Source organism: Megalops cyprinoides, chromosome 2 (genome assembly GCF_013368585.1).
Source record: "Megalops cyprinoides isolate fMegCyp1 chromosome 2, fMegCyp1.pri, whole genome shotgun sequence".
In the NCBI taxonomy this organism is placed as follows: Eukaryota; Metazoa; Chordata; class Actinopteri; order Elopiformes; family Megalopidae; genus Megalops; species Megalops cyprinoides.
In genome coordinates, this window is record NC_050584.1 from 25,065,943 (window position 1) to 25,138,031 (window position 72,089).

Genomic DNA, 72,089 nt, shown 5'->3' on the forward strand with positions numbered 1-72,089 from the left:
CAGCAAAAGCATTAACATGCGCGAGTAGGCTAATGCCAAAAAGTGCTAACGCGCCGGATCTACCGCATCAACGTGCTGTTAATATATTTTAATTAACTGCACAAAAAAGCAGTTTCATTATGCAACTCAGAGGAGAAAACCTTACAAAAAATCCTTCCGTCATTTTTTAAACGAGATGTTTGTGCATTTTCATTGGTGATGTCTTTGCAGCTTCCAGACGATAGCACCTTAACTGAAGGCGAGGATGGAGGGCTGATATCGCTTATCTCTTAATAGCATGTAATTGAGTATGATTTGTATATGACCTCCACGGTGTCGTCGGGCTAACTGTCATCTGAAACAACTATTTATAGCACAGTGTCTGCATCTTGAGGGAGAGGAATCAGTACTGGATTATTTACTTATGTCGCCAGGAATTACTTCTTGGCAATAACAGTTGAACTGGCAAAAATGTCTTTATAATAATGTGTGTGAATGATCTAAAGACACAGCTGTGATACATTACATTGTATGTACAACCAATAAGAGTATTATATTACAGGCTTTTTACCCTTTCATAATATATATCTGATGCGCAATGTATTATTTTTTTTATACCTCACTTATTCATGTGTCAGAAATATGCGTTCTAAGGTCAGAATGCCCCATCATTCTAATATGCATTCTAATACATAAAATCAGTATTCACTGGCTGAGAATTACTTTTCTACCTTTCAGAGAAATGTTTTGCATGGGAGCTGCTTTTGTCGTGATTAGTCTGGCTCCTACCGTATGAAACTTTAAGCCTTTTAAGTCACTATAGATATGAGAATGCTTGTAAGACGCCCTTATTTCAGTCTGTCCTGATGGGATAGATAGAGTTGTATCGTTTAGACAAAACAAAGCAATACAAAAAACCAATCCCAGTTCTCTGGGTTAGGGTGTTTATCCTGGCCACAGATTGTGGGTGCTGACTGCATTCTTCAGATATCTCTGCTGTGGACACAGTATTATTGAGAGGGATTTGGTTGATGGTTCTGTGATGGACTGACACAGAGGCAAACAGGGTTTGTGTGTGCATGTGTGTGTGTGTGTGTGTGTGTGTCTGTGTGAATGTACATGTATGTGTGTGTGTGTGTGTGTGTGTGTGTGTGTGTGTGTGTGTGTGTGTGTGTGTGTGTGTGCATGTATGTGTGTGAGTGTGTGAGTGGGGTGGTTATCCTATCCTGGACTAAATCCCAGTGTCTCAACCTGTCAAAGCACAGACACAGTATCATTATATCACACAGTCTGTAAGGAGAGCAACTCAATGGTGAATGCATTTTGCTGGCAGGTGAAAGCAGCTCCCCAGCAAAAGTATTTTCTTGTTCCCAGCATCCACTGCAGCCAATTCTCCAATAACGCGGTAATCCACGATCACGACAATCTTATCTTTTCCTTTGCCTGGGAGTGGGGGGGGGACGCCTATTTCGGGGCACAATATATCCAATTTAGAGAAGTGTTCAAGGACTGGCCAAGTTCAATCAGAGAGGGGTCACCTTTCTTTATCTTTAGTGATTATCGGAGGATTACAGCAGGATCTGGAATGGCCTGTAAGTGGGACCTGTGAGCATCATGGGCCGATGCTCTGCGGTGCTTTGGACAATGCGTTCTGAGGGAAGAGGCAGTCTTTAACGTACACTCAGATGGTCACTGGCGGGATGCCTCAGATGTTTTTGTCGGGGCAAAAGGAGTGACTCAGGGCTGGGCCAGGACTGTAACAGTCCATCATGTTTTCTTTAAGGTCATTTCACACTGAGGCTGGGTCTGGAAATAATCCAATAGAGAGCACAGTGTGCAGATCTGGTTTCTTTCTGATTGCGTCCCGACATTGCACAATGGGAGCAGCGGGCTCAAGCAGAAATGAGAGACAAAGCGATAAGAGCAGGGAGTGTCACGCTGATTTGAGCTCCCCCCAAACCACCATGGAGGGTGGACTGCTGCCTGACCAAAGCAAAACAATGAGACATTATTACATTAGTGTCACATAGCAGATGCCCTTGTCCAGGCCGACTTACGCAGGGTACAGTTTTTACGTTATCCATATATACAGCTGGATATTTACTGTGACAATTGTGGGTTAAGTACCTTGTCCAAGGGTACAATGACAGTGGCCCAGTGGGTTATTGAACCAGCAACCTTTTGGTTACAAGCCCTGTTCCTTACCACTATGCTATACTGCTGCCCGACAGCCTTTTTTGCATTTGCATTGGCACTGTGAACAGAACCAAGGTGGATCTCAGTATCAATGGCAGGATGGATCAATGGAACCATCAATGTTGTCTGATTCTTGGTGGTGTCTGATTCTCTCTGATTCTCATGTGCTGATGGGCTATGTTGTCTCAGACTCAGAGAAGCAGCGGCCTGCTGGTCTGCAATATGCACTATTTGTCATACCTTTCACCGGCTCTCTCCATTAGCAATGACAATCACCACACTTCTAATCTGGCAAATGGTCATCATGACAGAGTGATAGATATAGAATAGCCATTTTGTTAATTTATTGATTCACACGCAAAAAATGCACCCAAAGCAATATGGTTCGTTTATATTATTTCCCCCTGCAGATTCAATATTGTTAAAAGCGATTTTCATTGACAGTTTTACAGATATAAGACTGTGTCACATATCACCATTTTTAGACAGGTAAGGATCTGTCAAATGTGTGTGCTGTCACCCTCACACCCCATAATAAACAGAAGTCATCACGTGTGTTTAAAACAGCTTCATTCACATGCTGCTTTATGTTTCTCTGTGGTGTTATGGTAGTCTGGCAAAACCCAATCAAATTCTACTGTCAAATGTTCTGACACAATACAAGCACTCCCATCAGCCTGGTTGTCCTTAAGGAGATGTTGGGGGAAAACAAGGTGTCCAACTTTATGTAAATTGGCTGCTGTTCAAGGGTTCTTGCAGAGATGGGAAAATGGCCAGATAGGTGTGGCGCTGTGAGCCCAATTTTAGTATGCTGGCTCATTTTGTAATCCTACAAAAATCATAAAAAACTCCAACAAGCTGGTCTCACAGTTACTACAACAAGCTGGTCCCACAGTTACTACAGCAAGATGGTCCCACAGTTACTCCAACAAGCTGGTTCCACAGTAACTCCAACAAATTCCGACAGCTACTTCAACAAGCTGATCCTACAGCTATTCCAACAAGCTGGTCCTACAGTTACTTCAACAAGCTGGACCCACAGTTACTCCAACATGCTGGTCCCACAGCTGCCCCAACAAGCTGGTCTCACAGTTACTACAACAAGCTGGTCCCACAGTTACTACAGCAAGATGGTCCCACAGTTACTCCAACAAGCTGGTTCCACAGTAACTCCAACAAATTCCAACTGCTACTTCAACAAGCTGATCCTACAGCTATTCCAACAAGCTGGTCCTACAGTTACTTCAACATGCTGGACCCACAGTTACTCCAACATGCTGGTCCCACACTTACTCCAACAAGCTGGGCTACCATTTCCCATCTCTCTCTTCCACCCATGTGACTGAAAAAGTGAAATGGAAGAAAAACTGCTTCTCTTTATGTGGCACCTCCCTCTATGACCTCTGTGCACTGCCTGCCATAAGCATTCACAACCTCTTATGTCATCTCCTATGCATGCAAGTTGTGGATTCAGACTGACCCAAATTTAAGTCCCAGATCTTAAATGGTTATGAATGATTAAGTTAGCTGATGACAGTTGTTACGCAGCGCTTATGAAAGACTACTGAGAGGACCTACATTTTGGCCCACACACAGCACTGTTTGAGAGATGCCTTTATTTTTCATTGTAGCAGACCCTACCTGCTTTGCCTTGTGAGACTGGCACTGAAATGAATCACCACGCACTCCGGAGGATTGCGAGCTTGGCACGAAGTGGATGGAGATGTCACAGAGATAGAGATAGGAGCATCAAGCTGAATGAAGGCTCAAAAGAGTCCTCGGATTGTGACGGTTTAATGGCAGGAGATAAAGCTCCCGTTTTTCTCTGCTTGCTTTCAAACGGGTTGTAGTGATGAGTATCGTTTCACGCCCGGGAACAAACACTCATCTGCTTACACACAGGAGCATTGCGACTACAGCAAAACGTGAGGGAAGTGCTGTGCAGCTCCCAGGACATTGTCGGGAAGGAATCGCCCAAAACCTCCCCACTGTGTGAGGTCAGAGGTCAGACAACCTTAAAAACAGTGGACAAGCTATGGCCATTCAAAATAGCAAAAACATAGTACAAAATACATTAAAGAAGCTGAACTGATAATTCTTGCCGGACAGTGTTCAGTGGCCATACCCTTTCTAAAGTTTCTTTGTTGTTACTCTGCAAACATGAAGTAAAAAAAAACACAAAAACAAATGCAGCCAATCAAATGCCAAGATAGACGATCATGTGATTCATGTGGATGCATGACCTCCCTGCTCTTTGCCAAATGATCCTCTTCCTATGCCCACACCCCCCTACCCCACACCCATTCTGTTAATGTCACAGTGATCCATCTTCTTCGCTCAGATGATGATGGCTGTCTACTGAAAAAAAAACATACTGAGGTTAGCGACATCATTTCCGAGAGGGGAAGAAAAAAGGGCTTTTTGGCTCAGCACTCAAGGAGGTTGATTCAACCATCAAGAGGTGCTCTGAAGAACTTTTCAATTAAACTGGGACGGAGGAACACAACTTGACACAAAGTCCCAGCAAGGATATAACGCGTATAAAGGGAATTTAGATGTACATAGTTCCCAGTAGAACCTCTAATGCACAATTCATATTTTTTTTCCTCCGTTCTGTATATGGGTTGTCACTATGAATAATGCACAATGGGAGATTAGAGAATGCCGCTGAAAGTGGGTGTTTGCCATTTAAAAAGGGGGTCCTTTTATGTTGTGATTCATTGGTTATCACATGAGGAGTTCCTCACAGTGTTCTTTATTTCTGGTTAAGTCTCCCAGAGACTGTGACGAACTGCAAGGTGTATGCTTGTAAGTATCTCTAAAATGGGCTAACTGCTGTTTGATTGACTTGTACCTAATGTCCCTTAGTTTTCTAGGCTGTCTAGTCCCAGATTAGTTTAAGTTAAGTGTGGTAGTGCTCCAGCTGTTGCTCATTTAACTTGGATGAATACACTTCTGTCATATTCTGCTGGAAGTCACTCTTATCTAGATAAGAGTGTCTTCTAAATGAATATAATATAATTACCATGACCAAAGTCTGGGATGAAAAAAATATGTTGAAAAAAGAGAAGAATCTACATCACTACTAAACATGTGTAACGAAGGAGAAAGAGGTCTGCACCTCCACAAGTGAGATCCGAACCGCTGTTCTTGTACAACTGAACTATAAGAACCAATGTTATTACCAGTTGAGCTAAAGGCAATTTTCCTCTATCTCTATTAGTAATAATGCTAGCTAACCAAATCTCAGGGAGTGACATCACTCCTGAAACCACTCTGCTACTTGCTACCCTGCCAGCTTACGCAGGTCTCACACGCTACTGATTTCAGTTCTGCTATACAACATGATCAAATTTTGTATTACAAGACTGATATAAAGGTAGTGATTTCACAATCCTCGTTCCAGGACTCAGTGTGTATGCACTGTGTAAATGCCTTCACCTTTTTCTTTTTGGCTGTGACTCAATCACACAGCCCCAGAAGTGATCCCATTACTCTCTTGCTCTCACACCCCTTTCACTGAACGATCAGCTCCTTCACCAGTGAACAGCAGTAACAACGTTTTACCACAAGAGGGCTTAAACGGCCCGTAGAGCATGCTGCTTTTTCAACTCTGATAATTAACGCATCTCTGGCAACACGTTTCTCTCTCAAAGGACTTACGGCAGGTAACTGTCAAGAGGTGTCAAATCTAGATCGGTATTCAATTAGAAGCTAAGTCAGTGAAATCAAACAAGAGCAGCTTGAATGAAAATCTCTGTACACAGTAAAAACGAGGTTTGGGAAACATTACATTATATTTTCATTTCCTCAGCAGACTCCCTTGCCCTGGGTGACTTACATAGCTTGTATTTTATTACACATTATCCATTGATACAGCTGGGTATTTTTACTTCAGGATACATACATTGCTCAAGGGTGTAATAGCAGTGCCCCACCTGGGAATTGAGCCGGTAACATTCAGGTTACCACACCATTTCCTACAAAAACAACCTCTCTGAATGCTTTTGGTGTCTCATTACATAACATAGGTTAGAATCTTTTACATGTTATATTTACATTCATACAGCTGGACATGTACTGAGGCATTTCTGGGTTAGGTACCTCGTCCAAGGGTACAACAGCAGTGCCCCAGTGGAGAATCAAACCAGCAACCTTCTGGCTACAAGCCTTCCTCCTTACCACTGTGCTACACTGCTGTCCCAACCACAGTCTCAACCATTCTAGCCCACGCAGCTTATTACATTGTGCTCAAACATTCAGGGTGTTTTTTCGTCTATATTACGAATCGAAAATGGGCACACACACATACATCACACACTGCCTTTTTGTCCCTTTCTCTTTGACTAGCGCTTCATCTATTTCTCATTTGGTGTCATTCATACTTGAATTCATTCCCGAGATAAGCCTGAATTATTCCTCTCTGATCAGATGTCATCTCCCATCGCCTCTGAAATGCATTCATCTTGAAAGACACCCATCTTATAGGCAAAAAGACAAGCAGAATATCCAACATGCAGTGGCTGCCTCTGTGACAGGGAGAAAAAAATGTGCCTCCGTTGACATGCTGTGTTTCCGTGTGTTTTTGTCTTTTGTCTACACTCTGCTTTTTGGTTCAGCATAAGAGGGTTATTTGTGTGGTAAAAATGCAATATAGCAGTAAATGTTATCCTGCAATTACCTGCACTTCCCTCTGCGTGCATTGATCAGTACACAGAAGGAAAAGAGCAAAGAAACAATTGTACTGAAATTAAGTGGTGCCAGAGCTGTACAGCAAAGTGCTGCCATTTTTTGTCAAAAACATGCACTGATGAAAGTGTATTACCCAGAAACAGAGTAATCAATACATGTTGCCTTGAAGCTACTTTTTAAACTAGGCAGTGACCCCTTGTATTAGGGTTCAAACAGCATTTCTTATGACACTGAGGAAGGCATGGTCACACCAAAGGCCCTCATTGGAGGATTGCAGTGTGGGGCCTTTATAGGCCTGCTTTGCTGTGCCCTTGTCAATGACGAGAGTCTTCTAATTTATGTGAGGGTCGAATGAATGCCATCCCCCGCGGTCACACACGGCATGCTCTGTATAATTTGTTCACCCACTGCGGCAGGAGAAAACTGCTGGTTTTGACCAGAGTATGTGATGTCACACTGGGAATGACCGGGACCGAATTGTACGCATGCAGCATTGCGTTGGGTCGCCCCGTCTTTGCCCCCTCCTGGCCTAGCTCTCTGGCTGGCAGAGTGTGGAAGTGGGGTGGAAGTGGGGGTGGGGGGGTCTTTCCCCCTGTTTGTCCCCCTGGCGTCTGCTTGCACCGCCCCTGCCACAGTGCCAGAACATTTCTCCGCTTGGCCCAACCTCTCCGCAGGGGAGGAGAACAACACGGTGTTTCACCACTCGAATTCTGCCACGGGCACCGCGGGTGTCTTGCTTTCTTCGCGTGCCAGGCAAAGAGAGCCCTGGCACTAGATGATGGAGGTGAGCAACAGTGGCAAAAAAAGTGGATCGTTTTATTAGTTCAACAGCTTTCATGTAATGATGAAGGTTAAAAAGATAGCCAGTCTAGTTCTCTGAGAACTAAAAGCCCACAGGGAGAATCTAATTTGCCTGGTTGACCCAAGAACTAATTTGTCAGCCATTTAATTGCCAGTTTGTGTGTGTGTGTGTGTGTGATGCCCTTCCATGGGTTCATTTTAATATACTTGTAAAATGTGACATCACATAACATCAAAATGTGAAATGATAATCTTGAGAGAATCTACTAACCATTTTTTGCTAGCTGTTTCAATGATGTCAGAATGAAACCTAACAAACAAAAACACACAGCAGGCCTCGCTTGCTGTCCATGAGCATGATCACAAGAAACAGCTTGTAAAAATGCTTCTTGATGACAAGCTCGGTCTAGTTTAATCGATTAACGTCTTTGGTTTATACAGTTGACTGCTTTGTCTGCCTCAGGAGGAGTAGCTCACCTGTCAATCAACCTGAGTCTGTGTGTCCATCTTTGTCCGTATTGTCCAGGACTGGGTGGCGAACAGCGGAAAGGACATCTGAGGCGTCCCGCGAAAACGCCAAGTGCCATGTGAATCCAGCCGTCCCCATCCCTCTGAATGACAGGATCTGCACTGACAGACGTCTGCTTTGGTCAACTCCTTCTCAAGACCATCCAGGACCACAGAGCGCTCTGTGTCACTTCACATATACACGTGAGCTTTACTTTTCAGTATCCGGGGGAAAAAAAAAACACGAGACGCAAACAGGCCTGTGATTGAAGCAGTGAGCTATGGACGTATCAGAACAAAGAGCAGTCACTGGTAAAGTGCCTTTGTAATTTCACGCAAGGCACTTTACTTTGATCGTGTAAAATTCCATGCATCGGGAGGCAACAAACCCCAGATCTATTTTAATAACACGCCTGTATTTCATAGATTTCATAGATCTTGGGCGTAGAGGGTCTGGACCTCTTGGTGCGAAGTACAGGTGAAGGTAGGGCCCTGCTCTAATTACACGCATAGTGCTTTGATTGCGTGAAACTTCACACGCTAAGAGGTGGCAGCCCCCCTGTAGCCATTCCGATAGTGAACTGTCGATTCAAATACCTTGTGCGTTGTGGTACGCATCCAGCCGTGAGGCAATGTTTTGTTTGTCGGGGCTGCAATGAGCAGAATGAAATTTCCTTTGAATGCCAATCAGGTTCAGTGGCCGGATAATTGCCCCGAAAGACTGAGGGCTGACGAGTCTGACAGACTGTGCCAGGCATATACAGCTCTAATGAATCGCCCGCAGCAGAATAACAATGAAGACGCGATAAACATTGAGCGGTACCTCGTAGTCTTTTGAGCGGCGCACACCACATGCGCGAATACGGCTCTGCAAATAGCTAAAGCACCTCACCCCATTAATTCTGATTAAGGTCTGATAAAAGAGTGCTTTGAGTAATCTAACCTAACGCTCGAGTTGTAGATGTTGCCCGTGGTGGGATGATAATGCCACACACATACTAGAAGGGCAGACTCAGGCCTGGTGCCCTGAACATTCCTCTGTGATGCAATCTGTAGAACTAATGAATAGAATCTCAGGAAACCCACCGCATGTGTTTTTTTTTAATCAAACACTCAGGATGCCAAAGGAATGAAGAACACATTAAATGCAGTCTCGTGTTTTGCTCCACAGGAAACTCTCGAGGCCCACCCTTGCGTTGGTGGGAGGCGGGGGGGGGGGTAAAGCCCACGACGGTAAAAAGTGAGGGTAAACAAACGCGTGGCGGAAAGTGGAGCAGGCCCGGCGGGCGCCGGCATGCTGCTCGCCGCCGAGCAAGTGACGACGCGGGTGCAAATTACAGTGGCAGCGGCTGTCATCGTTCGGAGGTGCGCCGTCGTTTTCGGCTCCCTGTGGTGGACGCGCCGCGCATTGGCAGCATGAGAAGAGCTGCAAAATGGCTTTAGATGCTGCTGAGATACACATAGACACACACATACACATACATACACAAACATGTGCACACACAAGTATGCAAATATACACACATGCAAATATAGACAAGAATATATATGTTTGTATATTATATATACAAATACACACATATACTTGTGTATAATAGATATAAATATAATATACACTCAGTGACCACTTTATTAGGTACACCTGTACACCTGCTTGTTCATGCAAATATCTAATCAGCCAATCATCTAGCAGCAACTCAATGCATAAAATCATGAAGACATAGCCAAGAGGTTCAGTTGCTGTTCAGACCAAACATCAGAATGGGTAGGAAATCTGATTTAAATGAATTTGACCATGGGATGATTTTTGGTGCCAGACGGGGTGGTTTGAATATCTCAGAAACTGGTAATCTCCTGGGATTTTCATGCACAACAGTCTCTAGACTGTATGAATATATTTGTATATGACTATAACACGGTGAGAGGCTGAGCCTCAAAGTGCCAGCAGAACTGGCCCTCAATCACCTCTCCCCTTGCTGTGTCACAATGACATATATATTACACTACATTACATGTATTTATCAGATGCTCTTATCCAGAGCCACTTCCATCACAATAGAACATAAGTGTATCCATTCAATTCAAACCAGCAACAGTGTCAGACCAGGCTCACAACATTTCCAGACCAGTGAGTGTGAGCACAACACTACACATAAAATTAACATCAAATGCAAGAAGTAGCAGGTAGTAGGGGGTGGAGATAGAAGTGGAACCGAGGCGCAGTCTGAAGAGTCTGTCAGTCTGTGTCGGAAGATTATCCAGTGATTCCATTGTCCTAAACCCCGTGTGGAGTTCATTCCACCACTGAAGGACCAGTACAGACAGGGATTGTGTCTGAGAAGAGTGACCCTATTGGTTTGGGAAAGTCAGTTGCCCTATGGATGCAGAGCGCACCCATCTTGAGGGAACATAGGGTTTGAAGAGGGATTTTAGGTATGAGGTATCACTGTCCTGTATGCTAGCACCAAGGTTTTGAACTTGATGTGAGCGATAACAGGAAGCCAGTGAAGTGAGATGAGGAGGGAAGTAACTTGACTACATTTAGGGAGATTGTAGACAAGTCATGCAGCTACATTTTGGATTAGTTGTAGAGGTTTGATTGCACATGCAGGAAGGCAAGTAAAGAGTTGGGTATCACGCATTACAGCAGCACTATTAACAGTGCTATTCGCTGTAAGGCTTGTACAGTCTAGGCTGAAGGGGAACTCTTGAAACGGGGAGGACTCGGATGGTATGAAAAGCATATTAGTTTTAGCCAGGTTCAGCTTCAGGCAGTGGTCCACCATCCGCTGCGAAATGTCTTTCAGGCAAGCTGAGATGTGTGCAGAAACCTGTGTGTCAGACGGCAGAAACAGCAGGAAGAGTTGTGTGTCGTTGACATAGATATGAATATGAATATGAATGATATGAAAAGCCATGGAAGGAGATGACAGAGCCGAGAGACTGCATGTAAAGGGAGAAGAGGAGGGGGCCCAGTACAGGCTGTGGGGTCTGGACAACTCAGCGTTCCAGGACACCCTGAAGGAGCGTCCAAAGAGGTAGGATTTAACCCAAAGGAGAACGATGTCAGTTAATCCCCAACGTAGCCAGGGGTAGACAGACATATATTTACATATATATGCACGCACAGACTCATGCGCACACACAGGCATACACATACAAGCAAAGATATACAGAGAGACATACACACTCAGGCACATGGATGTGCAAACACACACACACACATTTGTGATGTTTGAATAGCTATGCACTGCTTTTCTTGAAGGCTGTATGTGATACTGAAATATAATATACTGATAGTATCCACATTTGCAGAGAGCCATGCAGTGTTAAATGATCATTTTAACCACGTTATGCAGAACAATGCATGACCAATTACACAAATATAATTCTCATACAAATAATTAAAACCAACAAAAAATTCAACAATTGCTTCTTTGGAGGCAATCCAGGGCCTCACTTCTCAATAGCATGCTGATTATTTATGTGAGTGCTGTATTTCGCTAACAAAAGCAAACTTTCAGGGATATTTAAAGGCCTTTGAAGCCACACATTGTCAAACAACTGATACAGCAAAATATGAAATAATATGTCTGAAATACACATTTCCAGACAATCTATGAGCTCTGTGTGATTTATTGTATTTCACTCAAAAACATCAATTTTTCTCCATTGTCCCTGAAATGACCGCTCCGCTCTAATCTGCGCAGATAGCCTCCTGCTGACTTCCATTCAGTTTCGCCACCAAAGGGGATCCTGAACTTTCCAGTCCTGTAGCCCACCTAATGGGCCATTGAATTTTCGGTGACCCCCCTCCATTAGTGAGGACTGGCGCATTTCGGGCTTTGACTGGAAGAAGCAGCCCTGCAAACAGCAGTGGGACTCACTCGCTGGATGACTGATTCGCCTGCTCATTTACTCACTGGCAGACTCACTCACTCACACGCTCACTGACACACTGGCTGAGTGGCTCTCACAGCAACGATGGTGTAACACTAGAGGCCAGCAAAGTAGCCATGACCAGTGGGAGTGGTGCCTGTTTGGCTTTTTTTTATTTACAAAAAGGCCAAACACATTGCTGCTTGCGCTGTTTTGTTTTGTTTTTGTAAGACGCCCCTCCTTTTGCCTCAACAACAGCTGCTCTTAATTCCACACATCCTCAATCATTACGCCAAGGAGGTAGAATGGCTGCTCCAGGCTGAGTGTTCCACATCCTCAGGAGACAAAGCTGAAATTCAGTTACTCCATTAAATAATAGTTTTATCTTCCTATTCACACTGTCAGGCGAGCAGCACTGAACATTGAGTCCATACTGATGCTGTGCTACATTTTTAGGTACATCATGTCTCATATCAGTAAAACAACTATACAGCTATTAACTATTACTGTACTTGCTATATGTCAGCAACAATTTGCTATATGCCAGTGACTATTACAGTATAATGCTATACAATGATATGTTTTGACCCACATCTTCGGCACTGAGAAGGGTGTGGGCTAACTGTTGTTAGCTGTATTTCGCTAACAAAAGCGAACTTTAACCGAGCTCCCCCTTCCTTGTTGTTCCAGATCGTTCTGGGTAACAGCACAGCCGGAAACATCCAGCCTGAAGGTATCTGACAGTTCAGCGTGTGGCTTTTTTTGCGGTGGCAGTGGCTTATAGCACGCTGTGACCCACAGGCTAGCTGCTGCTGCCAGAGTGCACCATTCCTGCAGAATCGGCCATGAATTATTGAAATACGCAACAAGATAAGAAATGCCCCAGGGCATGAATGTCCAATTCGCCACTTGTTTGTGTAATAAACATATGAATAAACACGCAGTTTTTCAGAATTGTTGAACATGTTGCTTTCTGTTATCCGGGCACTTTGATGAAAACTGAGCGTACGGTAACAGAAGGAAACAAAAATCACACGGCGTGAGAGAAGTTCTGCAAAAGGCCCTTGCTCTGTAGCAGCTCAGATGCAAGTGCTTTGTCGGGGCTTCAATCAGGGCATCCAGTGAGCAAATGCACACCAGCATGGAGTTACCGCACGTGGCTTGCTTTGAGAGTTTATCCTACTATACTGTCAAGGAGGATGGGGAATATCATTTTCTGTCAGTGCCCCCTGCGGAGGGTAATAAAAATGTGCGACGCAGATTTATCAGGGCGCAACACAGTTTAACATAACGCAATTGTTATTTTAAGTCGATATGTGACTTTAATATGTATAAGCCATTTCATCTGAGTAGCTGATACAGAATAATGGTACGAGTATATACAAAAGGGAAAATCCCGAAAAATCATATGAAATGTATTCCTATGTGACAAGTGAGGTCTTTCAAGTAATCTGTTGCCTTATACCAGGCTCAGTAAAGTGGTCCACAAAAAGTACAAAACACACACACCTGGCATTCAGGTGAGAGTAGCTGACCGTTGTGAGCATACGTTGACTTCGAAAATTAGAACAATATCTGAAGACAGTAACTTTACATAAATAATACGTCTTCTGTCACGGCTCCTGATCATTGATATCTATGTAATGTCCTGTGCTTTCGGTCACCTCGTTGCACAATTATTTTGCCCGTTGTGGAGTTTATATCTGGTTTTTGCTTGTGAAACCGCGCAACACTCCTGATTCCACTCTTGCAACACGTTCGATTAGGTACGTGATGGTGCTTGTGATGTTACACAGTGGGCGTGGTTTTACACAGTGGGCGGTGTATAGAGGAGGAAGCTGCTCCGCCATGGGTGAGACCGAAGTGGTGGGCGTGGCCTTCATGTAGTTGGGTTAAAAAACAGAAGAAAACAGAAACAGTGAGGCAGAGGAGGGAGCGTGTTTTACATCCTGTAGAGAGATTCACTTGACGACCTAAATGCTGTCCGATATTTTTCGCCAGCGAACACTGAATGTGGATACACCTTGATAATATACTGAGTCGTGAAAGGATTTCAAAGGTGAGCTCTTTTAATATGATCAAAAATAATATTTCGCCTCTAACTTGGATGTAGAGACGTTGCAAAATCTACTGCATCTGACATCAGCGAGGTGACTGTGTCAGTTCAGTTGTGGCTTTAATCTCTCAGTACACCAATATAATCAGGATATTTTATAGTCAGCGAGCAATGGCTACGTTGAAATTGTTTTCAGCATTGTAATGTTTCAGGAAACGTCACCCTTACACCATCTACTTCGTTGTAGCGAACGAGAATTTGCTTCCTGCACGAGGACAATTATTGTTTAGCCAAATGTAGCTGACTGGCTACCTCCTAAAACTACAATTTGACAGAAAAAAAGTCATACCGTAACGTCTTTTGTCCTCAGTTGTCTTAATAGCCTCTGCAGGGGTTGGTTCAAACTGATATATTAAGCTATTTTCAAATACTGTATGAGCAAAGTACACAAATGACAAAAATGCAAGTGCACTCGCCACTTACTGTTTCGAAAGAACAGAACTGCAGTTAAGCATACAGTGATTTTTTCAATGATAGAATCGTACGTACAACGACTAGATCATGCCTGCGCTGCGCTTCTTTTGTAAACAAACAAGACCCAAAATACAGACTAGGAAGCGTCCTTTGTGCCGTAACCCCCAGACCTAGACCCGACACATTTGGTGCAAGTGATTAGGTGCAGGCGCAACAAAGCTATGTTCGCCCTGCCGCTCGTCTCCTCCTTGTCTGTCCGGACCGAAATGAACAATTTCCCTCCAGCCTCGAAACCTGCAGCGAGAGAGACGACAGACGGTGACATAATCAGGTACAAGACGAACGCTTCGACTTCGTTAATCGTGCGATTCAATTGTTACTGGCGTTATTTTTCTGAATGCGGAAGCCGTGCATTCGTTCAGCCTTCGATTGTAAGGCAACAGCAGTACCCATCTGTTGGTATGTTATTCGTAAATATGTAACTGTATGTTCTGTGTAAGAAGGCAGTGTTGCCATTCCTTCTAAAATGTGGCGTAACTCTCAGATTACTGAAAAAAAAATTGTTTCCATTTTACAGGTAATCGTTATTCTATCAAACAGCTATTGACGGTGGGGGTGCTGCTAGACTAAGTATCATCGTTCTGAAGTGCATCTTGCTCGTGTAGAATAATGTGTGTTCCCTGTGCTATCCCGTGTCGTTTGATGCTAATTTCATAGTGCATATCTTTGTTGTTTTATTTAGTCCAAGAATGTCATTTATTAAGCAGCCGCGGCGTCGCTGTGGTGTGGGAATGGGCTGTCCACATTGTCTGAAAGCGATGAAGACATCACATTCATCAGTGGACCATCTGAGCAGACGGCCTTGCTCCAGAACGAGATCTGTAGAGTTTTCGAGCGAGCGGCTCTGTAGAAACAAAGAGATCGGGAGGCACTGTCCTCGGACAAACAAGAGTGCTTGCAAAGATCAGCGAGCCTCCCCTGTCGCCACGAGTCTAGGGCGGCAGTGTCACTTCGCTCTAATATCACCTGGGGAAGTTTACCCTTGCAATTATGAAAATAAGACAAAGAAAAAAAAGACCTGAAGCGACGCCTCTTCATACACTTTTTGCATGCATATTTTAACCAAGATTGAGCACAAAACAATTTCCATATATGTACACACCACCGTTTGGATCTGTGTCGCGTGTGGGTAGTGGGTTTATGACCTAGGCTGCACGGGATTCCGTAGTATGGGGTGTGCATAATAAATGTAATCAGAATGTTCATCTTTTTACCAGACGAGTCGGCTAGCTAGTTGCTATGATGTCAGTGCGGTGCTTTTTCAGATCCGAGGGGGTGATTAGCATGTAACGCAGGACCCTCAGTGGGTCACCTTTTAAACCCACTGACCCAAGAAATCTGTCAGTGCACTTGCGCAGCTTTTCATTTGCTCATGCTAATGCGGTGCGGGGACTTCATACGGCAGCTGTGGGGGGGTGGTTTCGGAAAAGGCTTCCCAAATTCTGACTTGACCCTCCTCATCTTAACAGTACATTACTGTTATTTAGCAGATGCTCTTATCCAGAGCGACTTGCATAGGTTGGGATTGTTTCTTGTTATCCATTTACACAGCTGGACATTTTTACTGAGGTAGCACTAGGTTAGGTACCCTTGCCCAAGGGTACGGCAGCAGTGCCTCAGTGGGGAATCAAACCAGCAACCTTTTGTTTTCGAGTCCCGCTCCTTACCATTATGCTACACTGCTGTTCATCTTTACGCTTAAAGTGCTTAAAGGTGCTCTTGATTTGGGTGTGTGTGCAGATGTAGAAACCAGACTAACTGCCTCCAAACCTGTGTGTAAAGGCTCTCAGTGGCAGGCTGGCTGGGCTTTGTCGAGTCTTGTGTGACCGGGGGAAAAAGAACACGCATTCTTCTTCGTTCCTCCTTTCTCTCGGCTCTGAAGCTGTGGATGGTATTGTGTTTGCTCACAGCCAGGGAAAAGGGGGAAGGCGTCGGTTCGAAGGAGCCCTGCAGTGTCGCAGCCGGTCGCGGGCGAAAGAGGTGTGAATGGGAATGCCAGTGTCCTGGCGTTACCTCCCGCCGTGCGGAGCACAGAGTTGGCGGGGTGGGGGTGATTGGATAGCAGCGCAGTGCTTGGAGGTTATTAAGAAGGCATGTTGACTGAAACCCGGTGCTGCCCTGAATTGAAAACACAAGCGTGGGGCTACGGGTTTTGACCTTTGTCTCATTCCACCTGGATTTTCAAAGAGGATAATGACTTTACATTACATGATTGTCATTTAGCAGACCCTCTTATCCAGAGCTATTTACATAGGTTACAGTTTTACGTGTTATCCATTTATGCAGCTGGCTGAAATTGAGGGATACTGAGGAAACCGAATTTTGGGTTAAGTACCTCGCACGAGGGTACAACAGCAGTGCCCCAGTGGGAAATTGAACCCCCAACCTTTTGGGTATAAGCCCTGCTCCTTACCGCTAAGCCACGCTGCTGCCCAGCGCAGTCATCCCCAGAATGTGGAGCTGTTCTCTGAGGAATTCTGTCAGGCTTGCGTGTCTCTGTCTGTCTCTGCAGCTCTCTGCTGCATGCTCAGGCTCTCGTGCTCCTTAATAAGACTGGGGCTGACCTCAGATTAATGGCATTATTTGTCTGCTCGGCTGAAGCCCTTATCCAGGGCAACCTGCATTGCATGGCTCACATTTTTTCTTTCGTGTTCTGTATTAATATGGCCGGATATTTACTGAAGCTATTCAGGTTAAGTGCAGTCCTCCAGGCTGTGCCTCGCTGTGGATTTAAGCCCCCAACCTCCTGGTTATGATTACAGTTCTCTAATCAGTGCTCCGCACTCCTGCACTAATAAGAGGCTGCGTCGCAATGGCTTTATTTGTGTATCCGTTTAATATTCTGCTCCTGCCCAGAACATCCACACTGTCTGTTTTTCATCCCTCGCTTTGAGCTGTGTCTCAGGTAATGTCTGGGGTAATCCGCTAGTACTTGCCACTCTGTTTCTTCCAAAGTATGCGCAAAGTGAGCATTGCGACACGGGTGAAGTCTGATAATCTACTTGTCTTACCTGTGGGGAGCTCACAGAAAGAGAATGAAGATGGCCCATTAGGAAAAACAGCCTCACAAGGGGGTTTGTGGGTGTGAGATTTTGACGCTGTACACAGAGCTTGATGATAACCATTTCCTTGCTGTCGAGGTGGAGGATGTGAGCGTCGGGCTGCTGTTAGCAGCTGTTCCCCGCTGTGTGCAGTGTAAGGATGTGGTCCGAGGCTTGGCCTGCTGTAGGAAACCCCCATGTAATGACCACAGGTAGCCCGCTGCTTTCTGCTCTGCAGTAAGGAATGCGGGCGGGGAAGGCAAGGCGTTCGCCTTTGTTTTGCTTTGTTTTGTCCGTGCAAAGATTCATTGTGGATCTTAATCGCGAGGCTGCGAGAGGTTGCCGTATTTCATTGTGTTTAATTATCCCGGCCTAAATCAAAGGAATTGATAACCACTAAATCAGGACAAGCCATCAGCGATTTTGTTTTTAAGATGACAATTAACTTTTAAGAGGGAATAAAGTGCTGTCGATAAACGGGACTCTGAGGGAAGGAGTTTGAATGTGGAGAAGTGCGCTGGGAAGGCTGTGAGTCCCATGATTCATATTTATTCATTAGGCTTGTGTACCAAATCCCTCTCTCTCCCCCGCACCTCAGAAACGGTTCTCGCATTGCCAGATCTCTCATATGGCCTGTTTTTCTGTTTGTCCCGCTTTTTCTCGGCGTTATCATTCACTGAGCCTAAACTCTCAGCACAGTAAATTCTAGGCAACGGTAGCCTGACTGCTCTGTTTTAACATGTAGGCCTTCTCCCTGTCTGTTTGAATGTCAGCGGTGTTCATAGGTGCTTGCGCTCTTTGAACCGTTTTTTTTTTGATGTTATGTAAGTACGTCTGGCAGTTTCAGGTTTGAGCGTTTGGGGAGGGGGGCTGAGGTAAACAAGCGCCTTGAAATGGGGGAAGCACAAAAAAGCTGAGGAGTATTTTCAGCTCTGAATGCGTCTTCAACATCACAGAGTTTAATTCTTGGTGGCATTTTATTTAATCCTTTTTTGGCAGCTTCTGAGCGACTTGAGAGTTTCAAAATCAAAACTTCCTTTTCTTTCTTTTTTTCAAAGCAAGATTGAAGCATCAGAAAGGGTTCCAAGCTCCCCCTGGGATGAGAGAGACATCGGCCTTATTTCTTGTGACAGGTTTTTCTCTCCGCTCTTAGTGGCGGGGGGGGGGGGGGGGGGGTGAATCCTCCCTCAGACGTCTCTCCTCTTCTCTGTTCTTCACATACACGCAAAATCGCAGGCCGACCGCAGTATCTCACCAGCAGCCCCAGCACAGCAAACGAAGGACACGGATGCTCACTTCGTATCCTTGTAAAACTGACACTGCTTCACGTTGAAGAGTGGGTCGCCAAAAGGTCAGGGCACCGTTTGACGAGCGTAACATGCAAGCCCTGGTCTCCCGTGCCCTGGATGCTAATGGCTGTCGTGACCGGGGACACATTGAAATATTGTCACATGGTGCTTTAAGAGTCATTGTCTGCTTGTGTCTGGGCTGTTCGCCTTGACCTATGCAGGATTTGTAATTGGCTGAGTGAATGTGGGGTCAGGATGGAAATGAGAGCACCTTGTCACTTGGGTTCCTTGAAAATCCCAGAGGAAATAACATCACACATCAGAGAGAAGGGCTGCAGACACTATGCAGAAGTACGTTTGAACAAAATCCACATACACAGGTGACAAATGACATTTTTAACGATACCAGCAGACCCAGAGGATGACGGGGCTTGGAAGAATGCGTTGAGCGTACAAATACATTTATTCAGCGCTGAAAAGGTCACGACAACGATAAAGACAGCCCAACACGATGTAAGTTAATTTAAAAGCAGCAGATTTGTTCCTGCTTTACGGATTAAGTAATCCGTTTGCTCTTTCCTTGTTGGGGTCGAGTGATTAGTTTCCTCCTCCTCGTGCGAAAAAGAAAGGCTTCCGAATGTGGCCGCCCAGCTGATCGCGAGTGCGTGGTTTGTCACAAAGTCACGTGAAAGTGTCTTGAGAAAGCTGTCGCCTCTCGGTCGTAATTCTTTCCGGTAGTTTTTTTTTAATCTTTATTTTATATTTGAATCCCTTTTCTCACTTTTTAAAAAATTATTTTTATTTTAAACCCCTTTTCCGACTTTTCACCCCCCTAGTGAACCCCCCGCTCTGGTGCTGTTTCCTCATTAATTCTCCCACTCCCAAAATGGCGGTGGCAGGTTCGCTTTCCGCTAGCCCGTTCGCCTCGTACGCGCGTGGGTTTCACACGGGCGCACTCAAGTGTTTTCCCCGAGTCAGGTGTCTAATTGGCTCCCATCTGTTGGGAGAGAAGCGGCGTCTACGCTGGATTGGGGGGGGGGGGGGGGTAATTTGTGTCAGGGGAAGTCTTACCTTATTGATTCCACTCTGCTGTTACTCTTAAGTTTTGCACTGTCTAGCATTATTTGTCTGGCTCACTCTCTTTCTTTTTGGTTGCATCCAGTGTTTCAAAACTCAGTGAGTTTTTTTTAAGAAACTAAGCTTCACAACAACAGCACATTATTGGTATTTAGCAGACACTCTTATCCACAATGGCTTACATTGTTTACAGTTTTTTTTTTTAACATCAATATCCATTTATACAGCTGGATGTTTAGTAAGGCAATTTTGGGTTCATTACCTTGCCCAAGGATACCGCAGCAGTGCCCCAGTGGGGAGTTGAATCAGAAACCTTTTGGTTATGAGTCCTGCTCCTTAACCTCTATGCTACATTGCCACTGCCTGAAAAGTCATGCATGGAATACATGAAGGGGAGGAAGGAAATGAACATTCCGAGCAAACTCCTGATCTGATTAGCATCCTTCACCTGATCTGAGAGTGTGCATTACCACATTGAAGTGTTATTGCAAAGATAATGCCATGCAGTGGAATACAGGCAAAGGTTGTGAAAGAAAATCAGCAAATCCCATTTCGGTTTGGGCAGAGGTGCTATCCCCTCTGAGATTAAATTCACTCAACTCTGGAGGTGTCTTTCGGGTTGGATTAATGTCAGGTTTGTGCATTATGATTTGGCAGTGACAGAGTATTTTGTGTGAAATGCAGACAGGAGGTTTTCATTTTTGATCAGGAGTGGTGAAAGTTATCTGTTATTTCAGTTTGTGGTGCTTCTACTCTGATGCGTGACTGCGACCTTCACATTTTTTGTAGAAATGTGTTGGTCTTGGGGAAAAACTTTCCGTCCCATGACCATGTCCCTTTTTTTGACAATTCAGTACAATGTGTTCTGGAACTTGACTACAGGAAGTGAAGACGTACACCACATCACACTTCATTTGAGGTCACATCACACTTGGCTGGTTCCTTTTTCTGCTTGGTGATCTGCACATTGATAGAGCTACCACTAACAAGAAGATAGCAACAGCTGAACAAGGCTAATGTGATCCCCATTGACTGGGGAGAGAAGGTTCAATCCGCCACTGTCAGATGAACTGGTTCCAGTTGGTTTGATATGGTTTGACAACAGTTTAGCAGCTTGGCTGCCTTGTACGTAGACACATTCTGTATGGCCTTGGCCCCGTGTGGTATTGTACTACATGGGTAGATGGTTCAAAATATGACTTTCACTTTGTTATGGCACTCTGATGGATGTAATCTTCTTATTTTGCTTTTGTGCTCTGGAAATCTGAACACATTTGTGGGTTATAAAAATTAACACAACACAGCATGTAAGTTCAGATGTCAAGCTACTCCTTTGTCTTTATGGAAATGTTACGCAGGAGGGTGCTCAAGGTACACTATATGGACAAAAGTATTTGGCCACACCTGTTTTTCAGGGTTTGGGCTAGGCCCCTTATCTCCAGTGAAGGGCAATCTTAATGCTTCAACATACCAAGACATTTTGGACAATGCTATGCTTCCAACTTTGTGGCAACAGTTTGGGGAAGGCCCTTTTCTATTCCAACATGACTGCGCCCCAGTGCACAAAGCAAGGACTATAAAGACATGGTTTGATGAGTTTGGTGTGGAAGAACTTGACTGGCCCGCACAGAGCCCTGACCTCAACCCCATCGAGCACCTTTAGAATGACCTGGAACGGAGATTGCGAGCCAGGCCTTCTCGTCCAACATCAGTGCCTGACCTCATAAATGCTCTTCAGAATGAATGGGCACAAATTCCCACAGAAACACTCGAAAATCTTGTGGAAAGCCTTCCAAGAAGAGTGGAAGCTGTTATAGCTGCAAAAGGGGGACCAACTCCATATTAAAGTATATGTATAACTCCATATTAAAGTATATGTATTTGAATACAATGTCATTACAATGTAATGGTCAGGCGTCCAAATACTTTTGTCCATGTAGTGTAGGTTTTGTTTAGGTGACTCGATCAGCGCTTGTGAGTGTTTGCATCTTTGCCATCCAGACCAGCGGTCAGGCAGACCCTCATGTTAACGGAGCTTGGGGCACTTTTTTTGGGGGTGGCCTGAGGGCGCTCCATGCCATGCAGGAACGTGAAGCGATTTTTAATGTTTTTTTAGTCACCCACGTGAAACTGGACAACTTTACCCAGGATGGAAAGAATCACAGCGAGGTTCCTTCCCAGTCACTTTCCCCACAAGAAGTACTTACAGCAGATACAGTTCCTGTACCTTTTTTTTTTTTTTTAAACGCCTTTCACAATTGATCACATGCCAGAAGTGACCTTCTCTAATGAGGTGAAGTCTCCGTATCTGGGCCTGAAAAATGAAGGGAATTTATTTTGCGGAGGTAGGTTGAATATAATGTGTGTGAGTGAAATGAAACATGGGACTACTGCATGGCAGAAAGTCATTCCTCAGCACAAAATTTTAGGGGACTGGGATGCAGAGAGGGAGGGTGTTACAAGGTTAGAAAATCAAGGTTACCCTCCCCCCCTTTTTTCCCCCCAAAGTTGATGCACAAATGAAAGTTGACCCTTGAGTTCTGGTATGTCATTTGATAAATCATTATACAAATAGAATTTTTTGGTTTGTTTTTGGTTGTTTTGGTTCATGTTTTTCAGCTGAACTTGAAGCCTGTTGATGGTTGCTTGCTGCATATTGGTAGAATAATTAAGGTGTGATTGAATTTAATGTTCAGAGCTAGTTTCTGTCATACCATATATTATAAAGACTTTTGATTTATTCCTGTTTGTTATATCTTTATTAATATCTTTATGTTCGGTGTACAAAATACCATTATCAGCATTCAGTCTGTGTTTTTACAATGCATATTTTTTATTGGGTATATTTCATGTTTTAGACGTGGCGCTAAAGCATACAGTGACAATTAGATTTAAACATTGCACTTTGAGAAATGAAAGTTGCAGTCGGGCAGTTTCTCTCATTTACCTGCAAGATTCCTCCCCATGGAGTGTGGGTGATGAGGAGTTGTCCTCCGACCAGCCGCCTGGCAGCAGAACCAGCCCTGCTTGGGTGCCATCTTGACAGACCCCAGGGGTCACTGGGACACTCCCGTCCCATGTCCAGTGCTTCTGTCTGTCTCCTTCCTGCTTGGGCCCAAAGTGTACCAGATCCTCGATAGCTGCCAGCTGTGTGTTCATTCAGGAAGCTTTAACCAGGAGTTGCTTGGTGTTGCGGTGGTCCACAGGATGGATAGGGGTCAGGTCAGGTGGGGTATTACTAGGCCAGTGTACTAATCCTGCAATTCTCGAAATGGCAGCGTGTCTGCGAACAGGTGTGTGACCCGCTTGACGTTTGACAGTGAAAGGGTGGAAATGGCTGTCTGATGAAAGCACCTCTGTTCCACCTGACCATTAATGCACTTTGTCCTTAGCTCTGAACAATGAATAACAGCAGATGTTAAGTTTTTCCTCTAATGCCATGATCCTGGCAGTGTCACACGTCGCTTACAACATTTAGCTAAGTGCTAACAGCAAAACGTACTCAGTGTTAAAGACCAAAGTGCATTATGGTTTTTACACAGTTGATTTGAGAAACTAAAAAAATGCTTCTTGATGTAGAGAATTGCCTGGCAAATAGTGGTTGAGTGGTATGGGTCTGAACCACTCCTGTGGCTCACTTTGGGTAGTGGGTTAGGAACCACTGAGCTCCCTCTCTAATATCTATAGCCAAACAGACAGCCGGTGGACACTGTATGTAAAGTCTTTGATATGATATGAGACACCCGCCAGGTCGTGAACCCACAATCCTCTGATGTTGCGTATTACATAATGTCACTGTATAGTAGGAGATTTTTATATATGAAATGGACTATCCTGAAAATGAAAGACTGAGAGACACAAGAGACAGAGTGAGAGTCCTGTATGTTGAAATGAATGGAGTGAAGTGTCTTCCCAGCGAATTTAAGAATGTGGCTAAATGAAATGAGAGGTGAAACAAACTGATGATCGATAAACGCAATCCCCAGAATATAAATGGGCCTACATGTTTGCTGTAGCTTCAGTCTGTCTTTTTCCAGAAAAGTTATTGGTGTGTCACAGCAAGGGCCCAGACGTTCTGTTATGACCCAATATTAAGCTCCTGTGTTCTGCCTGCCCTCCATCCAGGGGGTTCTTGCTGCCTGCATTCATATTTACCAGTTTAGTAAAAGTTGGGGCAGCAGTATAGCATAGTGGTAAGGCGCAGTCCATGTAACCGAAAGGTTGCTGGTTTCATTCCCTGCTGGGGCGAGGTATTTAACCCACAATTACCTCAGTATACATCCAGCTGTCTGAATGGATAACGTGTAAAACAGTAACCCTTGTAAGTTGCTCTGGATAACAATGTCTGCTAAATGACACTAATGCAATGCTATATTCTCTTTTAGACCACACCCACAAAGAATGTTCACAATTAGACAGAGACAAAATTTTCAATGTGGAATGCGCTAGACTAACTGTGCTAATCCAAGTATTAAGAGTCTGTGGCAGGGGGTTGAACCCGGAACCTTCTGCTGTCAACGGTCAGAAACTCCCAACCGCAAGGTCCTTGACTTTTATGCAGAAGCCACGAACCGTAAGGTGACACACCTGGACACGGTAACGAGGTTAAATGCTTTGCCTGTGTCTGTGCTGTGTTACCAGCGGGTAGAGCAACTGCAGCGGGAGCTGTAAGGTTGCTGAAAACAAGGTGACTGATCGTTATTGATGAATGGATGTGACAAGCCGATGATGAGCAGGTGGTGCGGCCATTAGCCGCTGATTAGACTCCAGCGAAGAGGAGCCGGAGCCAAGGAGGTGAGGAACTGGGAGCGATGCGTGTTTGCCTGAGTTTTGTCGTCTGGGATTAGCGATGTAATCATCAGCTGCAGGGAAGGAGGGAGGTACAGTATGGAGGAAGAAGTAGCATGCTGGAAGACTGCGATCGCGGCCGAAGGTAAAATATTTTGCGTTTACGTCAAACGCTTGCTACGCTCACCAAAAGAACAACTCGCACACTGTGCCACTGTGAGCTATTTTAGTGGTACATGCAAATCATGAATTTGTTGAAACCATAGACTTCTCATGTAAAGGACCGATCCCAGATCAGTTGCATTTTTCCTCAGATGCCTTACCTTTCTTCCTGCCTCCATCATCATCACTGACTGTATCATGTCCTGTTTAGTTTTTGATGCAGTTTGATTTTTTTAAGGAATATAATTTTTACTGTCTGCTATTATAATGACATAATGAAGATGCTCTGTTCGTGGTCACTAGTTTTCACAAGCTGCAGGATTTCTTCTGCCTGATATGTTCCTGAAGTGTTTTCTGCAGAGCTTATCAAAGTAGCCACCACTGCCACACCCAAACACAAGCTCCTGATCACCATCTGGCCCACTTCTTAATCAAAACATCTGTCACTGTTTGCCCTTCTAAGTCCTCATGTGGTTTGGTTACCTATGGGCTTTGAGTCTTTGGACAAACAATCCGTGGAACTCCACCAACCTTGTCCCCATCCCAGAAACGTTCCACAGCTAGCACAACGGCACAGACTGCGACGCCTCCACCAGCTAACACACCACATTCTAGCAGCGTGACTTCCGACATCGTGGTGATGTGGTAACAATCGTGCCGCGTTAGGGAAGCTGCTGAGAGGAAGCTCACGCTGAGCTCCCATAGACTGAACTGAACAGAGTCACTGTCTGGCGCTCTCTTTCCCAGGCAGGTAGATAATTCTCTGTTTCTCTTTTTTCCTTTGCCGCCTGCCTTCGGACTACTCATTTTACTTTCAGATTCGAGCCGGGGGATTGAATTTGAAAGCTATTTCCCTTTCTGAAAAAATTGCTTTGCGGCAGTGATTTGGTTGCGCCCGAAGTCGAGCGGGGTAATCATATTCGAAGGTGGGGAGGAGCTGTTAATGAGGTTGTTTTTCCTGGAAGGATGGATGCGCAGATGTGACCTCTTGACTTCTGTAGGACTTCTGTGGGGCAGAGTACCGGAGCTGAGCCCCTGCTGTGCCATGACAGCTAAGAGAGGAAATCAAAATATCTGCCAGGAGACACTGAAAATGTCGCCTTTTTCCCTTTTGTTCTGGAGACTGAAGGACGCAGGAGTAATTCTGGAGGAAACCGTGGCAACACTGGAGAGGGGACTCCGCAGTCAGATGTAGAGAGGGGGTGTGGGTTATCCATTCTAAATGCAGTGGTACTTCACCCTTAACTTTCAGGTGGCTAATACATTTAAGCAAATGGGGCAGCAGTGTAGCATAGTGGCAAGGAGCGGGACTTGTGACCAAAAGGTTGCCAGTTCGATTCACCTTGGGGAACAGCTGTTGTACCCTTGGGCAAGGCATTTAACCCAGAATTGCCTAAGTAAATATCCAGCTGTATAAATGGGTAACGTAATAAATTTTAACCTGTGTAAGTTAATCTGCATAAGAGCGTCTGCTAAATGCCAATAATGTGGTGTTCAGTAACGTAAAGCTCAGTGAAGAATATCGCTGTGTAAATGTTGCCAGTGTAAGTGTAAATTTATTACTGAAAGTGAAGCACAAGACACCACAGTGGCAGTATTGGATGCCTCCCGCTAGCCTGTGATTGAAGATGATTTCTGTTCCTGAGTGTGTTTACATTCAGCTGGCAAGCAAAGAGCAGCAGTGAGCAGTGCTTTTAATTTAGTTAGGTGAATGAATATGAAGAAGAATTCACTGTAAATTATCTCTCGCTCTCTGTCCACTGGCACAGAAAGACACAGGGAATGATTCTGAGAGATGCTCCAGTGCCTCCGGAGATGCCGCGCTCCAGCTGGTCTGTGCACGTATCTGAGCACGTGTTACTCAGCATCTCATCTCAGGTTGTTAACCTTGTAGCCTCAGAGAACCTCGGAAGGATGAACTATCTTCAGCGAGCCTTTGTTGCATTTGTTACTCAGTGCTCAGGATGCATTGTGGGGGATGTAGTTCTTTTTTTGCAGCAGTTTACATTGAACCAGAGGGAAATGACCAGTGATATTTATTGGGACAGTGAGTGCATTCTGACCATGGTAAAAAAGTGCTCTGTTTTTTCAGTTCTACCTTTTATTTCAGCCTAGCAAAGTGCACACAGGAAGAGAGAACCAGAAGCATGTAATCTTCTTGGCAGCCATGTTGTACACTCTAGGTCACTCCAGGTCGTGGGGGCAGCGTTAATTTAGATATTCCTTTAATTAATTCATTTATTCCCTCAGCAGAGGCCCTCCTGAGGAGAATAAATGACAGTTTTTTTTCTTTGTGCGAGAGCGTTCACCCAGCGGGTGTCCGTGGTTAGGATTCAGATGAAGCGTGGTACTGTACCTTGCCCAAGGGGATCGGAGTACTCACTGCGGCTAACCTCTGCTCCACAGTACCTCCATCATTTTCAATGTTAATGTGCTCACTGTGGTGTGCGAATATTTACACAATATGTATAATTTTCAAAGAAAGTCAATTTCTAGTCTTTTAGCCAGCTCATTGAGAATCACATTTTCAGTGAATTCCCCGTGAATTTAATTACTTGAGTCTTTTTGTTTTCCTTCTTGGAGTGGTTCTGTCGTTTTTTTTTTGGGGGCTTTTAGAGGGATCTCGCCGCCACCTGTTATTTGACCTTTCAGGCACTTGTTGTCACTCATCTGGTTTTTCGGGGAGCTAATCCCTCTCTGGACTCGTGGGGTAAAGGTGTAATAATGATATTTTGTGCGGGTGCCGTTTGATGTAAATTTGCATTGACTTTTAATTTGATTGTGCTGTGATATTCACCCCGGAGGACACCCCCCCCACTTTGCGTTCCCCCCGACGCTGCCTCCGCCATGTTTTAATCTGAATCCTAAACATTATTAAAAGCCTGCCTGCTTTTTTCCCTCAGCACATGACAATTGTGTACCCAATAATGAGAAATGCCCCCTGGGGGCCGTTTTACTCATTGCACAATGACAGGTATAATTGAGGAATTAATAGCTTTAGCGGGAGGATCCGAGGGGGGTGTTCAGGATTAACAATTAGGCAGGCTCGTGTGTGTACGCAGTATCGTCCCTGACTCGGAGGCGCCAATCTGTGAGATCAAGGTGCGGGCAGTGGTGTGGCAGAGAGGTAAAGGACGGGACTCATGACCTGAAGGTTGCTGGCTTGATTCCAAGGTGAGGCACTTCCTGAATTTCCCCAGTAAATATACAGGTGTACAAGTGGATAACATGTACAAACCATGAGCTATGTCAGTTGCTCTGGATGAGAGTTTCTCCTAAGCTGAGGAAATGTAAATTCGGGTCATCTGTATGCACCCAGCCCACAGGGCACAGTGCACACAGCATTATGGTGTGGCTTGTATTCAGAATGTTATAGGTTTGAATTCCGCTTGTTTTCTCCTTGATTTCTCAGTGGCTTCAGTAAATATCTGTGTAGCTGAGCAAAGAAAGCAATCAGTGAGCTTAAGTATAAACGTCAATATTTCAGTTTGAAGGGAAATGAAGTCAGTATATTTTGTGACCCTTTTATATCGTCATGTATTTTTGTAGCACAGATATGACTGTACATTAAAGGGTCTGTTGGGGTAATATTTCTCTTCTGTCCAGTTTCAATGAAAGGGGCCAGATTAATCAGTCTGTTTAAAATAAATGGATTAAAAATAAACAAAGCAATCATTTCACTGCAGATTATTGTACATCTTAACGCTTTCAGCTGTCTTTAAAATGATTCCGTCTGCAGTTTGAGAAGCGAAATGGCTCTCATTATTGCAGTATGTCTTCCGATATATCGGACAGTGACGGCCAGTTAAAATGATCCAGCCTGATTATGGAGCGCAAGACTATGGAGGCGAAGGCAATTTAATGAGTATTAGTTATTGCAGACAGCGTTTGCCTGTAATTCAGTTTTAAGTTGATGTAATTAAGAGCTCGAAGCTCAGCAGTTTTCCCCAGCTAATTTATTTAGAAAGTGCTGATCCCCCTGGGCTTGCCTATCTCTTAGGGACACTGCTGGACTGTGGAGCAGTCAGTGACGTGAAGGTGTGTTCCCCCTGCTGGGCCTCCATACGGGCGTTTCTGCAGGACGGCTCATGCAGGGGTCTTGCACCATCGTGGACTCCCTGACTGATTCTGACCGGTGTTTTCTTTTCTCTCGTCACACTGGCTATTTCTCGTTAAAGCCCATTACACATAAATGATTGCGTATGAACAGGTCTGTCTCCTTTTTAGAGGAAATCCCAGCTTCTTCTAGATTACCTTGTAATTGATGGCAGTTATTTGAAGAGTGGTGGTGTAGCATAGCGGTAAGGGGTAGGTCTCGTAACCAAAAGGTTGCTGGTTTGATTCCCCGCCGGGATACAGCTGCTGTACCCTTGTGCAAGATACGTAACCCAGAATTTCCCCAGTAAATATCCAGCTGTTTAAGTGGATAACATGTACAAATTGTAACCAATGTAAACTGAACTGCATAAGAGTGTCAGCTAAATGACAGTAATGTAAAGGAAACACTCTGTGGCTGCAGTACAAAAGAAGAATTTACTTTGTGGTGGAGATGAGTTGACTTATTTCCAAGCTAATTAGCATCTTACTACAACATGACACTAATATACAGCATTCTGCCCCACGCACATGGGTGTGATGTCCACTCGTGCAAAGGTAGTCATGGGAAACCAGGTGAGCACTATGGAGACACTGTTGGGCTTGGCAAATTGACAAACATGGACCTCATTTTTATCTGTCTGGCTCATTCTGTTCCTCAGTGTGTAGTAATTTCAGCAATTGCAAGGACTTGATATGCTATTATGAAAGAAAATAGTTGCCTTCCACTGCAGTATATAAATCTCTCTCTGTTGAAGCAAAAGCCTTAGTTATTTCGTGCCCTTAGTTATTTCCTCCATCTAGATGCTAGGCTTAATAAAAAACAAGATACTGTGCCCTGTTGCTCGAAATAACCAAGCAGGTGTTCAGTACTTGAATATTGAGAGGTGATCATCTGGTGTTCTGTGCTAGGGTTGGAATGGAAGCCAGTTCTGGTAGACCAGAGATGGTCAAGAGAGGATCTGAGAAGATTGTGCCCAGATTGTCTTGATTTAAGATGGGCTAACCTGACTCATTTGCACCTGCTAGAAAATATGGAAGAATGCTTTCTACTCAAACGCAGTAGTGTAGCATAGTGGTAAGGAGTAGGGCTCATAACCGAAAGGTTGCTGGTTCGATTCCCCGCTGTGATACCCTTGGGCAAGGTGCGTAACTCAGAATTGCCTCAGTAAACATCCAGCTGTATAAAGAGAGAACAAGTAAAAACTGTAAACTATGTAAGATGCTCTGGATAAGAGCGTCTGCTAAATGGCAATAATGTAATGCAAATGCAGTCCGGTGCAAAGTTGGATTCCTTATGTGCAGGAAGATGTCAGCGAGCTGAAGGAGCTACAGCTGTATTCCGTGTTTGAATAATGGAATAAACCCCTGCAATAGTGGCATCTCCTGCCTCTGGAGGCAGTAGCAAAGACTGGAGCAGAACCTCTGATGTGACTCACCTGGAAGGAGAGGAGGCAGAACAAGAGGGTATGCTTGATTAATTGAATTGAATTGCGCCTTTCAGTCTGTGGGGATGCTGTGTGGGTGGTGCGTGGCGGTGGGGGCCAGAGGCCTGCTTGAATTAATTGCTGAGGCGGAACATCGAGAGTGAAGGGTGTGAGTGTGTGTGTGTGTTGTCGTCGGTTGGGAGAGCATTAGAATTAATGGCTCCTGTAATGAAGCATTGAACTGCACATCAGAGAGCACCATACTGCTACTGCAAAGGCTCTTAAGTTGCTCCTTTTTTTCTGTTACCGAAAATGTATTCAACACCTCCTTCCAGCCCACATTCTTTCCATCTTCTTCTGTGTATTTCTTTCTTTCTTTCTTCTTTCTTGCCTTTTTCTCTTTCATTTGTTCTTTCTTTCCCTCTCCCTGTGCGATCTCGTTTTTCATTTTTTTTTTTTTTGTGTGTGTGAATGTCCTGTTGGTGACCTGGCTGGAGCCTGAGGGCCCTGTTCCCTCCTCGTTGGACGGGGTGTGTCATCGGCTGCCCGGGACTGTGACTGAGACCCGCTCAAGCTGCGAGGCAGGTCTCCCCGGGGGGTTCTCATTCCGACCGGTGACCAGCACGGCTTGATTCGTGATCCGAGCACACGCTGGGCTGTGGGTGTCTGACTCAGCGCATTGACCGCCTAAGTGTGGTTTTCATTGACGGACCGTGGGTGGCCAGGCTGTATTTGACTTGCGTTGTGCTGTTCTTATTGATTGATCATGTGTGGCTCGCACTGGCTTACTGTCTGTGGTTAGTTCTCATTGACTCACTGTGTGTCGTTCCAGTTGGCTGATTGTGTGTGGTTTTCTTTGGTTGATCATATGTCGCTAGCACTGACTTACTGGCTGTATTTGGTTCTGACTGGCAGACTGTGTGTTGTTCCAGTTGGGTGATAATTATTAATATTAATAATAATTCTTATTGGTTGATTCTGTGTGGCTCTCACTAATTGGCTGCATTTGACTCACTGTATGTTTATCATTGACTGACCATGTGACTCCCGCTGAGTGACTATGCATTTCTCATTTACTGACTTTGTAAGTTAGTGTCTATTTGACTGACTTTCTGATCATGGTTATTGTTGTTTTGACTTTCAGTTGTCTTGGGCTGCTCAGCTGGGTCTTAGCCTTTCTTTGGAATTATTCAAAGAATTATTCCTTGAATTCTATTCATGCATAATTACAGCACACAAGATTTTGTGTATAAGATTGGCTGCTTTATTGCAGGTGTGTTTTAACTGTTAGCATATAGCCAAAAACCACTGGAATAGCAAGAAAAGTAGCACAACTGGTAGGCTAAATTGGGGGTCAAATCTGGCAAAATTGGAAAGCAATGTATCATAACATGAAAGCATACATTCTTTAGCTACAGCTCACGTAGACTCCACTGTTGATTGCTTCTGTGTTGCCTTAGTCAAGTGAGATTACTGTTTCTACTTATTGTTATCTGCATGAACAGCTTGCAGGGTTGAGAAGAGACCTCAGTCTTTTACCATGAGGCTGGCTGGATGCTCACAAGGAGACTATGCGTTGAATTAGGGAAAATTATTGTTTCTGGTCCAACCGCCTCTATATGTTTTAAGAATACGATGCAGTGAATCATATTCATTTATCTAGCATGGCTGGGCCTACTAAGACCCCTTCAGAATCAGTTGAAGCCACGAAGGACAAGTGGGATGGAACAGGGTGAACAGACATGTCTTTCAACATGTTTCTGAAACAGACCACTGCCTGTGGAATACCAAGAATACGTGTGTTACATGTGTTTGAAAGAAAACGCTGCTAGCGGAATAGCATTGAAAAAGTGTGTTCTATATGTGTTTGAGCGTGTTTCTGGAAGAGAACACTGCCTGTAGAAGGGCAGTGTAAGAGCATCCTACACATGTTCCAGCGTATTAACATTGAAAGGAAAGTGTTGTGCATGTGTGCCTGCACGCTTCCAGTGTGCACTGCTATTATCTCTCCCTGTCTGACAGAACAGTGGAGGGGTTCTGTGCGTGACGTCTCTCTTTTGTTGCTAAATGCCAGGCTCCTGCCACCTTTATTACTTCATCTTCATTTTAGTGTCCATTGTGTATGTGTTTCTTATCCCTCAATGTACTGCCCTCTTTCCCAAGGTCTCTGGCTTCCGCATTGCTTTGTAACAAATGTACTAGAGGCTTAAGCAAGGGCTTAGAGTCTCAGAGCCTTTTCACATACGGCAGGCTAGAACTTGTGTATCGCATTCCAGCATATCACATATATTATAGTACAAAGGGGCGGTAGTGTGGCATAGTGGTAAGGAGCCAGGCTTGTAACTGAAAGGTTGCCGGTTCAGTTCCCCACTGGAGCACTGCTGTTGTACCCTTAGACAAGATACTTAACCCAGAATTACCTCAGTAAACATCCAGATCTATAATTGGATAACATGCAAACACTGTAACCTGTGCAACCTGCTCTGGATAAGGGCGTCTGCTAAATGACAGTAATGTAATGTAGTAATGTAACTGCAGGTGCGCAATCCACTTTAAGACTACAACCTAAAACAAATCAAAAGAATGGAAGATTTCAGATCAGCCTGTGAGGATGTGGTCACAGGGAACGGTTGTTCTGACGGTGTTGTGGCCAATAATTGTGGTAAAGTAGGCTTTCTCTGTGTTGGCTGGAGAGAGACGGCCGCGCGCTCTCTGTTGGAGTGAAGCATGCCAGCTGGCGAAGCTGAAGCCCACAGCCAGGCTGTGTGGGAAGGTCCTGTTTCCCTGGCACTGCCAGGAGGCCACCAGCGTGATTTGACCGTGACGCTGCATAGTCATCCTCCAGTCCAGAGCACGGTGTAGGTCAGCCTCTCCTCTAGCCAGCTGTTAGCGGTTGTGAGGGAAAGTCCCATCGCAGCCTGTGGTAGGATGGTTTTCAGTGTACTTTTGCTTACAGCTTACACCTGCAGCTACAACTTACAAAGTGTTTTTGCTGTTTTTTTTAGGATTGCTTTTCTTATGGCCAATGATGATGTTATCATTACTGAGAATAGTGATAATCAAGAACAATAATAAGTAATAAGCATTTTTGTTTACAAATACAACTACATTTACAGCTAACTCTTGCTAGTTCTTTTTAGCTGTTTTCCTATTTTTAATCATGATTTTATTATTACTGAGAACAATGATAACAACAGTAAGAAGTAATAATAATAAATCATCATTTTTCAAATTGAATATAATTTATTTCCTTGTAGAATTTGATGTTGTCCAGGTGTGTAGCTGGATACGTGCTGAAGCAGGTCAGGTTAGGCTCTTTACCTGGGGGCGTCCCAGGCGGGATCAAAACCTGTGACCCGCTGCCTGCCGGCCCACGCCCACACACACGGGGAGAGCTGCTGGCTTGCACTTTCCTGTAAGGTCATGCCACAGAGCCCCGCTCGCCCGTAAAGGTCAGGCCTCTCCATGTCCAGCATTTGACAAGGCCGCCCCATCCCCGCCCCCAGGCCTCCGGGTTGCCTGTGCGCCGTGGGGGTGAGTGGACAGCGAGCTGATCGCTGTCTGCCCGTCCGAGGAGGTTAGACGTGGGCGTCGTAGACTGGAGCACGAGGAGCTGAAGGAGCAGAAAGGAGTGTGACAGAGCGGGCAGAAAACGCTGGCTTCTGCCGGGGCCACAAAAAAAAAAAAAAAAAACGATTAAGTACAAACAGCTTATGGCTGTTAAGACCAGCCCTTGGAGGCCTACTGACGCAGTTAGAACGTCATGATTCAAACTTTGTGGGTAATGTAGGTTTTTCTGGGTAAGGGACTGCCTGTAGGGGGTTACTTTTGCTGTTGCTGTTAGGGAGTTACTGATAATTACTACCTCATTCATTAATTGTTGAAAAGAAACATAAATGAGGAATTTTGGGGAATAATGAGGTCAGTTGTAGTGGGATAGAGGTCTTTAAGCTGAAATTTGTGTTGGTGGGTGCATGGGTGCTGTTAGTTTCTTCACCCTTGTAGCCTGGGCAGAACAGAGATTCACTGGTCCTTTTTTAACAAAGTTACATTTATGTATAATTATAAGACTTTATTAATTACGTACACGTTTCCTTATAATACTTATAAGGTAGGCTACTTAAACTTAAACTTTTTATTTGAGGTTTCTGTAATTACATGTGTATCAAACAACTTGAATGTGGTAGTTAGACAGTAGTTTCTGTGTGGGGTAAACAGTATTTAAATATATATATTTATTTATTTATTTGTTTAAATATACAGGTTTTGGGGGCATTGTATATAAAGTGAGACCAGTTTAATATTGCTAGGTTTTTCAGTTTACCGCGTATTAGTGCACAGACTAGCTTGGGAGACATTACACCCATGAACAGGATTGCTTGGATGATACTGAATTTTTTGGATTGATCTGCCTCTGGTGTTTGCAGCTAGAATCACTGGTCCTCAGACTGCCTGTGTGAATAAAGATAATCTCTTACCAAAAGACTGCCCGAGTGGACTTCAGGTGGTGGAAAGCATTGAGGGACACCAGTCCTGGCAGGCTACTCCAAAACATTTTGCATACAGATTCATTCAACAGGGAGGTATGTTTCCATGGATGGCATTACTTTACTATACTTTGCATTATTTACTGTACAATTTACTGTACTGTATACTTTGCGTTATAAACTAATCAAAGCCCGCTTGACTTTTCTAAGTCCTCTGTTAACTGTTCGAACGTTCCCAAGACACTTTTCTCACAGAACTGCACGGTTGCCATATTTGGCAGACCATAACCGGGGGAGATGCGGGAGAGCGATTGCGCCACTCCGTGTGGCGTTTCCTGCCGAATTCACAGGGAAATTGCTGTCAGACAGACGTGTTTGCGTGCCGTGCCCTTGTTATAGCCCACTTCGTTGCTGCCCGTCGCACACAAATATCGCCTGCTGCCCCTTCATCCATCACAACCGAGAGACGTTTTTCATTTTACAGCGTTTGAATTCGGCAGGATGTGGGGGGTGGGGGGGTCAAAAACATCAAAGGCACCATGCTTTTCTTTCAGCTTAGACATCTAAAGAAAAACACAGGATGAAAAACTTGATAGCTGTCCTTTAAATGACATTAATAGCTTGGTGACTGTGAGGGCTTTTGCTCCACAGCACTTATTTTCTCCCAGCTATTTTACTTATGAAGAAATGTTTGTGTCTTTGAAAATGCCAGCCTGAAGAAATTCATTACTGCCCCTCACCTCTGTTTAAATGGTTCCCGGATGGGATTCTAGGTGGGGAATAGAGTTTGAAGTACTTCAAAATACAGAGTAGAATATGCCTGTAAATAAAGTTTGGTCAGAATTGGTCAGAAGTCTGAACGTGTACACACTGTCTCATTGCTTCTTCTGAGCGAAGTGAGCACTCATCAGTGTGAGACTGTGTGTGTGTGTTGGTGTTTAAAGTGGCTTGGGTGGGTTAGCAAGGGAAACATCAAAACACTAAGTCTCAGGATCTTGGAGCGGCGAAGACTCAGGCCTCAGTATGTCTTCAGGTCAGGCCTGAGATGTCTTTCCCAATGTCAAGTTCAAAGCCATTTTTAGATGTTTCAGACATGTTTCTCATGCTACTCCCAAGAACAGTGTGCAATAAATTACATTATTGACATTTAGCAGATGCTCTTATCCAGAGCGTCTTTACATAGGTTACAGTTTTTCCATGTTATCCATTTATACAGCTGGATATTTGCTGAGGGAATTCTGGGTTAAGTACCTTGCCCAAGGGTACAGCAGTGGTGCCCCAGTGGGGAATTGAACCAGCAACCTTTTGGTTATCAGCCCTGCTCCTCACCACTGTGCTATACTGGCAGCCATATAAAATCGAAATAGAACTAAGTGTGAATGGCTTGAAGCCTTATTTGGAACTACAGGTCCCATTATGACTTCCCCACTCGACAGCCATACCCTCTAAACTGCCTTCTTATGAAGTAAGGTGCACCTGATCCCATGCAACCCTGAAAACGCAGAAGCTGGCACCCAAAACTGACAGAATGAAAACCTATAGGAGAAACGAGCCTGCCGAACCCACAGCGTACCGGATCTGAACGTCACCTGTCAGCACGCACCTGTCTGGTTTGAAAGCGTGTCAAGACAGAGAGAATGTTTGATTCTGTCTCCAGGGATGTTAAAAGTCTCCTTAGAGAATGCAGGTGTTTAACATCCTCGGAGATGGCCCCCCCTGGACCTGTTGCCCCAAGTGCCAGCAATTCGTCTGGGCTGCTAAAACCGAGCAGCTCCCGGCCGCTCCGGAGCGGTGCCAATCACGCCATCGATCCGATCGGCCCTCCCGTGTTTACAGACGGTCTGGATGGCGGCACCGGGCGGGATGAAAAATCTCTCGCTGCACTCAATCTTTGCGTAGACGCTTTGGAAGCCAAGGTGAGAAGGGGGAGGGGGGGAGTCTGGGGGGAGCTCAGCGGCCGCCTTGTTTCTCGAAAAGAACACAGGAATGCTTATCTCTGCCATTCCACCTGCCGTGTTTACATGAAATAATAAAGTAATCATCGATAAGGAGCTGGGCTTGGCTTGTGATTGTGTAACATGTTTGTTTATCACCTGGGACGCGGGTTCACCAGCCTGAGGCTTGCAGCGAATGCAGTAACACAGTGCACTCTGGAGTGAGGAAGAATAGGGTCGATGAAGTTCTTTGGGTCCGTGCAACACTATAAATAAAACTATTATTACATCACTATTACATTCGTTTAGCAGACACTCTTATCCAGAGCGACTATCAGCACAAAATAACAGAAGTGTATCCATTCAAGTTGAATGAGCAACAGTGTCAGACCAGGCTAACACCAGATAACACTATTCAACCCCTACCACAAGTTAAATTGTGCTAATCTGACTAGACAGCCTAGAAACTAAGGGAAGCCAAGTACACACACTACCATACATCACAGTCACTAGATCACAGTATCCAAAACAAACTGCGATACTACATGTAAAATACACAGCAAGTAATACAAATAATAGAAGTAGCAGGTATTAGGGGGTGGGGATTGAGTTAGAACTGAGATGCAGTCTGAAGAGGTGATGATGCAATGATGCTCACTGATCTTTTCCGTGATTCCCTCGGTAATCTCCGCTGTAGAGACAGAGGCTCGTTGTTCCGTGACAGTTTTTTTGCCTATCAGATGAAATAAGTGCTGCTTTCGTGTGATCAGCTGCAAAGTCAATAGGCTGTGCATTGCACTGCCACACACACTCACATAGATCAGTGCTGCCATTAGCGTACAGTAACGCCAGAGGACACTCGTTATGACGCCGCGCAGTTGACGTTTTTAGGTCATAGCTGTTGTGTGTGTGAGTGTGTGAGGATGAAGTTGTGAGGCTTGGTTAAATGCTTTTGGCCTGCTCTCCTTAGGGGGAAACGGGAGTGTGAAGGAGAGCATTTGCCTCCCCTAGAAACAGTGTTTGTGTCAATCGTTTAAAATGTTAAATATTTAAGGGCTCTGTTTCTTCTGTTCATTTCAAACCTACCAATAACAGATCTTGTTTCATCAAGCTGCATCCAAATCTGTTAATTGTTAACTGATTGCATTTTTGTAAGTATAATTGTCTTTGTCTAGGTGAATCAGCCCATTGGTTAACATCTGCCTAAATAAAGGCCTTTTAAATACAGGTGTGTGGCTGGAGAACAGGAGTCATACCCTTGGGCAAGGTATTTACAACTGCCTCAGTAAATTTCCAGCTGTATGAATGAGTAACATGTAAAAAATTGTAACCTATGTAAGAGCACCTGCTAAATGCCAATGTAATGTAACTTGAAGGTTGACTTTTCAGCTTCTTTTCTCGGAAGAACCTAGCACAGTTAATTTGTGAAAAACGTACTCTGTGTCCGTCTGTGTAGCAAATACAAAACGCTTCAGGATGAACAAGCTGTTAGCTGTCAGTAATGTGTAAGGTATGTTTAGCCTTCTCTGCTTTGATTTTTTTTTCCAAAGTTTGCATAGTCTGTACCGTTGATTTGGAGCTGCTTCCACTGATGGTGACAGGAACCGCGGTTACAGGCTGTTTGTTAAAAATCAGTATCAGTGTGAAGTGTATGAAAAAAGGAACACCCATATCTGATTCTAAATAAAAGACATGCCAAGTAAAACGCCAAACAGCCCTGGTAAAGGATAAAAGATCTCATAGAGCAGGAAATCTCTTCATCTTGTTGTAGAGATGAAGGCTTGCACCCATTTTAGGGCTCTGTGTTAGCAGGTGTGGGTTTAGATGACAGTGTAGCATGTGAGGATTTAGGCCATGGTGTTGCACAGGTTCGAATCTGTGTTAGCAGGTGTGGGTTTAGATGACAGTGTAGCACGTGAGGATTTAGGCCATGGTGTTGCACAGGTTTGAATCTGTGTTAGCAGGTGAGGATTTAGGCCATGGTGTTGCACAGGTTTGAATCTGTTAGTAAATGTGGGTTTAGGTGATGGTGTGGTGCAGATTTGAATCTGTGTTAGCATGTGTGGATTTAGGCGACTGTTTAGCACAGGTTTGAATCGGTGTTAGCAGGTGTGAATTTAGGCAATGACATGGCACAGGTTTGAGTCCTCCACAGATCTTGCTGCTGTACCCTTACATAAGGTACTTAATCTGAACTTCCACAGGATCCATCTTTAGAAATGGATACTGCACAGTCATAGGACACTCCCTGTAATTGAAGAGAATAACATCAGAACATCACAATGGCCGGCACAGAGGCCTGACAGAACATCTTTGGATAACTTGGAATGTAACATTAGGGAAAGGTGAAAACGACCCTTACAGAAGTGGAGCTTACTAAGTCTTTAAAGGAATAGTGGGGCACAACACCACCAGCTTTCTCCTAGAAAAGAGTAGACAATCTATGATGAAAGAGGTCATGGAGACCAAAGGATACGGCCTGTTCAACGCTATTCATTTCTTGTAATGAAGACATGTTATTCATAACTACCCTTGTCCCATGTCTTTTGGTAGGGTGGCGTATGTAAGTCATGTCTGAGCTGTGAGGACCTGGGAGAGGGCCGCTGCTGAGCATATACGCGCTTACAGCTGGCAGCAGAGAGGCCGGCACTGCTGGAGAACTCTGCCTCCCTCCCTTTCGCCAGATCGGCCCTGTCATGGGAGTTTGGCCGAGCTAGGACCGAGAGAGTAACCTCCAGATGGCACTGGAATAACTCAGGCTGAAACTTACCAACCTTTAAATGTTGAGAAAAGTAACGATCCGGAGGTGGGACAGCGGAGGGGGAGGAGGAGGAGTGACATTAAAAACATGGAGCGTGGAGCAGCGGAGCACATTAACACTATAGGAGGGAAGCGTGCGCAGACAGGACTCTTTAACGGACGTTAAAGTGATGGATAACAGCATAGCAGGGCTTCAGGTCAGATCGTATCAGAGTCTGCCTGACTTTGACGACAGGGGAGAAAGGCCACATGGGGCCACTCTGCCGCCTCGAGACAGTTTGCTGCCGAGGCCCCGTGACAACGTGTCACGCCGGCACGCCATTCACTGAAGAGCCGTCGCCAACCCTGATATATATAAGTAGTGTAGTTGCTAAAAGAAAAAGAGCCTGTTTTTTAAAAAAACAAGAAACATGGGATGTCGTTTACTTCAAGGCTGCTGATGCTGTTAATTTGGCAGGATATTGGTGGGGGAGAGAGAGGAGCCCAAAATACAGCAGGCTTTTCTGGGGCACAAACAGCCCTATTTAGGCCTTTTTCTTCTGGCGAGAGCGTTGGATCGGGGACGTCTATGAAAGGCGTCGTGGATGAGGTAGGAGGGCCTCGCTTTTCATACCGCCTCTCTTAAACCCCCCCTTTCCCTTTCTGTCAGGTCCTGGGCGAAGGCGCTGAATGGACTCTAAATTGTCTCTGAATGACATCCTGTTGACAGCACAGGGCCGCACATCCGTCTGTGCCTCTTTTCTCCTGGCGAAGCGTGCGGGCCACGGAGACAATGGCGTATCCATCCACCCCCACCCCTGGTGAAAATAGGGCTGTTATTTATCGGTGTGAGCCAGCAGCTGCCGGTGCACGTGGAGAGGGGGGGCAAAGGGGAAGGTGGGGGTGCGCTCGTCGGGCCTTGTAGGCCGACTTGGCTCAGCTCCGCTGTCGCAGACCTCATCCTGTCCTGTTATTGGTGGACGAATGTGATTTCACCTAACCATCTGTGTACGAAGGATAGGGGAAAAACATGCTTTAGGATGAGTTGCACAGAAAAACCAAAAGTGTCCATTCAACACAACAACTGTAAAAGTGTGACAATATAGATACTTGTCAGACTTAAATGAACACTTTCTGTGTTGAATTAGAAGTATTGATTTTGCTGTGTAATGTCTTCTGTATAAGAATGTTTTAAAAGTGTTTTTTGTTTTGCTTGCCCCTAGCACTGATCATTTCTAATTGGGTTTGGCTTAGTTAGCTGGACCTACTGTTGACTTATATGAGGGATGCCTTTTGGAGGTTCAGGAAAAAAACTGACTGAACTAAAATGGGGGACCACAGTTCTGTAGGCTTGCTGTTGGAGATGTGCCCCTCACACCTCTTCTGATGCAGCAGAAGAGGAGCCTCAATGTGGGTAATCGTCACGCCCATGGTCCGGTGCCCCCATAATCGCAGGCAGTTTGCATGCCGCCAGCGTTTGGGCGAGGGGAGGGGTCCCCACCCCCCCGAGTGGAAATCACCGGAACGTCCCCCGTGGCAGTCGGCTGCTCGTCTCTTCATCTGGCTGTCCATCTGTGTGTGTTTGAGCATCCTGGTGCCCACATAGCCATACTGCTGCATCGGTTCACGGCTCGTAGGACTGGAAACGTGTACCTTTGTCTCCTTCTCAAGGACACTTTATTTTTTAACCACACTCAAATGTCCTCTACATATGTAGTTTTCTGGAAATGGCTCTGGACTTGTAGCTCAGGTTCAAACCCTGGGGCTGGGGTGTTGCTGATGTATACCCAAAGAAGGAATTTAACAATACATATGCAATACATATCCGATGCTCACAATGTCTGTAAATACCTAAGCTCTGTAGGTCATGCTGGAACAGCGTGCTTTCCAAGCGAATGAATAATACATGCCTCCACTGCGCTCTGGGCACTGTGAAAAATGACAGAGTATGCTAAATATGTTCAACATAGGATGGCGGTAGCATGCATACGACCAGATAGTGTTGTAGAGGTTGGTTTCACAAACACATGTGGTACATGTTCTATTTCTAAAAGAGACTCCCACATAAAACACTTTGGATACTGAGACACTGACCTCAGATCAGTGCTGCTTGGTGGTCTTGAGAGGACAGGAAGCTTAATCAGACAGTAGTGGGTGAGGGGGAACAGAATGAATTCGGATGCCCAGTTTAACAGAGGAGGGAAGGAAGGAGAAGGCAGCCTCGGCTGCCATTAAAGCGATGTCTGTCTTTTGTGACCTATGTAAGTTGCACTGGATGAGAGCATCTGCTAAATGACAGTAATGTAATGCAATGTAATGCGTCGCAGGGAAGCTTCAGAGCTGCCTTGATCATCGGCACGGGAGTTTCTGAAACACTTTGAAATCACTGCGTGCTCGGTTCGAAGTAAGGGTTCACGCAGGGCGCTTTGGCTGTTTGTTCAGAGGCTTCAGACGTCCCCCAGAGGAAGGGTCAGGGAGTCATTTCCTTTTGACGTGCGTCTGCTTGGCATTTGGCGCTTGCAGGTGACAGGCTCATCTTTGGCTTTGTCTTTTCTCCTCCCCTTTTATCGTTTCCCGGTGGCTGTCTCTCGCGGTCACTCGTCTCTCCTCTGGTCTCAGTGCGTATTTCACGCTGGCTTGCTTTCACTCCTGTGGACGGACGGGCGTTCCTCTGTCCGGGCTGGAAGTGTGTGAGGTGGGGCTGGCAGCGTTGCCTGCGCTCAAGTCTGCAGAGAGCCTGTGTGTGTGTTTGTATGTACGTGTCAGGCATGGCCACCTGTCATGTGGACTGCGTGTCCACCACGTGCGCACGCTGACGGAACTCTCGTTAGTCCTCATGGAAACGGGCCGTTCTGTGTCCCCTCTGACACACGCATCCTCTCTGACATGTGCTACTTTTCAATGTCTTTTGTCCTCACTACAGGCAGAAAATCATACATGGCTGTACAGTTCAGGTACAGAAACATTTCTGCAATGTGACTCTTTTTTCGCTAGAATTGTGCCAAAACTGGAAGCAGATCCTTTCCCTTTGTTTTGATTGTGATTACTAAAAGTTGACCTTAAGTCAGTGACCACAGAGACTGTTGATATGCTTGTGGCTGTTAGTGGTTGTTCTAGTGACTTAACACCGGGATCCCATTGTAGTGTCATAACACGTGCTCTCATGCAGTGTGCTTGTTATGTACAGTGTCTTTATAGCTCTTGCAGTAAATTACAGTTGAATCTGATGAGGTTCTGGATCTTGAGAGATCCTGAGGGGCCAGGTGCGATCAGGCTGAGAGAGGGGGTGGGGGGGGGGGGCTTGCAGGTGTGAGCAGGCAGGGTTAAAGGCTAAAAGTGTAGCAGTCATGGTGTGACCTGTATATCAAGGACTCCTGCTCTGTGACCTGGGTGCTGGTTTACGGGCGGGCACAGAGGTGTCGATGAGGCCTCTGGATGAGAGGTGTGGGGGTCCGAGGGACACTATCTCCGCGGGACAGTGACCACGCCTTTGCTCTGGGGGGCGAGTGACGCTCTGCCAGAGACACAGATGCGGAAGTGGGTTGAGCGCACGTGTGAAATGTGAAATGTCAGCAATCCCAGTTGCCCTGGATACGGCCTGCATAAACAAATAAATAATGCTGCTACAGTACTTGTATAGTGGTTCCTATATATATAATATATGGTACTGTGATGTTATTTATAAAGAGGGGTGACTAACGTTACCCTTATGCTCCAGCATCGTTATGCTGGCATGACAGTACAGCAAGGTCATGAGAGCTTGGGTTGGAAGGTCTGTGCTATATGTGTCAGAACGCATCTCTCTGCTGTTTGCTTGCTCCCAGTAATAATCTCTGTGCTGATACCGCGCGGGCATAGGGGACCCTGAGCTATGCAGCAGTAACCTCGCCGCGTGGCCTCACGGCTGTCACAAGCTGTCCCAGGCTGCGGTTCAAAGCCACCGGAAAGAGTTGAGACAATCAAAATTCAGTGACATTTAACGGAGCTTCCTGGATGATTCCAAATGACTGTGAACTTCTGAGAGGCTGTGGAGGGGGTCCTTTCTTTGACGGGGGGGGGGGGGGGGGGGGGGGGCGATCTGGTGTGCAGGAAGCACAGAGCATGTTAAACCACTTCTCTTACATGTATGGCTTCCACATGCTAGGGCTGGGAACTCTTCATTTAGGAAGAAGAGAGAAGAAGAGGGAGAGAGGGAGAAGAAGAGAAAAAAACAGAGAGAGAGGGGGGAATAGAGAGAGAAGGAAAGGGAGAGATAGAGGGACAGAGAATAAGAGGGAGACAGAGGGGGATGGGGGATAGAGAGTGGGAGAGGGGTATTGAGAGAATGAGAGTGAGAGAGGGATAGAAAGAAAGAGAGGGATAGAGAGAAGGAGAACGGGATAGAGAAAGAAGGAGAGGGAGACAGGAATAGACAGAAAAAAAGAGAGGTAGAGAGGGATAAAGGAAGATAGAGAGAGAGGGGTTATAGAGAGAGAAGGAGAGGGAGAGGAGGATAGAAAGAGAAAGAGAGGCACGGGAGGTAGATTAAGAGAGAGCGAAAGAGAGGGAGGCAAGAGGAGTATAGGGGAAAATTGAGCCGTGGGGTGTTCGAATCAGATCAAAGTAAATCCCTGACTTAGGGAGGGATTCATCAGCGCCCTTGATTCTTTGACTGCTTCTCCAAGGGCAAGCTGTCCTCCGTCTGTGTGGAGTCTGCATGCGTTTCCAGCAGTCCTGATGGTGGGTAACTAGGTCGCCCAGCGAGGGTGTAGTAAGTGAAGGGGAGGGGGGTCTGACTGAGAATGAACACTTCTGCTCCAGGCAGAACCTGACAAATTGGGGTGACTGTTGATGCTAACGACCTGAAATTGTGCAGGTTATTGTGGACTAAGTGGACAACCAGGAGCCGCTCAGTAACATATGGAGTTTTCCACATCATTCAGTGCTCGCACCGTGACGGCAGGTGATTGACTGGGTTTGGACTACTGACAAGCCCCATTAAAGTGGGACGGGGTACGTGGGCAGAGAATTTGGAAGGGCACCTTGAGGCGCTCAGAGGGAATGTGGCTTGTTTGGAAAAAAAATAGGGGCTCTTTCTGTCCTCTGGATTGTTTGTGTGATTCAAAGCGTTAGGGGTGCTGTCCTCTGATGCATGCTGGGTAAACAGACCTGGGTTTAAGGCTGTCGGGGATGGGTCAGACTGAGGAAACGATCCTCTGTCATTAGGTATTTATCTGCGGTGATTCATCCCTCAAATCACACCGCCTGCTCTGCAGTCCAAGCAAGTGGCAGAAATGGGCGGCAGTGTGGCATAGAGGTAATGAGCAGGGCTCGTAACCGAAAGGTTGCTGGTTTGATTCCCTGCTTCTGCACCCTTGGGCAAGGTACTTAACACACAGTTGCATCAGTAAATATCCAGCTGTACAATGGCTAACGTAAAATTGTAACCTACGAAAGTCGCTCTTTGTCTAAATGATAATAATGTAAATGCAGCCTTTTGGAGCTGGCCTGTGTGCTGGCTCTTTCCTGTAGAGTTTTAGTTCAGACCCACTCCCTCTCCACCCCTTCTATTTCTCTCTCTGTCTCTCTCTCTCTCAAAAAAAAAAAAAAATTAAGAAAAAATTAAAGGTGCTTGATTGGCAGGAAAGACAATTGTTGTGTTGCCAAAGCAACAACATGAACAATTCAGCAATTAATCAAATATAACCATACAGATTAAAAGAACACAGGTATACATACAGGTTAGGTTGATAAACAATTAACAACAATAAACCCAACGGAGTGCATACTACAATAAACTGTAAATTGATCAATTATTAATGAAGTAATTATTGTGATATATGTATTTTTTGTCAGCTTACTATTGGTGTTGCAGCTCACTGTCACTGCAGTCTCCGTCTGTCAGGCTATGGCATGCGGCCACAAACTGGGCTGCTAGTGGGGCTGTGGGTCCCTCTCTCGGTATGGTTGACATTTTGTCAGTCTCCCTCAGTTGCTCAAAATGTGGGAGGACAGACTTGATGTTTAAAACGAATAATTCCCTTGCATGGGAGTTTTTTGCCTCTCTCTCTCTTTCTCCATCTGTGAACTCAAAAATTCCCAAGCAGTGGAGTCCTGACGAGCCTCTCTCGGTGTTGCAGTTTAAATAACCTTTCCAATGAAAAGCGCCCATCCAGAAAAGACGTGAATTGCCGGCCGATCGCTCGCGTGGATCTACGTCTCTCCCTAGGCCAAGCGGGCGGGAGCGGCGGTAAAAACGTGTGACTCAGGCATAACCGCAGCGCCATTTCCTGTCCCCTCTCACATCTGGGCGTATCCTTTTGGCCTCGATTTTTTCACTGGGCCTTTGCACGGCCCGCCACTGCAAGAGCCAACATGCTTTTCATTCCCGCTGATGTGTTTGTTCTTGATAGGTGATTCCTGACTGTAATCTCTCTGATAATGAATCTGAGCGTCGCCCCTCACCCCTCACCCCCCTGGACGGGACGAGGCATCCCACCCCCTTTCCCGTGATTAATGCTGTCCTTTCCCTTGTTTCACAGATCAAGGAAAGATGTAATGCGGATTACAGCGTGACACGCCATTGACACCGAGGCATCCGCAGGCAGGGGGAGAGAGAGCAGGGCTCGAGCAACGAAGGTCCTGGTTAGACTCCTGCTGGATTTACCCTCTACTGGCCCCCGTCTGGTTTTGCCTCCTCTGACTGACTGAAATCGGCACTTCTGACCCCACAGAGAAGGCGGTCAATTAAACAGCTGGGAGGTGGAAAAAGACAAAAAACATCCAAAAAAAAGAGTGTAGATACAATCAAAAATGGAAACGCTCTCCCAGGACTCGATTTTGGAGTGCCAGATCTGTTTCAACTACTACAGCCCGCGGCGCCGGCCCAAGCTGCTGGACTGCCGGCACACCTGCTGCTCAGTGTGCCTGACCCAGATGAGGACCAGCCAGAAGGAGATCCGGTGCCCCTGGTGCCGGGGCGTCACCAAGCTGCCGGCGGGCCTCTCGGTGTCCCAGCTCCCTGACGACCCGGACATCGTCACCGTCATCGCCATTCCGCACGCCTCCGAGCACACGCCCGTCTTCATCCGGCTGCCTAGCAACGGCTGCTACATGCTGCCACTGCCCGTCGCCAAGGAGCGGGCCCTGCTGCCGGGCGACCTGGGCTGCCGGCTCCTGCCTGGCGGGCAGCAGAAGGGCGTGGCCGTAGTGGCAGTGCCCGAGCAGCAGCCCCTTGGGGTGGGGCTGGAGGGGCCGGAGGGGGAGGTGGGGGAGAGGCGGGTGCCAGGGGGGAAGGGCTCCACCTGGTCCGGGGTGTGCACCGTCATCCTGGTGGCCTGCGTCCTTCTCTTCCTCCTGGGCATCGTCCTGCACAACATGTCCTGCATCTCCAAACGCTTCACCGTCATCTCCTGTGGCTGAGGGAGGCGGGGGTTGGTTTGGGTGTGTCCCCGCCCTCGACCCCGCCCCCTGGCCCTGCCTTCAAGAGGCGGGACATAATAAAGAGACAGACAAAAAACACCACACAAAAAGGATTTTGCACTTGTGCGGAGCTTAGAGGAAGAGAGAGGAGGGGATGGCAAGCAGAGACTAGGGTTTAAACCCGCTGGGAGAGCGAGGGGTTTGCAATAACACAGGACACCAACTCATTCCAGTCTACGCCCCCTCCCCCCAGTACCCCTCAAACCCTCCACACATTCCATCACACGGAGAGGGTTTCAGGGGCGGGGGACACTCCCTGCTGTCTTGTGGGGGGGGGGGGGGACTATGACACACCATTGCTGGTATGCCTATGTCCTGTGATCAGTAGAACAAAAGCAGCAGACGCATTTTCAGCTAATTGTCAGAATCACGCATCTGTCTCCCATGACTATCTGGAGGTGCGGTATTACGTATCTGAATGTGGCTTCCTCTTGTGATCGGTGCTGCAGTATCTCAATATTTAGAGTCAACTTCTAGCCAAGTGTCGTTTGTTAATTAACGGGATTAACCTGATCTACTGTCTCTTAATTTTTTTCGATCCTATTTGTATGAAAACCTGTTGATGTTGCTCAAGCTTACACATTGTTTTTTATATATACATATATATACTACCATAGGCATTGATATGTGGTCATGTTTCTATAATAACAGGGAAACTTGTACTGTGTTTGTTAAATACCAGCATTATAGAGAGGAAGCACATGGTTACAGAGGCACCTCAGAGCTACTGGTGATAGAAGTACATTACTCTCCAATGGCTGTGATTCCTTTGTTTACTACACTGGCACTGAGTGTAGGTGGTGACTACTTTAGATTCAGTAAGCCAGCACTTCAGGCCCGCTGAAATGCTCCAGGCCGAACCCCAACACCCCAATTTCTGTTGCTGTGCCCCCATTATTCTTTACACAAGAAAGGAATGCAGCTGGAGATCGGCTGTTTCAACAAAACTCAATCTTTGATGAGCTTTTCACTTGTTTACTTTGTGCCAAATGATTTTCACAGTATGAAAGCAATTCATTGTACACACAACAGGGTGAAAAACCCAATATGTGTAAAAGAAAAAAAAAGATTGTATAATTATTGTAATTACGACTTTTGTTCTGCTGTGTTTTTCTTAAAAAATGAGGGGACTCGACCCCTGACAAGCTGCATGACTGATTTCGGAAGACTGTGTTCGGTAAAGGCGTGTATCGGCCAGCTGGACCGATAGCTATAAAACAGCATATGGTGAGGTTTGGATACTTTTCGGGGATGCATAAAACCAGACATGAGGAAAGCTTGATCTCTTGAGCAATACACATTGCGTCTCTCCGTTAAGAATCCTGATTGAGGAAGATTTCTTAAGGATTTCCTGTGAGTTACTTTACTTAGGGTCAGTCGAAAAGCTGTAGTTCGTAACCTGTAGGTACCGTTCCTATCATCAGTTGGTGTGTTGCAGTGGAGATGGGAGACTCTGGTTGGTGTAGCAACATGCACCAGCTGCTCTGATTGGTTGATTTTCTGTGGGTCTTACCATTATGAAGGAGTTGATGAAGAATGCTGGTACTCCATTTTGCGTGATGAAACAGGAACTGGGAACCAGTGCTATACTGTCTGATATGGTTTCCAAAAGTGTTAATCACAAGTTATTTTTTCAGCTTCTATGAAAAGGTAGTCAATTGGAAATGGAAAAAAAATGAATCAAAACCTCTGATGCAGTCTTAAAAAGGGTACGCAACATTGTCGTAATGCCTCACAGCGTTTGCATCGATTTGAATGCAGTTCCCCCTTTAAGAGTGGCAGCCCACTGTTACTGTTTTTAAACTGCGGGGAAAAGATGGCAGCTCAGACATTGCTGGGCATCGATATGAGAGAAACGGTGAAGGCACTTTTGATGGATGTGTAAGTATTTGGATAAGCCCCACAGGGGTTATTGCAGCTTGAAGCGCTGCTGCGTCAGCATGACATGTTTGATATAAGCAGACCTTCATACTTCTAATGTGACAGTTTATTGTCTGCTGGCTTATTGTCCAGTGTTTTTTCCCATTAAGTGTCCAGTGTTTTTTCAAAATCTTATTAGAAACTGCAGCAGGGATCATTCCACAGCCAGGGAGAAGTCCTGTCTTTGTCATTTGGATTTTGCTGTCAAAGTCTGTTGAAGCTGCAGTTTTTTTTTTCTTCTGTTTTTTCCTCTTCGTGAAATGAAATGTACTTTGGGGAATATTTTAGCAGACACGCATTCCACTTTCGCTCTGGCTACCATGATAACTCAGTGGTTTAAAAATGACACAAGGGTCGTTAGTCAGTTCATTTCTCTTTTCTCTTAAACTGGTGGTCCAGTGTTACTACACTGCATTATTAAGAATTCTGTGGGGATGGAGAATTACACATAATTATCTGTACTGGAGAAAAGTGGAAAAAAAAAAAATGCAGGATCCACAAGCTGGGGGTGGCGGGATTCTATTTGGAATTTTTTTTGTGAATTTCAGCTCGTTAAATTTCGTTTTAAAAGCTTTAATGTCATCATTTATCGCCGATTCCGGTTTTATTGAAAGATGGGTTTTAATGATGGTGATGTATTCGTAAAGGTTCCTGCCAAACCCTCGTTATGATGTCATAACAGGGGAATCCTGTCCTCTAGTGTAGCTTCCCTACTCCTTCCTCTTCATTGGCCTTAATTTAGGGCCTTTTTTTACATTGCTGTGGTCCGTAGGGGCCGATGAATACAATCTTTAATGATATCTGTTTCATGCATTTTACGGCATTCTTTTTGAGACTGTTTGGTCTCGTCTTCAAAAATACAGGCTGTTAGGCTCCTGGGTGGCTCAGTGATTAAGAGACTTGTCTCGAGCGTGATCTGAGCTGTCTGGGCTGGGTTTGATCCTAGCCGAGTCGTCACCCGACACTGACCGGGAGCCCACAGTGGTGGAACAAACCAGCCTTGTTCTGCCGCAGGTGGAGGGCGGGTAGATCGGACAGGATCTCCTCATCTCATCTCTCTCAGGCACCTCCCAGGTTTCTCAGATGACGTCAGTGGAGTAGGGCCTATCCTCCAATCAGTGCCTGCTCAGCTGTTGCGATCTCTGTGACTTGCAGTGTGAAAAGTAGCCGATGGCCGTGTGCGAGTGAACCGGAGGATTTGTATTCGCCCATTGTGCTTCAGTGCTGCTGCGTGCGTGCTGAGGTTGTTGCAGTTAGACAAGCCTGATACAAAATTTCCAATTCCGAAATAGGGTTGCATTAAAGGGGAAAAAAAGGGAAAAAAGAAATTCCAGGCTGTGATCAACTTTCAAAACACAAGTGAGAGCATCCAGCCTGGTTGCTTATCTGTTTAATGTGCCCTTCTCGACAGTTTGCTTTCCAATGGATCACAAATCACAAATAACCAATGCCCCATCTGCAGACTCTCGTGGATGCTACGTAACTCTGGTGCCAACGCAATGGAAGGTGTGCGCTAAAAAGTGACATTAGCCGCGTCTGACAGCCTGGAGGAGGATGCTGAGTTTCACTCTCCATGCCCATCTGAAAGCCCCCAAATCGCTGGGAACTGAACCACGCAAAAAAGCTCTCGCTACTGTACCACTGTTTATTACTAGCTTTACCTGGATTTGTTAGGCACTGACATGAAGGAGGCTGGGCTACGGCCTACCCCTGCACTGTGCTCCGCTAGTACTGAGGTCTCTATGTAAAGTTCCTGTTGTAGTTACTGTTTGTGTTGGGGGTTGACGCAAGCAGGTGTTTTAGTGAACATTAAAAGAACTTCTGAAATGAAACTTGCTGGCTGAAGTTGATGTTTTGTGTGTTGCGTGTTTTAACTGATGTAACGGGGTGGCTTCATATCATGTTCAACTTTCCTTTGGTCATTTGAGATATCATTCAGGACTCAAATGATCAGTCAGTCACTCCAAACCACAGCGTTGCATGCATATGCAGGAAAGCAATGCTCCAGTTTACAAAACAGTTTCGCAATGGTATTAGCCTGTAATTATGATCACTGTCCTGGATAAGATCTCAGAGACAAAACACAAAGGTTACGTTGTTTTGAGAGGACATGGTTTCATGTCTATAAAGTTGACTCTGTGGAATACCTCCTAGTGCAATGGGAATGGATGGCCATTTTGAGAGGTGGGGTTAAGTGGATGACACAAATCGTGGTCAGACCACAGTCACAGTTGATTGGCCAGAACTATACAGTTTCCTCTTTGACAGTCCCCCCCCCCCCCCACCGTTTAACTGTGGGGGGCTCAGGCTGGGGAGCACAGCTCCCTTCCTGCCAAGAGGAAAACAACCAGTGTGCACCAGGCCACCGTGTTCAGAAAGAGGAAGCCTTTACAGTGAAACTGAGATACCACTTACACACCTCACACCCAACTGACAAAAAAGGGAAGTGTTGTTTATGAGAGTTGACTAGAACGGTGTGCCCGCGTTTATCCTGCGTGCTGATACACCGCGTAATAAATCCATCCATTTAAACGCGGCACAATGAAAAGCCGTGGCTTTGAGCCCTTCTGTAACTCTTAATGGCGGGTCTTTATCTCTCCTTGTAAAGCCAAGCTGCCTCTATCTGTCGGATTGGCTAAAACCAATAAAACGAAGCGTACTTGTCTTTCGTGTTATTGTTTCCAGTGAAATACGGATTGCGTGTATGCTGCAAAGCAAATCAGGTCACAGGCGCGAGGCTTTGCAGAACAAGGGAATTCAGGCTAGTATGTTGAATTAGGTCTTTTATATTGTAATGAATGCCCTAATCATTTATGTTTTCATAAAACTATGCAAAAAGGGCACACAATTGGTGAGATTCACTGGCTATAACAAATTCACAGAAACCAGAAGTGAACAATTGCTTGATATTATAATAATCAATTAATGAATAACTGATGTTTTCATGGAAAAAAGTAATTGGTAAATTAACTGATTTTGCACAGCCATACGCAATATTACTTAACATGTTGAAAGACAACTTTCAGCAGGGTCATACAGGTAGACAGGTAAATATGAAATTATGACAAATTCCATGCGACACACATCGACAAAAAACGATTCTGACGAGCACTCAGTAAATAAATGTACGTTGCTACTTCTGTGCCCGAGTTCACTCCCCATCTAATTCTCACCTTGTCTGGTCTCATTTATGCTGTCACTGTGTGCACGTCTGTCCCCTCTACAAACCTGTGCGGCTGCCTAGGGGACAGGGTGGTACAGTGTGTTTAAGTATTTTTACGATAGAACGAGCCGTAAAAGCAGGCTGTGATGAACCGGGATGAATCGATTTATTTGTGATGTGATCTCGCTGGAATGCCCACAGTTTATTGTAAAAACGAACTCCCACTCCGCTAAACCTCCTCACGCCCCCCCCCCCCCCCCCCCCCCCCCCACACACACACACACACCCCTCCCCATGGTGATATGGAACCGCGACGTGAAAATTTGTCATGCAGTGTTTGGCCGAACTAGTTTGGCGTAAGGTGCCGTACGGAATTGAAAGAAAGTCTGTTCATTCTACAGGACTTGTGCGGTACGGTGAGAACAACTGCATGGAGTTAACACCCGGAGATGCAGTTTCTTTGCATGTACTGCTTTTAAAAACACATTAATCATCTCTCTCTCTGTCTCTCTCTCTGTATATGTATGTATGTATATATATATATATATATATATATATATATATATATATATATATATATATATATATATATATATATATATATATATATAGCTTCGTCCATCTGTCACTATCTCCATATCTCCATATTCCTCCCTCCAAATTTCTCCATTTTGCTAATTCATTCAAGGAAAGGAAATTACGCGATTAAGACGCTTGCATGGACAAGCGCGTGGGCAATCTTAAAACACTGGTTTTAAAAAAGCGGAAAAGAACAAAAAAAAAAACATGAAAAATAATGACCAGAAATTAAATAAATAAACGAATGAATGGGGGAAATTCTCAGCAGATGTGTGTTTGTTAACCAAGCAGCACCTCTTGTGAGGCGGGCGATAATTTATTGCCTTTATCACGGAGGGCTTGGATATATGGAGGCAGTTTGTCAGCGGCTGTCAAAACCGCGCACCGTTTCAATGGGAACCACACAAGGGAAGGCGCTGTACAGTGTGCTACTACTACTGCTGCAGATAAGAGAGTAATAAAGTCACAATACCGAAGGACAAGGTAGTTTTGTGTGTGTGTGTGTGTGTGTGTGTGTGTGTGTGTATGTGTTGGTGCTGTCGTGAGATCAAAAGTTCGAAACGGTTCTTCTGCTTCATTCGTATATGTTTCACCGCATTTGTTGATTTCTTGTCAGGTTACTGGTGTAAAAATTAATGTAGGGAAAAAAAAACACATTCATTACCTGTTCTGCTGTCTCTGGAAGGCGCTGTTGAGCGACGCTGTGCAACGAGTTGAATACGAGCAATATCAATACTTGAAAGAGCATTTTCCTACGGTGCGGTGGGTTTTTGAAAAGTGTGTAAATATTTGAAAAGACAATGGAAAAAGTCACGTTGTATTTTAAATTTACTGTGATGTATTGTCATGCAAACACACACGCACATACACACACGCGAACATTTTAAATTTTGGCACACTGGCAGCACATACACTTTATAGATGGTGCAGAAATAACGGTATGCATCCTTTCACATTGTACCAAGGTAAACCAGGCATTTTCACACCCCAAGTTCACGTTAAATATTCGAAATTAGAAATACCACGGGTAAAAGTGGCTGGAAATAATGTACATCCAAATCATGATGGGAATCTATCAGAATCAATGCAGAGCGACGACAACTGCAAATACCACAGTAGCTTTACAGTAGCCTTACGATCGGCTTTTCCAGCTTTCCAAGTATCACTCACGGACATAATGCACTGTATTACAAAGAGCAAAATGCCATCACTTTTGCAGCTCCTTTGACATCGCACGAGTCCTTTTCAACCTCCACTATTAGGACAATACTGGTAAACTGGCATAAACTACTGAAAACAAAAGAATATCCTTTCCATTAAAGGCAACGCCGGGAACTGCAGATTCAAAGTCTTTTCCAGAAATACAGAGACATTTCTTACTGAGGTATAGAGCTGTTTTATGCAGATTAGGGCAAAGACTCTTGACTCTGAAACATTCACATTTAAAAGAATCGTGGCATACTACACTTAATTTGCTTTGACAAGATGACAGGATGTCAGAATATTGATTTTCATTTGGGAATTTTTTGGATGTTCCCATCAGTAATGGGTCATAAAACTCTCCTGGACTACATTTAAGATTTTGTAGATTTGGATCTTACGTAAAGTCCCTCATCAGAATCCTGCTCATAATTATTTATTATCTTCATCTTTCTCCTGCTCCTCCACATCATCATCTTGTTCATCATCATCTTCACCATAATCATCATTATCATCATCATAACAGCTATCGTTGCCCTCTCCGTCTCCTCTTCTTGCCTTTTCTAGTCATGTTATCATCATTTTCCTAAATTGAAAACACCTTTCTCCATAAACCGTAATTAAAGATCAGCCGTCTATAGCTATGTGAAAGTCATAGCGGGCACATTTTTACCCCATTTTCATGCTCCGTAGTTCTGTAGAGAGCTGAATATATCTAGGTCACTCAACAGAGGGTGAGAACCTAAAAACTAGAATGGAGAACAAAAAACGACATCTATTAGTTCTGAAAATGACCCCTTTTCATTTTCCACAAACGTCTACCGAGGAAAGCACTTGTGGAATCTTTTTTTTTTTGTAAATAGTTCCTTTTGATGTGCAGGTGCAGCGAACGAAAGCTTAATTACTGCGTTTTGTGGGGAGGGGCTTGCGTGACATTTCGTCTTGCGGGAACAAAACGTTTCGAGAGGCCTGGTTGTCAGGGCACAAAAGGGGAAAACTTAATTTGAAATTTGACAGTGCCGGCTTCGCGCAGGAACACCAATCAATTCGGCATTGAGGCTTCCTTAATGCCATTCCTGTACGTTTTTTAATGGAACGCAGACACATTCATTGTCAAGAGGGGCTGATTTAGTTTCGGATGAGGTACACCGCTGCTGCCTTCGCATTCATACTCTGAATCCGACGCTTTATTGACAAACGGCATTGGTAATCTCTACCTCTGTATTAATTAACGAAAATGCTCGCTGAATAGCACTGAAATACGGGGGGGCATGAAACGAGGTAGGGCATGAAATTGGCAAGGAGAGTGTGACAGAGGCTACGCTCTGTAATCAGATTTAGGCTGTGTCCGAACAGCACGTCTGAAAGGATGTTATGACCCCCTTTTTTGTTTGTTTTAAAGCTGTTATTTTTTCTCCGGTCGAGTGGTACATCGCGGTCCTTCGCCGAGAGGGAATATGATCATTTAGAGGCAGAGCAGGTCAAAACAAAATTAATTGCTTTTCATACCATAATAACTCCCCACCCTCAGCCAGGGGAGGCCAAGTTGAATTAAAAATGTCCTTAATGAGATTTGTAGCCCTCGCATTCAAATCAGCAACAGGATGAATGTTTTTGCAGATGGGCATTGGTGGTCATTTGAAAGAGACACGTCTGCTCAAGGGATTGGAAGAAGAGGCGATTCAGCATATAAGCATGTAATATATCCAACAATATACTTTGCATGTTGGTGGGGCAACCAATATTATCTGCGAATCATTATATGAATAGATCTGTCAGTAGCCATTGATGTGTGTGTGTGTTTTACATTTTACATGTTTCAGTGTAGATGCTATCTTCCTTATGTGGCATTCTAACTTTCTATGGTGTCTGTGTGTGCGTGTGTGTGTATGTGTGTGCATACATGTGTATTTGCCTGTTTGTGTATGTGTGTGTATAAGCATACTTGTGTACATGCATGTATGTCTATGTGTGTGTGCATGCATACGTGTGTGCTTGTGTGTGTATGTGTGTGTGTATGTCTATGTGTATGCACGTGTGTATATGTGTGTGGGCATACATATGTGTGCATGTGTGTGTGTGTGTGTGTATGTGTGTGTGTGTGTGTGTGTGTGTGTGTGCACGCGAAAGGAAGTTAATGAAAAAGGTTCCTTTTGTTTTCCCCTCACTTTACTGCTCATCCAAGCAGCACAGCAATCTGCGGGAGCAGGGGCCTGTGATTTTATAGAGAGCAATAGACTGAATTATGGATGCAGGAAACATTACGGAAACATTCCCCTGCAATAAGCTTATAATCCATTTAACCCCAATGACATTTCAAACTTGCAGATTTCATTTATGCACTTTATCCCAGTCCACAGTAATAATAATAATAATAATAATAATAATGAGGCGTTCAGCATGTAAGTGTACTGCATGAGGGTTAAAAAAAATATTTTTCATCATCATATTCAGACAGAGGGACAAAGTGCCATGGAGGTTGATCTCAAGGTCTCTCCTCTCAGGTGCTTATTTTTATCTGCTTGTTATGTTCCTATCTGAACATGAATCAATTAAAAACAGAACCCTGCTGAATATTCATTAATAACCTTGGAAGAAGTACTGGTAAACTTGAAATGTGATTGAAAATATATTTGGTAAAATGCCGCTTTCAATGTATTTTAATACTTTCCTTAGTTTTGTTCATTGTGACAGCATTTGATGTGAATAATTCTAAAAAAAGTGTTTAAGATCATTAGGTTCAATCAACCCTAATGATCTTAAAAATCATTGCCAAATTGTTTTTGCATGTTTAAAAGAAACTACTGGACAAGTAAGACAGAAATAAGAATTAGGATTGGTCCTGTACAATACATCATCCAGCTTTCAGTCTTTCCCAGCACATTTTCCTAATGGTGAAAAAGTTTTTAGAATAAAAGCCAATGAAAGGAGATTAACTTTCATTGTGGATGAGGGGTTTGCAGTTCCCTTGTTCTCTGTAATCGAATGTATATTTAAACAGGCCTAATGCAACAAGCAGATCATGATATGTGTCCACAGAACTGTTAATGCCATGTGAAATACCTCCATCCAAGTAAAGGACTCTTCTCTAAAGGTGTTTTTCTTTAAAGTACAATCCTGTAGTTTAAAATACACATTCAAACAGAGCCCTGGACTTGGTGTATGTATATATGTATGTGTGCATGTATGTGCGCGTGTATACATATAGGTAATTAAATGAAGTACGCCTCACCTGTGTGACATTGTGTGTTCCTGATTGGCTGTCAGAGGTGTCCTCAGTTTACCTTCCTCTCTGCATCGATCTCCTGTACCAGGCCATTCCCTCTTTTGGCCTGACTCACACACTCGTACTCACACACACACACACACACACACTCACTCATATCGTTGATTTCTCTCTCTCTCTCTCTCTCTCTCTCTCTCTTTCTCTCTCTCTCTCTCTCTCTCTCTCTCTCACACACACACACACACACACACGGCCTCCTTCTCTCTCTTGCACACTAGTCATTCACATAGGCACCACACACACGCCCACACACATGCAAACACAAACAAACGCACACCTCGTCCGCCTCTCACCTTGTCAACTCTCAAACCCTGCTCTTTTCATGCTCAGACACATTTCCTATATGACCTTTGGTGTGAGCGGAGCCTGCAAATTGGGTACATTCTGTTATTTTTCCGAGCTACAGTACCTAGCACCTCCAACGCTCTTCTGTTCTCTCCAGTTTGCCTATCTTGTTCCTCGGCAACCAAACACCACAGGCCGCAAACAGAAGAATGTGCACCAGGCCGCGTATTTGAACGATGTGGCACGTTGTTCACGCCATCATTATGGATGCATAAACTCGCTGTTTCAATTTTCCTCTTTGTCGGAATCCTGAAGGGATTAGCTGTGTGTGGCTCCTCTTTGTTTTTTTTATTTTTCCTATCCATTTCCCCGCTGTCGCTGCAAAGCTATTTTATTTCTTGGGCCGTGTTGAAAATGAGTTTATTATTGTGAGGCTGAGTTTTTTTTTGATTCGCAGCCACGGAAAACTTATCAAATATCAAAGCGTATGAAGTATTGAGAGATGGAGGACGAGGGGAGCGGAGAAACAGTCAAATACTGAAAGTAATTTTGATAGCCATCACTGGATTTAAGGCCCTGTTACCCTGTACCATCATGCACACAACGTTTAACTCCGCTGTATAGTCTCTATTGTCTTACTGTAACTGGCTTTGCTGTCTGATCAGATTGCCCATTTTGTAGCAACGTTGTGCTGGAGACATAGGGCTGGAATTAACCTCGACTAACACGTCTTTATAACCAGTTTCAGTTATTCAGTTTGATTCAGCTGAATACCCCAGATTGTGAATCAAAATTTAAGGACAATATTGATTGAATCCTGACCTTTATGTAACAAAACAAAAAAGATAATAGGCTATGTCTGGGGGTGGCAGCGTAGTGCAGGGTTAAGGAGCAGATCTCATAACCGAAAGGTTGGTTCGATCCCCCGATGGGGCACCATCGTTGTACCCTTGGGCAAGGTACTTTGCCCACAATTTCCTCAGTAAACATCCAGCTGTATAAATGGATTACATTCAAAACTACACTGTTGAGCCAAAACATTATGACCACCTGCCTAATATGCTGTTGGTCCTCCATATGTTGGTCCTTCACATTCCAGAGAACATGAATGAAATATCAACACTTAATTTTAGTAATAAACTCAATAAAATCACAAAGATTTTGCAGCCCTGGAAAGGAACATCTGACCATTTATGGCAAAACAACTTTAATTAATTCATTAATTGTATCCCAGTTTACCTATTTATTCATGGCGTTGCCAACTCCTGATCATTTTTCAAAACATATGAACAGAAGGTGTTCCAATTTATATGGAACGACAAACAAAATAAAATTAAGCGGACATACTGTATCTCTCTAATGATTATGTATTGGGTGGTGTAAAATGACTAAATTTAAAAGCCTTGAATCTCTCACTTAACGCTTCCCTTATTCCTAAATTCTATTTCAACTCACAATGGTTTTCCAGTAGATTACTTAAGAGTGTTCACCCCATGTTTGAAAAAGGCCTTTTTCCATTCCTACAAGTCAAACCTATGCACTATTTAGTAATTAATTCCATATTCTCTAATGTCTCCACTTTTTTGAAAGAAGCTCTACAAAGTTGGTTACAATACCAGTTTCATCCACCAGAAAATACAGAACAAGTCTCACAACGAATCATATGGCTGAACTCCAATATTATGATGGATAGAACAATGATTTTTTGGAAACAAATGTTTGACAAAGGCATAATTTTATAAAAGTTATGGTTGATGTCATATAAACAACTAATTTGTATTTATGGACCTGTTTGCACATTACAACAATGCAATCAACTTATCGGATCTTTAGCACAGACATGGAAAATGAAAATTAGAAATGTACTGGATGCCAGTTAGTCTGTAAGCCACATACGAAAATGGCAACTTGGCTAAAAAAAATTTCTTCGAAACTGTTTTTGAAGACTTTTTTGTTCTGTATAAAATCCAATAAAAATATGAAAAAAAACTCTACAAGACCCCTGAAGGTGTCCTGTGGTATTTGGCACCAAAACATTAGCAGCAGATCCTTCAAGTCCTGTAAGTTGCGAGGTGGAGCTGCCGTAGATCGGACTTGTCGGTCCAGCACATCCCACAGATGCTCAATCGGATTGAGATCTGGAGAATTTGGAGGCCAGGGCAACACCTTGAACACTTCATCATATTCCTCAAACCATTCCTGAACAATGTGTGCAGTGTGGCAGGGCACATTATCCTGCTGAAAGAGGCCACTGCCATCAGGGAATACCATTGCCATGAAGGGGTGTACCTGGTCTGCAACAATGTTTAGGTAGGTGGCACGTGTGAAATTGACGTCCACATGAATGGCCAAACCCAGGGTTTTCCAGCAGATCATTATCCAGAGCATCACACTCCCTCCACCGGCTTGTCGTCTTCCCACAGTGCATCCTGGTGCCATCAGTTCCCCAGGTAAACGGCGCACACGTATACGGGCATCCACATGATCTAAAAGAAAACAGGACTCATCAGACTATGTGACCTTCTTCCACTGCTCCAAGGTCCAGTGCTGACACTTGCGTGCCAATTGTAGGCACTTTTGACGGTGGACAGGGGTCATCATGGGCACTCTGACCCGTCTGCGGCTACGCAGTCCCATATGCAGCAGGCAGGGTGAGATGCACTGTGTGTTGTGACACATTCCTCCCGTAACCATCATTAAAATTTTCTGTGAAAATTTTCTGTGAATTGTGCCACAGTATACCTTCTGTCGGTTTGGACAAGACGGGATACCCTTCATTGCCCTCACGCATTGATGAGCCTGGATGCCCAACACCCTGTCGCCAGTTTGTGGTTTGTCCCTCCTCTGACCACTGTCGGTGGGTACTCACCACTGCTGACCGGGAGCACCCCACAAGCCTTGCCGTTTCAGAGATGCTCTGACCCAGTCATCTGACCATAACAATTTGGCCCTTGTCAAAGTCGCTCAGGTCTTTACTCCTGCCCATTTCTCTTGCATCCAACACGTTGACTATGAGAACTGATTGTTCATTTACCATCTAATCTACTCAAACCTTGACACGTGCCCTTGTTTGGAGATGATATTTGGTTCACCTGTGAGTGGTCATAATGTTTTGGCTCATCAGTGTATATTCCATGTAACAACAATGTAATGCAACATACTGTATGTCTGCAGCCAAGTTTCACAAATCCCTGATCTCAGGCAGCTACAGTGGGTTTTCCAAATGCTTACTGTAGAGTTATCGACTGACATTCCCGTTTGGAAGCATGTTCCGTAATTGTGTTCCTTGCCCCCCCCCCCCCCCGGAATCCCAGAATGCATTTTGCTGCTGAAGATTGCTGCTTGTTCCCCTCTGTCCTGTCAGTTCTGCACAATTCTCACGGAAATCCCCCTCTAACGCTCACAATGGCCCCATTTCCCTCTCCAATTACAGTTTTAGGGGCTTTAATCACACTGTTTGACACCAGCTCATTTTGCTTTGACGTTGTGCGCAGCAGAGATTCTGTTACCTCACGGATATTCTCTACAACTTCCTAATTACTTATTAAGGACACCCCCCCCCTTACTCCCCCTCACTCTTTCTTCCAGCAGTCTCCTCTTATCTTAAAGGGAAATGTGGAGGGATTGAGAAAAGCTCCTGTTTGAGAGGAATTAATTAAGAATGGAGACATCGAGGAACCGTGGTTAATAAATCCTCCAGTATTTCAAACGTTTTTTCCCATCAGCCCCCTGTCCCAACCCGGGGCTCATGTCCTGAGGTGGACCCTCTCCAGTGCTGCTAGCAGTATAGCATAGTGGTAAGGAACAGGGCTTATAACCTAAAGGTTGCCGGTTCAATTCCCTGCTAGGGCACTGTGGTTGTACCCTTGGGCATGGTGCTTAATGCAGAATTAACAGGTAACATATGTAACCTATGTAAGTTGCTCTGGATAAGAGCTTCTGCTAAGTGCCAATAATGTAATGTAGCTTCGTGCAATGGTGAACAGTCTTGTGTTGCTTTTTCTTGTGTTTCCATGTTCCGTTGTGTCTGCAATGCCTTGTCGTGCGCGTCGGTCTGTTCGAGATGGTTCGAGCAGGTTCTGGAGATAAAGATCTCTGCAGGAGATAGGAAGACTGACATCTTCAGAGAAATGATGGTTTTGAAAATCTGGTACAGTTCATCATGTATTGCTGTGTGTTTATAGATTATCCATTGTAGAAATATGCTGGTTTCCTCATTTGAGACTTTATTGAGATTTATTCATTGATTTGCTGTCATGATAATATTTCTCTCTTGACTATGAACCCCTGCATGCGGCTGGTTTTCAGAAAAATGCTACTTTTTTAAAGGAAGACAGCATCTTTCTTTTGAGGAAACTATAAATGCCCGCTATACCAAGGCTGCTGAAAACATCCATGCGTACTACTTTTGTAATGTCTGAAGAAATTCCTTGCAGGCCTTGTTAGTCCGCCCCTTTGTAGCTCAGAAATATCGAGACAAAGACAGCGGTAAAGCCTCGCCTCACTTATAATGATAATACTGAACTAGATTTTACATGAAGGATTAACACTGACATTACACTCGTGCCAAATGAGGTCATTGTTTCTGGCAGAACAAATTCTGTGCTGCTGCATTGCCTCCAGTTCAAATCAGCACTCTCACATGCACACACGCATGCACGCACACACGCACGATCGTTCTAGTGAGAGGCATGAGTATGTTATGAAGCAGAATATGTAGCAATATATAACAGGTATGCGAAGAGGCATAGGTATAGTACATCATGATGGGATATCAGGGATTCAAGGCAGCATGTAATACAATGATGAACTTATCTCTCAGGCGACAGCAGTGAGTTGGGCTTGCAGATTCTTCCTCTACAACAACTGAAGGATCTGCCCCTATCTCACTATGTATTCAACACAGCTAATAGTTCAGGCCCTGGTCCTCTCATGCCGGGACTACTGCAACTCCCTATTTGCTTGCCTTCCTGCATGTGCAATCAAACCCCTACAACTAATCCAAAATGCAGCGCTACGACTTGTCTACAGTCTCCTTAAACATATTCAAGTTACTTCCCTCCTCATCTCACTTCACTGGCTTCCTGTTATCGCTCACATCAAGTTCAAAACCTTGGTGCTGGTATACAAGACAATGAATGGGACGGCCCTCTCATACCTACAACCCCTCTTCAAACCCTATGTTCCCTCAAGATCTCTGCTCTCTACATTCATAGGGAAACTGACTGTCCCAACCCGATGGGGTCGCTCTTCTCAGACACGATCCCTGTCTGTAATGGTCCCTCAGTGGTGGAATGAGCTCCCCATGGGGGTTAGGACGGCAGAATCACTGCCCATCTTCCAATGCAGAATGAAGACTAAATTCTATAGACTGCATATCAGTTCCACTTCTATCCCCACCCCCTAACACCTGCTACTTCTTGCATTTGATGCTAATTTTATGTGTAGTATTATGATGTATTATGAATTTGTGTTCTGGGACTGTTGTTTCATAGTATACTTGCCTTTTGTCAGAGTGCAAAAGTTAACTTGTGGTAGGGCTTGAATAGTGTTATGCTCACACTCACTGGTCTGGGAGTGTTGTGACCCTGGTGTGACACTGTTGTTGGTTTAAATTGAATGGATATGTTCTTATACACTTATGTGATGGAAAAGAGCATCTGCTAAATCCACGTAATGTAATGTAACGTAACTTAATATTAACAGAGCATACAGATAACCCCTGTACACCGCTAGAAATGTAACAATCCCCCACTTAGGGGTAAAGGGTCTGGTCTAACTGTATGATGTGAACGGGCTTTTAATGTATAAAAATAATCCAAAACAAAAGCAGGTACAGATAGAACAAAGAATGAAAGGCAGGCAGTCAATACCTGAAAATCATGAGTGATTTCTGTCATTTTCTGCCAGTAGGGGAGAGACAGCCATTCATGTCCATACCTACGTGTTGTGAACGCACACACACAGACACACAGACACACACACACACACACACACACACAGACACACACACACACACAGATATATGAATCTGGCACATCATCTCTCGCTGAGCCTTCTGAATAAGTTGTTGTCCTTGCCCTCGCAGAAAAGCTGACTGCCTCGTTTCGGCCGGGTGCTGGTGTATGAGCTATTGATGGGTTTTCTCCCTGTAAGTGAGCGCTCATGTTTTAGTGGGTCAATATAGTATTCCTGTGGCACGGCTGAGGACAATAACATGGGCTGTAAATACTGCGCTCTCCTCTCGTGCTGAGGATCATGACTCCAAACGAGGACCTGTGCTTCACAAGGATGAACAGCTCTTTCTGTGTTTCGCAAGGAAAGCAAAAAAAATTCCCTCTCCGTTATAGAAATGATGTCTCATTAATAGATGAGGTGTGATTACTATGGTGTTGTGACAAAATAAAAACAAAAACTATACCATAGGATATATGCATGTGTGTTTTTGTGTGTATGTGTTTGTCTGATGGTTCATTTCAATGCAGAGAGTCAACATTGAAATCGTGCCAATTCAGTCTAATCAGAGTTCTTTAAATATTATTAAATTATTATTTTAATAAGCTCAATAATGTGTAAAATGTGCATGAGGCTGCACAAGTGAAGATATTCCTGAGGTAAAGGGTTCTTAAGGACATTTGTAAACAACCACTCCATTCCAAGAGTGTGCATGTAAATAACAAAACTAAACAGCCTGTGAAAGTAGAATGATGAATTTCCACACAAAGCGTGAAGGTTGTGGTCGAGGTGGTTATAGCAGCACATTATTTGGCTTGGATCCGATGAAGAGATCACACCTGGCCTGCAACCTGGTGGTAAGTTGCATGTTTATTTACATTTACATTTATTTATTTAGCAGACGCTTTTATCCAAAGCGACTTACAAAAGTGCACACAGTAGGTACAGCGACAGTACGGGGACAGGATGTGTACAGTTCCACAATGAGACAGTTCTCAGCTGAGAGCAAGGTCTGTTTGAGGACGCGGTACTATCAGATTTGTACAATTACAGCCTAAAGGGCAACTAATATGATACACTTTCGAACGGCAAACTTCAACAACTTCAAACGGCACAATGAGCGTCAGGGTAAAGGCGGCAACAAGAGACAAATTTAAAAGCACAATTTAAAAAGCACAGCAATTTACGACAGCACTGATGGGCGGGGGGGGGGGGGGGGGGGCAGCAATTGTGTGCTGGGTCAGTCCAGGTAGTCTGAAGAGGTGCGTCTTCAGGCCCCGTCTGAAGGACTGGGGTGAAGAAGCTGTCCGTAGCGAGACCGGGAGTTCGTTCCACCACTGGGGAGCGATGTAGGCGAAACGCCGATGTCTGGCAGAACGAGCACCTCCTGCCTTGACCATGCAGGGAGCAAGGCGTCCAGTTGCTGCTGAGCGCAGGGGTCGGGCTGGTGTGTAGGGCTGGATGAGTTCTTGGAGGTAGGCAGGGGCTGTCCTGTTGACTGCAGAGAGGCCGAGGGTCAGGGTCTTGAATCTGATCCTGGCAGCGACAGGAAGCCAGTGGAGGGATTTCAGCAGGGGAGTAACATGGGAGAATTTGGGGAGGTTGAAGATCAGTCGGGCAGCTGCATTCTGGATGAGCTGGAGAGGGTGGGTGGTGCATGCTGGGAGGCCTGCAAGGAGAGCGTTGCAGTAGTTTATGTTTTTGGATGGGACCACATTGTCTAGGTTTTATTAATTGCGTAGAGTATGTTTGTAAATTTTCCTCCTGAACACTCATTTGGAACTTCAATAGTAGCCAAAGATGAAATTAGTTAACAAGCATTAGCAATTAGCAACAAGCTAATTCCCAGATAGTCTTCAATGTCTGCAAGCATTGGACTTTACCATTCTGTTTGAATACCTTTTTGAACTATGCTGTATAACAGTGGGGTATCACATGGGCATTTCAAACTGGGCCACTGATTTCTCTCTTCTATCATTTGTCCAAAAGTGTCTATTGCTTCCACAGCATAAATACAGTACATTACATTACATTATTGGTATTTAGCAGATGCTCTTATCCAGAGCGACTTACATCAGTTACAGTTAATTTATTTATTTTACAATGTTATCCATTTATACAGCTGGATATTTTACTGAGGCAATTGTGGGTTGAGTACCTTGCCCAAGGGTGCAAACCGGCAACCTTTTGGTTACTAGTCCTGCTCCTTGAGCACTCTACTACACCACTGCCCCATACTCTACCGCCCCCAAATACAGATCCAAGATAAGGACCTTATGGGGCAAATACCTTCACTACAGTTGCTGTTGTGTTTTCTGTTTTTATTGACTTCCCAGCACAGAAGTCAATAAAAGTCAATAAAACAGTACCGATCAGCTTCAATACACAATCACATTGCATAGGTCAGGTCTGGTCATCCCTGGTTCACTTCCCTGGTTCGCTTCCAGGGTCAGGGGTCACGTCATCGAAATGATACACCGGGTCCTGAATATATCCAGCACCGAAAGACTCAGACCTCCCCTGCTGTGCTCCCCAGTGGGTGGCAGTAGGACTGGAATGGTCTCCATGAGCGAGCCCCTGTTTGCAGCAGCGTCGGATGCCGTGCCGCCCAGCCACTCTGGATGCCTCTTGCACCCTTCTGTGTGTAATTTCCACCCTTCCCGTTGTTTCTGGGGGAGCATCTTCCGGATTGAGGTTGTTTCATCCGGTCCCTGGAGCAGGCCCCTCACCTGCGCAGCTAAAGCAGCGAAGCTCGGTGAAAGAAGACACGGACATCAGTGCCAGGCTCGGCTGGCTGTAACTGAACCAGTGCTTTCTCCTAATTCGCCCCTGCCTGTTACAGCGCCTCCCGTCTCTGTGTCTCTGAGCATGCATTCATCACAGCGCTTTCGGGTTTTTGCGAAGCACCATTTGTTACCGCGGGTTTGTGTCTGTGAAATGCATTTGAGAGGCCTGTCAGGCCTCAGAAATGGGGCCCTGCCGACAAAACTGCCTGCTCTCTGGTGCACGCATTTTTAGTTGGGGATGTTTCACATTTCATCATTAAATTTCTTTCTGCTGTGAGGAGTGCTCTCCCTCTGATGACATGATGCAGTGAGGCCTAGCTTAACCTCTGTCCTGTCAGTCAGTGTCTAACAATCAGTCTGGCTGGATATCACAGCCACACTTTTCTTTTGTAGCGTTTGTTGCCACGGCAGCAGGCAGTTCCACGAAGGAAAGCGAATAAATGCAACTCTTTAAAAGCTTAGTAATTCCCGCGGTACCTGCGTCTGGAAGACTTGAAGCCCAGTCAGCCTGCGGGTTTTGAGTGCGCTCCACTGTGCGGTGCATCAGCTGAGGTTTATCGGTAATTCACGCCTCCAAATCCGAGACTCGACGCGGGTCCTTATCCGCCAGGAAATCACCAGAAATAAACCGCGAGATGCTGTTATGCAGTATGTTTGTGGGAAGTAATGATTCATTTGGCCTTGAGCAACCTGTGGAGATTACAAGGAGAACCCACCCAGGGCTAACTTTCAGAAGATAAGGCGCGTAAACAGTCTCCCGCTCCCTCTGCTTCCTCCGTCCTCTGGCTCCGGCGTGTTTGTTGCTGAAACGATGAAAAGTGACACTTTCTCTTTAGCCGTCGCATGCTGTTTCAAAGTCAAGTTGCTCAGATGATTAAACTCCCCATGGTTTTTATGAGCTGGCCACATTTGTTTGTTTTGGTCCACATTGGCTAATGGCTTAAGGTGGACTGTGATCAGTTAGTGTTTGGGTGGGAGACACGTATATGCATATGTACAGATGTAGGCGTTGTATGCCACACAGGAAAATCACAATGACATCCGCTTATTTTAATTATTTCAACATCTTAGTATGCAACGAGGAGATCTCTTTAAGTGGAAGTATTTTGTCCTTTGCTCAGGAGTACTGTTTGGTTTCTCTTGAGCAGAATGAAGATAATTCTTAACATACTAATACAGACATCACTTCCCATTTTTATTTCCAGAGGTACATATTAATTTACAACAAAAGGAAAAAAGAGCAGTTCTGAAGTATACGTGTTGTGTTCCTGTCATCCTCTGATGAAGGACAAGTGATGAAAATGACAGTTATTTTCTTGGGGGGGCATTCCAAAATTATCCTTTATCACCACTGAGGCATTTTTTTTCAAAGCTTACCTGGCAGGTGAGATACCATGTTCAAGAAGGTGGTCTCCCAGGGTGGTAGTGTGCTGTAGTGGTTAAGGAGCAGAGCTCATGACCAGAAGGTTGCCGGTTCAATTCCCCACTAGAGAACTGCTGTTGTACCCTTGGACAAAGTACCTGACCCCCTATTGCTTCAATACACATCCAGCTCTATGAATGGCACATATAAAATTTATAACCAATGTAAGAGCATCTGCTACATCACTGATTCTCAGTCCTGTTCCTGGGGGCCCCCTGCTCCACACAGTGGCATGTTTGATTAGCTGAGCACACCTGATGTAATCAAGAGCATGCACACTAATTTCAATCAAGTGTGTTTGGAACAAGGATAGATAGAAGATATGCAGGACAGTGGGCCTCCAGGAGTAGTTTTGAGAAATGCTGTGCTACATGACAATAATGTAATGTAAAAGCATTCAGTCACACATTTTAAATGAAGCCTGTCCCTCCTCTTCGTCTGGTCTGTGCGACGCGGTCCGTGACTCGGGCCTCATTTAGGCCTTGCCGTGTTGTTGCGGTGATTGAGTGCTCGCTTCAGCTGAGTCATCCCTGGAGACGGCTCCCAACCGGCTATGACACGCTATGGGTTTTCAATCAAACGCCTCGTGTTCCCGCGTGTTTCTTTTTCGCTCGAGGGAAGCTGCGACTGAGGAGAAGGCAAGGAGGAGTGCTGACTGGACACTTATGCGATGCCCCTCCCCCCATAATTGCTCCCCCAGCTCCCGGCACAATGCTGCGTGTATGTTACACAGAGCCCCGAAGCAACGAATTAGGAGAAAGCCAACCTCCCAGGAGAGGGGGCCAAGCCTCCCCCAACCCCCCTCCCCAGCCTGTGGGGCCTGCAGCTCAATCCTTGGGTGACCTTGAGTTTGAGGTCTTATCAGTTTATGGCTGTGGTAACGGAAGCTTTTATAAGGGGGCAGGAAGCTGTGGTTTTCAAATGGGAGGGAGCGAGGTTACAACAGTTCCGGAACGATCTCGATGCTCAGATCGCTGGAAGGGGGGTTGGTCTATGCAGGACGAAATCTGAAATGACAGCTTATGTGCAGCATGCATTGTGAGAACCAGAAAAAAAAAAAAACACAACAAACTCCCTCACTCGAGATGAAACGCATCTATATGCAGTACAGTGCACTCTGCATTAAAGGCATTAGTCAGTTCTGGGTCCACTCCGCCCTCTCACTTAGCACAGCCCCAGAGTTCATAACGATTCAAATGATATTGGCTCACAGAGTCGGGGCGCCGGGGTCAAATAAATTATATGAAGTGCTTGGCCACCGTTACTGGTGCAGAGAGTAGATAGCACACCCTACCTATACGAGCACGCCTTTCTGAGATTGCGGCAAAGTGCAGAAACAAATGTCTTCTCTGCCTTAATTATCGATGGCAAACGCTCCCCCAATGATTTGTCACATCCTCAGACTTACTGATTTATCTACTTCCACTGTCCCATGCTGTCCCATGCTGCAGACAAGCGAAGCAATCTCTCCCCTGAGTAATGGCGTTATTACTGTTATTCTTGTGCTATCATCACTATCATACGGTAAGCCAGTGTCTGCACTTAGTGCTTTTCCCCCCAAACCCCCCCCCCTCCCTCTTTAGTACATAGGCACCTACTCATTCTGGTCCGAAATGAACCGAGGAGTAAGACCTGTTTCACTTCAGGCCTGCTGAGGCTGTCTAATCCATCAGCAGCCGAGGGGGTGGTGGTGGGGGGGGGGGGGGTGAGAGGGGGAAAAAACGCAAGGCAAGGTGTTTTTCTTTTCCCTGCTAAATCCCTCACAGTCAAACTCATCAACCTGCTCTGCTCTGCTCCGGTGGCGGGGGTTTGAGATTTCACAGGTGCCACAAGTCCTTGTCACGGCACACGGCTATTTATAGGAAGCAGCTGATGGGGTCCCTTTCGCTGAGGTGTCGGTACCCATGCGAGAGGGAAGGAGACCTGTGTGAACGTTTGTGTGAGCGAGGTCTGGTCGTAGGCTGTCCCGGCAGAGGGGCGGGGGTGTTGTAGGAGGGGCTTGGGATTGGACTAGTTTGGTGAGCGGCAGGGGTGTGGTGGTGTATTGGGGGGGTGAGAGTGGATTCAGGATTTCGGTGAGGGGTGGAGGTTGGGAGGGTGGGCATAGTAGGGGGGCTGGGAGTGGACTTAGGAGTTTGGTGAACGGCGGGGGTTGGGGGCGTGGGTGTAGTAGGGGGGTGGGACAGGACTCAGAAATTTGGTGAGGGGTGAGTGGTGGGGGGGCTGTTGTAGGGGAGTGAGAGTGGGCTCTGGAGTAAGGGGCAGGGATTGGGGGGCGGGGTGGGTGTAGCAGGGGGTAAACTTGTCCCAGGCCGGAGCTCCTCTGGGGCACAGGAAGTGCGCACTCTTTCGTTTCCTGTCTTTCTGCACTGTTTGTCTAACGCAGAGGGACAGCCTTTGTTCAAGGATCTCATCAAAGAAACCTGCAATCATTCCTTCCTTCAATTAAAAAAAGAGGGAAGAGAGAAAAAAAGACTGGGTACAGGGAAATCTCAGGGCGCTGCAGTTCGTAGAGCGTGTGCTCTGTGGAAATGTGCATCCTGTTGGCGTGCTGGCACAGCTGCTGGGAGAGACCTCGCGTGCAGCCCGGGCACTGGCACGCCTCTGGTGGAGTCCCCGGTGGATCTGCTGTGTCTGAGATGTGTGTATGCATGAGTGAGTGTGTGCGAACATATGTATGTGCTTGTATATGAGTGAATAAGTGTGTGTGTGTATGTGTGTGTGTGTGTGTGTGTGAGTGAGTGAGTGTGAGTATGCACATGTGTGAATGAGTGTAAGTATGTGAGGATAAGTAGTGTGTGAATGTTCATGTGTGTGACTGAGTATGTGTGAGTGAGTGAGTGTGTGTATGTTTGTTCATGGATGTGAGTGTGTATGTGTGAATGAGTATGAGTGTATGTATGTTTGTATGTCAGTGAGTGTGTATAATATGTGTGTGTATGTGCATATGTAAGAGTGAGTGTGTGAGTATGTGAATGAGTGTATATGTGGGTGTAGTCTGAGTATGTGTATGTCCGTGTGTATGTGTGAGCATGTGAGTGTCTGTGTGTGTGTGTGTGTGTGTGAGTGAGTGTGTATGTGCACGCGTATGCTGGGCTCCCACAGTGAGAGGAGACCTCACATGTGGCCTCTGGAGTGACATACGGTCTCGAACAGCGGGGTGTCTGCATGCACAGGCAGGCGCAGCTTGACCCCATTTCTGGGCTATTTATACCTGTGCCAATGCCATCGATCTGTTTACGCCGCGCAGGTGTAATGAATTCACGCCGGTAGCCGCCTGTTGGCTCTGGGATTAAAGGAGGTCAGGTTCAGAACAAATGCCTTTAATCCAGGGAACGGATGCTGTGCAGCTTTGTGCGTTTTACTCTGACAAGACGCTTTGTCTTGGGAGTTATACCATTAATTTGGTCAATGAATAATGTTTTCCCCCCTCTCTAGACGACGGCTCTTAAACTTTAGTTGAAGTGTTATGAAAAAAAAGTCTTACGCAAGTGTACAATAATACAGCATGAGGGATCATGCAGTCCTGTTGGAATTATTCATGCGCGAGGTTGACTCTGCAGCTATTGGGGCACAGGTGTCACCCAGGGGAAGCTTCTGAACGGTCTTGGGGTGACTGGAACAGCAGCACAGGGGGACTAGACTGGAACAGCAGCACAGGGGGACTAGACTGGAACAGCAGCACAGGGGGACTAGACTGGAACAGTTTGACGTGTGTGCTGACAGTGGGTTCAGAATGGTCCTGCTGCACATTCCAGTAAAAGACACCACGATGTGTGGTGTGTTCTGGACTCAGTCAATGCTGCCAAATTGGCGGCTTTGTCACTACATTTAGCATCTTCTCAGACCTTCTTATCAGCTTTACCTCAAAAAGCAAACAACAACAAATCTAGCAACTTTTCCGGAAAACAGCAATGAATGCTGGCGTTCAGACTTCATATGCATTTAGAGACAACTGACGAGGCAGTTTGAGCCACTTGCCAATCACAGGAACAACAGCACAATCGCAACCCCTCCCTCCTCCAATAGAGAGTGATAGGAAACAATTCTATATAGGAAACAATTCTATGCTTGAAACACACTCTTTACCTTATGTAAATAACTGCAGGATGATGTTAATGATATCAAAATTAATGCATGATGTCATCTGGTGACATTTGAGCATCCAATGGCTACTTTCATTGGAAAACAGCTGGTAACACTGCACCCAGGCTGGTGCTACTTATTGGTGGTGGCCAAGGTGGGTGACTCCCTCTTTGCTAGAACACCTCTTTACTAAGGTGCCAAATAAATGAAATCCATTTTTATTATTACTACTACCACTACTATTATTAGTCTGAGTATCATA

At 45.2% G+C, this 72,089-nt stretch overlaps 1 protein-coding gene across 2 annotated transcripts; it reads left to right on the plus strand.

The window, feature by feature from the left end:
* Nucleotides 1-13,974: 13,974 nt before the first annotated feature.
* Nucleotides 13,975-47,398, plus strand: LOC118773486 (E3 ubiquitin-protein ligase RNF152-like). Of its 2 annotated transcripts, none has more exons than XM_036522437.1 (2): nucleotides 13,975-14,113; nucleotides 46,205-47,398. In XM_036522437.1, the coding sequence occupies exon 2, from the start codon at nucleotides 46,476-46,478 to the stop codon at nucleotides 47,082-47,084; it is 609 nt and encodes a 202-aa protein (XP_036378330.1). In that variant the 5' UTR covers nucleotides 13,975-14,113; nucleotides 46,205-46,475; the 3' UTR covers nucleotides 47,085-47,398. The 2 variants fall into 2 exon arrangements, with proteins under 2 accessions (XP_036378330.1, XP_036378331.1); XM_036522438.1 differs by lacking the exon at nucleotides 13,975-14,113 and adding an exon at nucleotides 14,866-14,915.
* Nucleotides 47,399-72,089: the final 24,691 nt, after the last annotated feature.

Coding starts and splice junctions, on each gene's coding strand:
- LOC118773486 (XM_036522437.1), top strand. CDS start 46,476: ATGGAAACGCTCTCCCAGGACTCGATTTTGGAGTGCCAGATCTGTTTC.